Raw genomic sequence first — 72089 nt, forward strand, 5'->3', positions numbered from 1 at the left:
GCAGCGTCACGCGGTCGATTCCCGTTAGTTGCCCGGGCAGGTTATTGCATAAATAAATCGGAAATCCAATGGTCGTAATGTCTTGGATGGAGGTATTTAGCGGTCAATGATCTCAAGTCACACGCAGTCACCTCACGCTGGTTTAACATGCCAATTTTCCATGGGGTGGGGCGCAGACATGTTCCGTGTACAACCTTTGCTGGACACGTTACTTTTCCAGGGGAGGGGCATTGAAAAGGAGAAAAAGACTGAACTCCTTCAAATAGACTGCCGGAGATGCCGGCGCGGTGGTTTGTAATATGCAAGCACAGCGGAGATGATTGAGGGGACCGTTCCAGGTCTGAGCTTGACTCTTTGAGCCTTCAGGTTGTCCCTGTACCAACGTGCCCAGCAAAACGAACAAGGAGAGGAGAAGGTAAACAACGCAAATATTGCCCACTGCTGCTATGCTTTCCATAGAATGTGGTCCTTTACCTTTGGATAAATGGGCTGAGTGTATTCTGTACCGTGCAGACATGTCTAACTGATTTCAAATATCTTCTATATTAAAATTAATATAAGTGAGCTAATAATGAGGTAAGAATTGAGATAACTAGGTTCAATGAATTGGATTTTTTTCAATGACGAAAGTTCAAATCGAGTTGGAAGTTGTTGTTTGTGCTTGCGGCTGTATTTCAAGAATCGTGTTTTATCACGGAACTCGAAACCCGAGAGTGTCTGTGCTTTTTTTCTTTAAATAATATTCATTTAAAAAAACATAATAATAATTTTTAAAATTAAAATTATTTTTAGAAACATTATTATTATTATTGATTTAAAATATTTGATTAATAATTATTTTATTTTATTTTATGTTTATTTTTATGTAATTTTGACTAAGACAAAATAAGACTTTACAACATTTTTTTCATACTAGATTGGAGAGTAGCCCAATAAATATTGAGTTTCAATATATTTTTTAATATTCGAGAAGAACCAATAAACCTAACACTAACACGTAATTACTAGTAAATCTAATAAACCTTTAGGAGTCTAGACCCTGTCCTCTCCTTAAATCACAACTAATGGATTTGAACCTTTCAATATTATTATAAATTAAAATGTTAATATTTTTATTGGATTATTATATTGTCAAGATTTTTTTTTAATCATAAAAATCAACTATCTTTTTATTAATTACAAAAAGAATTAATATGTCAAATGAATGAATGAATGAATATATATATATATATATATATATTCTCTATAAAAAAAAATTCTCTATTTACTATGGAGATTTTTAACTTGTAAATAGGTTTTGTTACAATACCATGGACCAATGCTATGGTTTACCAATACTATATCAAAAAAACCATAACCCGAGTAAAATAGTATATGTGAAATATAAAAAATAACTCAATAGTTAGAGATATAAATATCTTAGTCAAATCATTGAATGGAAACAAATTATAAATGATAATCAGATCAATTAATTACCTAATTAAATTGTTATATGAACAATATTCACATATAATCTCTAATTAGTATGCTTACAAATGACCCATACAATAAGAAAAAATGAATTATTAAACAATTCACTTATAAACATGAATAAATTTAAATAAATTTAAATTATTCTGATAAAAAATTAAAGCAAGACAGAACCAATCATAGCACCAATCCTCCCATGTTTCTCTGAGACATGGAATCAAAATTGTTTCAACTTATATTAGAAAAGGAACTCATACAAATGTGTAAATAAGAGAAATTCAAAACGCCAAGATAGGAGAATAGTTATATCTCCAAAATTTTCTCAACTAAAAAAAACAAACTTGAGAAAAATAGAAATTTTGTTACAACTTTTAAAAATGAAATGAAATTTTCAACTCAGAGGAACATCATTGTTAATAGAGTTCTAGAAGATGAGGTTTGGAGATGAGTGAGGTTTAACGCTCACTTGACTGGTATACACCTGAGCTTGTGAAGATGGTAGTAACTAAGTATCATATTCATTAATGATATTAGTTACTTGAAGGTAACTATGAGGTTTGATGAGGAACTCCCATGTCAACTTGAAGTTTACCTATGACAACTGTTGAATCCTATCATGAATTTTTTCCCTATCACTTTGCCATTTTTATTTCAATACTTCTGCTTCTGAGAGAGTTTCATTAGAATCACATGGTAGCATTTTCGACTCCTTAAGTGACTAAATGATATATTGGAAAATAGAATTAGAAATTATCTCAACATATTTTACCAATTCCTTGACCAAGCATATATTGGTATTCCAAACATGAACTTCAGATTTCTTCATTTCATTGATTCTAGAAGGTTTGGAAAGAACATTTTTGTATCCTCTTACCATTTCAATATCTCATTGAGCCCGCACTTGGTTTCATCATATTGATTTTCAATATCAATCAAATCACTAAGAAAATAATTGGCCATTTTTTCCTGAGCCATTATTATGCATAACTTATCACAGAAAAGTTGTTGATCATGTTGAAGATGCTAATTTAAGTCACAAGCTTCATGCTTAAATTTAGCAAGATCTAAAATAGTTGCCTCAGTTTGCTTTATCTTCTCCTATAACGCATTTATCTTGATATCCTTCTATTTAATTTTAGACTCATATTGGCTCCTAACTAGGGAAATGTGAGCTTGTATTTGAGTTTCAACCTACAAAGAATTTTATTTCAATTGACATTCATCCTTTTGCCTGATAAATTCTTTGAATTTTGTTGCTTTGTCCATACTAGCAAAAGCATAATCCCTTGCATATTGATCCAATTCTTCATACTCTTCATTAGGTGCTACTGATGCACCTTTTGAAATTAGCTCCAAGGGAGTTGTTGGCAAGACAACAGTTGTTGTCATGGCCTATATCTTAGCTACCTTTCTCTTCTTTTTTCTCTTTTTGAGAATATCATTTTGCTTTGGGTTATAAAATACCTCTATAGGAGGTATTTATTCTATATCCAACTTAATAACAGGATTAAGAGATGTTAGAATCATCTCTACACTAGGCTGAGTACTAATAGGTGTTTTATGAATAACATTTGGCTATGAAAGAGCAGTTATAGAGGAATTGGAGGAGTGATCAATTGATTTTCATCCAATGGTAGCCTTTGCACTTATTTTAGGCATGCTTGTTTCTTTTATTTTCTTAATAGGCTCTGAGGTAATATTTTCAAACATTTTTTGATCCTTGAAAATATTGCTAACCTCTAGACTTTCTGAAGTTGTTTTTTCTTGGGACATGGTAGAAGAAATATGAACATGTATAGTTGTTGGTGGAGTGACTTTCTATGTTGAAGAGCCTATAATTTTACCAATATACCCTCTTCTAGCAATTGTAGTAAATTTACTGGCAAGGGAGACCTTCTTGTGTCTCTGTAGACTAGAAAATTTTGATAGCTATCTGAAGGTAATTGTTTAGCTTTATGGTAGATGGGTTGATAAGAAGGGGCTCCATAGAACGGTTCATCATAATGATTAGTCTCATGAACATATCTCTTTATATTTGTAGTAGTAGTTATGGCATCAATTAGCTTGGTAGGATCATGTAATTTTATAGGAATGGCAACTAATTTTAAGACATACAAGGGTTTTAACTCTTTTCCAACATGGATATAGTTCTGCAGAGTATAAATACCAATTTGTAAGGGGAACTCAAGACACACTCTTTTATAATATTTTTTAATTCAAGGGATACCCATGTCCTTATCGTTTGGTGAGCAACCTCTCTGCATAGAAGCTTCTCCAGAATAAACATAGGAAAAACATGAGTACCATAACTTCCCAAAATTTTGATATAAGTAAAAAGTTCTTCAAAGAACCCGGATCTCCTATTCTCAACAAACAATCCATGGTGGTTGAAGACATTCTTGGAGGCTTGGAACCAAAAACAGTTTGATAAATAGGAATCATAATAAGATGGAAGATTTGATAAAATGGTCAAGGTAATTATCTTCCCACAATTTACTGTGATAAATGTGGATGGGCATAGGGTCAACAAGTGTCCATTTCCAGCTCATTGCTAGAAAATCCAAAGAGAAATAGATGGCATCCATTACTAAGGTTGACATATAAAAGGGAGGATTATGATTGGAAATCATTTTGGTGGGAAAAGAGAGAATATTATTGGAAACATTGTTAGACAACTTTTCGGTCCAATTGAAAGGAAATAAATGAGTAACCCTATGGATGAGAGGGACCCAGTCTAATGGAAATTGTGACACATTTTGATAGGCAAAGATTCTACACAACATAGAGGCAACATAACATAAAGGAGGATTTAGAGATTGTATATAATGTTTACATGATGTTTCCACTTTATGTTTGTTGGGGTCTCTCCGCCACTCTTTAATTAAATTGGGAAGCTCTTTTTTAGGAGAGTTGAATTCCTCTTGAAAAGAATTGTTAAGAAATTGAGTATTATACACAAGGTGTGGTTTAAACAGTTTATACATACCTTGGAGATGTTTTGCCTTGAAAGAACCAATTAACATGCTATAGGAGGTGACAATTTATCTTTCTGTAATATCTACATTCTCGACACCGAGTTAGTCATATCAGTGTAGGGCAGAAGTCACAGATGAGCATCAATTTTGTGTAGACGTATTTTGCGACATATTGGAATGTTGATTCAGAAGTTTTATTTCCTCCTTGATCAATAATTGTAATGACGGTTGATATTAAGTCCTTTTCTCTAGGTAGTTCCTCTTTAAGTACTTTATACATGGCATTTCAAGACAAAATTCTTGAATCCATCGTGCAAACGGTATCAGAGATAAGGAAAGAATCTAGTAAGTTTTCATCAATATCTTTCGAAATTGGCTCTATTGGTGGTTGAATTGACACCTTTTTCTTTGTTTTTCCCATATCAATAATTCTAGTAGGCGATGCAAAGATATTTCACTATAGCAATGAAAACCATGGTTACAATGTCAATTCACATAACAATAGTAATAAAATTCAATAATTTAATCCAACTACATACAACCATCAAACCACTAACTCACGCATGCAAGAACTAAACACTAGAAAGGAAGTAAGGATAGAAATTAAACTATGGCGATGCTAATCAATTCTCCAAATGGATATGATGACTTTGTGTGACTTACAGGTGACATGATTTAATTAGGATGAGGGGTGACTCGTCACTTGATGTGGCTTTGCATGTCATCCCGAGAATAAGAGCCCAGAAGAAATAATGGGCACACTGTAAGAAATATTCGAGGTGATTGGCTTCGAGGTGATGTGGAAAGGGAGGTGAATGATGGTCCTATGGGAAATACTATGGGTTAATGTAAATTTTAGGTGGAGGGTTGAGTCACCCTAGGAATGGGATCCCAAAGATAATAAAGGTATTTTCATTGAAGGTTCCAAGGGGAAAATGTTTGGGATTATGTGGAAGGCGATGAAGGAAATATATGGGTAAGACCGTTTTAGGATGATGTGTTGAAATAGCGAAAAATGATAATGAATAGGAAAGGAAGAGTATGTCATGTGGAGGAGGGGAACTACATGTTATGTTGACATCTTTGTTTGCATCACCCCAAAGGTAAATCCCTGGAGGAAATGAATGGACTTGCTTGCTAAAGCTCCAAGGAAACACCTCCAGGCTACATGTCAAGTAGAAAGGAAAGCATTCAAGCAACATTATTGAATAGTCTTTGTTTAAAACATAGGCTCTTTTGAATTGTTTCGGTCATGGTGGTTATGGATTTTAGGCATTATTTATTTATATATAGATTCTTGGTTGTGATGATTATTTATCCTTAAAGCCATATGTTAATAAAAAATATAAAAAGTTAAGGTTTTTTAAAGGGTTGAATTTTAAGGAAAGAGAGAGAAATATAAAGTAAAAATTTAAAAGCGTCCCCATTTTTTATTATGATTAAATACAAAAATGGAGGGTTGTTGTTTGCTATAACAATTGGCGACACACTAGGTAAACCAGTTATCTATTTTTATAATAATGAAGAGAAGAAAAAGAATAGATTGCATAAAGGAGAAATTTACAGCTTAATAAAATTTGCGATGAGAATTTTATGACCATATAAATAATAAGAAAGAAGAACTTGTACTCTTACCTTTTTGTATCACCTTTATCCATAAGGGGAGGTGTATATTATTCATTCAAATAAGAAAATAGACTTTTGATTTTATTTTTAAGCATAACTTACTACTAATCTATGCATGTTTTATAACTCAAATTTATGTTACCTGACATCGCTTCATTGCCAGGAGGCCTATTCAGTACCCTAGTGAAGTTTCCTTAGTATCATGCATGCATTTTCCCACTGCCATTGAGCTTTTTTAGTACCCTAATGGGTTTACATGCACTTCCCATGACTTCTTATATTTGATTTGTTAATTGCCTTTCGATCATAATTTTAGAGATTGTCTGTTTTGTAATGATGAATAAGAAGTTGGGTGATAATAAAGCTATTTGGATAAAATGCATATCATGGTATTCGGCTAGCCATTCATTTTATGATCACCCATTCTTATTGTAAATTTAGCATGTGAAGGGAAATTAATACTTCTCGAAAAGGATATACTTCAAGGAATTTTCCAAAGAATGCTTTCTAAAATAAGATAAATCAACCATAAAACTTAGTCATGCTACTAGATGTAATATAAGTTTCTAGCTTATATGTAAACTTTTTATAAATGATATTTATCTATAATAAAAAATGTATAAACAAGATATAAAAAGTAGAACATGTTGTAAATTGTTATCAACAAATATATAGCAAGAAAACTAGATTTACAAGGATTATATACATATTCAAAGAACAACTAGCTTTTCAAGAAAAATAATTTTTCAATATTTGCCCATTCATAGGAAGGTTTTCTTTAACCTCTTCAAGGCTTTGTAAAATAAATGTGGAGGGGACCAAGCCAAAGTTTCTAAAATTTAGAATGTTTACCTTTATCCTCATGTGCCTTATCCCATTTCAAAACTAACTCACCAACATTAAAAAATTTGTCACCAATTGAACTATTGTCAAACCATTGTTTGATGATCTTTTAGTGATTATTATAAGTATGTTTGGCTTTTTCTCTCATTTCCTCTAGCTTAAATATTTATGCTAAGTGTTTTTGTAAGCTAGAGCACAGTTGTTCTTGAATGGAATGGATTAAGGATAACAAAGGAAAAGCAATGTTTGGAGGTAGAATGGATTCCTTTCAATAGACTAGAAAGTAAGGGGAAGTACCTATTGATGCCTTCTAAGTAATCTTTTCATCCCACAAAGCATATATGATAACTTTATGTGAACCTCTTTGATTATCATTAATGGTCCTTTTAATGATCCTTAAAAGGCTTTTATTAGTTGATTCAACTAAGCCATTACCCTAGGTATAATAGTTAGATGGATATTTCAATTTGAAACCTTTCTAAATAACAAAATCAATTAGTGAAATGGTGGAAAAATAAGTTCCGTTATTACAAATCAACGTGCTTGGGAGACCAAACCTAGTGATTATAAATTGATCAATAAAAGATATCACTTGTTCAATAGTAACATTTTTAAGAGGAATGGCCTCCACCCATTTTGTAAAGTAGTCAGTTTTTGTGAGAATAAATCTATGTTGTTTTGAAGAGTTAGGAACAATATCACCAATTACATCAAGACCCCATGTCTTGAAGGGTTAGTTTATGATTACAGGATGCAATGGAAATGTTTCTTTCTTTTCTCTCCCAGCAGAAGTCTAGAAAATTTTGCATCTTCATACATATGCATGTGCTTCCTTGAAAAGTGTAGGCCAGTATTATTCTACATGAAGGATTTTATGAGCAGTAGTGCCACCTCCAAAATGACCACCTGTTGGCTCATCATGTAAATCCTACAACACTTTGTTAGCCTCATGTTTTTCCAAACACCTAAGTAGCATGGAATCACAATTATTTCTAAACAGTATTCCATTGACAAATTGGTACTGGTTCACTTTTACTCTTACAACAAGCTTTTTATTATATTCTAAATGTAAAGGTGTCATGCTGTTATGAAAACAGCTCACAAATAGATTAATCAAGGACATAAAAAGTATCCTCTTTAAGGGGGAAACCTCCTTTACATTACATAAATGAATAATTATTGGATGATTCAAATGACAATACATCCTTCTATACATAGGAGTCTAAGGGGTCACAATATAATCAGAGTCGACATAATAATAATAATGTATGGGCACAACAATAATAATAAGGGGATACATTGATAATAACAATGAGGGAATATACTAGTATTATAGGGACCTAACATGCCCATCTCCTTCAAAAAAGTGTTGTCCTCAACGCTTGAGTAGTTCTGGATGCTTCTCTATAAAATTCTCATCCTCCCATGTGGAATCTTTAGTGGGCAAGTTTTTCCACTTGATGAGATACTCTGAAATTGATCGATTTCATAGAGGTTGAGTTCCTTTTTATGTGACTGCTTCAGGTTCCAATATGATTTTTCCTTCCTCGTCAAGTTCTAGCAATATTGTTTGAACTGGGAGCTTGTCACCTATAACCTTCTTCAAGCATGAAACATGGAAAACTAGGTGCACTCAGGAAGATGCAGGAAGCTACAATTTGCATGCCATAGTACCAATATTTTGCAACAACTTGTACAAACCATAATACTTTGGTGATAATTTATCATCCTTCTTAGCTTGCTTGACAGACATTTGTTTGTATTGTTGTAATCGTAGAAACACCTAGTTGCCTACATCAAAACTTCTTTTGTCTTGATGTTGATCTGCCTGTTGTTTCATTCTATTATGCGTCAAAGTGAGGTTATCCTTTAAGAGTTGGAGAACTTTTTTTTGATGCTCGATGTGATCTTCCATTGCTTGAATGTTGGAATTTTCTCTTAAATATGATGTGATGGATGGTGGATGATATCCATAAAGTGCCATAAATGGGGTCATTCTTGGTGTAGTATGGAAGGAAGTGTTATACCACCATTAGGCAGAGGTAACCTCTTGACCCATTGTGTGTTTTTATCAAATACAAAGAAATGAAGATATCCTTCCAAACATTTGTTCAGTATCTTAGTTTGCCTATTAGATTGAGGATGATAAGATGAACTATGAGCTAACTGAGTACCCAGACAAGAAACATTAGGGGAATTTTGAAGTATAAAATGGGCCTTCTAAGGAAATTACAAAATAATAAAATAAGATTAGATTGCATCATCAAATTTTAGAGGGAAAAAAGAAAAAACTATTTTTTCAACTCATATTGTCACCTTATCTCCCTGTGGGTTTACTCAAATTTCGAGTAGAAACAATCGTTGGATGCATAATTGGATTCCTCATCCAAGGAGTACCCATGTTTCATACTTTTGATGGACCCTACTACACGAAAAATAAGAAATACAGGAAAAATGTGATTACAATCACGTTTTTTCATGTATTTTTCATTTTTCGAGTAGCAGGGTCCATTGAAAGTATGAAGAATGGGTACTCTTTGGATGAGGAATTAAATTTTGCATCCAACGAGTACTCCCGCTCGAAATTTGAGTAAAACCTTAGGGAGATAATTTGAAAATACTAGTTGAAAAAATAGTTTTATTATTTTATTATTTTTTTAATCTTTTTACTTTTTTACTCATAAAATGTTGAATCATCCCCCATGGTTGATGTCATCATCTTGAATCCTATTGGTTCTTATAAAATTTATTTTGGTTGTACATTTTTCTTAGGAGGCACATTTTAGACCTCAAAATTCCCCTAATGATAATTTCGTCCAAAAATTTCTAGTGAAAATGGGATCTGTGTCGCTTACAATAATCTTTGGGTTTCCATGTAGATTTTGAATTATTTCCATAAATGCAGTAGAAAATGTACTAGATTTAAATGGATGAGATAATTCACAAAAGTGTGCATACTTGGTAACTCTATCAACTACCACCATGATGACGCTCTTTCCTTCGGACTTGGGTAAACCTGTGATAAAATCCATAGAAACCTCCTCCCAACATTGACCTAAATCAATCAACACTATTAACTTGTTTTTCTTGATATGTCCTTCTATCTTGAGAGTTTGAGGAGTGGTAGTTCCTACCAATACAATACAATATATGGTCAGATTCATTTCTTCTTTCTCTGGGGTTGGTTCCTGGTGTATATCCTCTTCTTTTGATGCTTCTTGTTCCTTTTCTTCCTCCTCTTCACAATCTATGTAAAATAATTTCTTCTCAGCACACTTATGACTTTTAGTGTATTTTCTATCACAACTGTAACAAAGCCCTTTTTCTTTGTTTTCTTCCAATTGTTGTGGTGTCAACCTTGTCAGTTGTGAAAGGCTAGGTGCAAAAACACGTCCATAATTTTTCTTTCATTTTTTCTTGCCAACCTGAATGCCTTCTCCAATGAATAAGGTTCCCAAAGGCGAACCTCATGTTGGATGTTATCCTTTAAAGTCCCTATGAACACATTAATATTATGCTCCTTTGGAATATCATTTACCCTTATATTCAATTTTTGGAAGTCCTCAATGTGCTCTATCATTGAACCCTTTTGTTTGAGATTTATCAATTGGATAAAATAGTTGTTGATCTTTGTATCCTCATATTGTGCTATCATTTCCTCCATTAAAATTGACCAAGTGACAAGTGGTTTACGAGAACAAAGCCATCGATAACATACAAACTGATTGGGTTCTGAATATAAAGTTGCAATGTGTACCTTTTGTGTGTGTTTCACATTATGAAGATCAAAATATTTCTCTATTCATAGTATCCATGTTACCAGATCCTTTCCATCAAACTTTCTCATATCAATATTTGGAATATGGTGGGCCTTCAATCCAATATTAGATTCTATGAAATCATGATAACATTTCTTTTGTTCTCATCATGAGTTTCATCTAATACCTTTTCGTCATTAGGAAGCATTTCTTGTAGCAACTTTGTCAAAACTTCCTTCAAACCTTCCATGTCTACTTTTAAACCATTCTTTAAAACTTCCATGTTGCCTTTCATTTTTTCTTCTATACAATCCATATTATCTTTCATGCCATTTTTCAAGCCTTCCATGTATTGTTTTAGGCTATTCTTCAAACCATCCATCTTAGATTCCATTTCATTTTGTGTTACTCTTTGTGAGAGAGAAATTTGTTGCACTTGGTCTCAGAGTTTTGGTATATCATGTTGCATTTCTTCTTATTCTTCATTCATCATATTAGAGATTTCTAGTTGCTTACTAAGTGTTTCCATTTTCTTGCTTCAAGTAATTTTGAAATCAACCAATGATATCTATGCTTCACTATGCCATTTGAATCACTTCAAACTGATTTTACAAACAAAAGTTATGCAATTTTTAAAAAAAATACACACATTTTTCTTTCGTTTAGGAGCTCGATATTGAAACGATTATAACTCTCTAATTTCAGATCTCCAAGTTTTGAAATTTTGTCCTGTGGTATACTTCTAGGTCCTCTTTCCAACCCCACAATTATGGTTGAGATTGGATTCTTCAAGAAAGTGCTATGCCCAATCTCCCACAATGGCCTTATTAAAGATTGGTTCAGTAGAGCGAACTTGTATGGAATGCCACGTGTCATTGTTTCAACCTCTGGCCCTAAAAATGATATTCAAGAAACAACAGTCCGTCCTCTTTCTTTCACTTTTTACGAAATTTAAATCAGATTCTTCGATAGAAAGTTATGATGATTTTACCAAGGTCACCTGTTTGAGATGGAATTCTGGAGCCTGCAAAAAACCTAACTTCCTCGGATCATATCTCTAAACATATAGTGAGACAAGGTCTGAAATTCGTACACGAGGTTCACCATGATTTCAGCTGCTCCTGGTTTTAATTTCATCTTCTAAAGCTTCGTATAAAAAACGTTATAGTAAAAGTTCCACGATGACTTGTTTAAAGGAGCGAAACCCTAGCATCCAAAGCTCTGATACCAAATGTTATGCAACCAACTCACAAATAGATAGATCAATGAATTAAAAGTTATCCTCTTCGAGAGGGAAACCTCCTTTACATTACATAAATGAACAATTCTTGGATGATTCAAATGACAAAACCTCCTTTCTATATATAGGAGTATAAGGGGTCGCAATATAATCAGAGCTGACATAGCAATAATAATGTAAGGCCACAACAATAACAATAATGGACTTCTATGGGGCACAATAATAACAATATGGGGACAACATGAGCACAAAAATAACAATAAGGGGCCACATTTACAATAAAAATGACAAAATACACTAGTATTATAGGGACTTAACACATTCCATGAGTCAAAAAATAGATAAGATCATCATATTGTGAATTTGAAGCATCAAGGATACACATATGTGATGAAGATCCTGTGGCTCCTGATTTTCTAAAATATTCCCTAAATCAATAGTTTGTGTGACAAACTTACACAATCCTTAACCTCAAACAATCTTTGCAACCTTAATTCCCAAATAATACTCTTGCAATGTAGTGACCCAATGGGATCTTTTCTCACCAAGGTCTTTCTAAATTAATAGATTCCTTACAACAAGGTAGGGCACAATTACCTTGGTGTGTAATTTAATTAGAAATGGTCTAAAATGTTTGACTGATTTGAACACTACATAAGGTTGCATTTCAACTTCTAAATATTTTATATTGGTTCCCAGTAATCTAGAATTGTTGAATGATATTGTTACTTTGGCACCTTGATCATTCTTCTGAGTTAAAATAACCGCATAAGGGTGATCAAAAGCAAAAATATACAGAATAAATTCTTTATTGTAATCTAGAAAAAATGGGAGGGGGCGTGAATAATGGCTTTCTTAATAGAGTCAAATTCTTGCTTTTCTATTGCATTCCACTTGAAAATTGTATTCTTATTGATCATGTTTTATAAAAGCAACATTATCTAAGAAAATTCAAGAATAAAAGGCCTCACAAAATTGATTTGAACTAAAAATGACTACATTGACTTCTTATTATGCTGAAGTGCAATTTTTGAAATAGATTTAACTCTATCTGGGTCAATGATTATTTAGAAACAATGAATCCAAAAAATTTACATTCTGGAAGAGAAATGAATGAATTTATATGATTCAGAGATATATCATATTTTCTGCATCATTCCAAAATTTATTTCAAGTCATGAATATGATCAATTCATTTTTTGGAAAATATGGTAGTGTCATCAAGATATACAACAACGATTTTATTTATCAATCCTCTAAAAGTAATATCCATTTCCCTTTAGAATGTTTCCCCAACATTGATAGGACCAAATGGCATATTTTGATAAGCATAGGTTCCCCATTTAGTCCTGGAAGTTGCTTTTAGGCTATTGTTGGGATAGACAAGGAATTGGTTGTATTTAGATAACCCATCAAGAAAGGACATTAACTATGATTGAGCAACAGATTGTAGAATATGCTCCATAGTAGGAAACAAAAAATTGTATTTTTTTTAATGCTTTGTTAATATTTCTAAAATCAATATATTTGTTTTGTTTCCAAACTAGAACAAGATTGGATACCCATTTTATTATTTTTTAATCTTTTTACTTTCTTACTCCAAAAATGTTGAATCATCCCCCATGGTTGACATCATCATCTTGAATCCTATTGGTTCTTATAAAATTTATTTTGGTTGTACATTTTTCTTAGGAGGCCCATTTTAGGCCTCAAAATTCCCCTAATGATAATTTCGTCCAAAAATTTCTAGTGAAAATGGGATCTCTGTCGCTTACAATAATCTTTGGGTTTCCATGTAGCTTTTAATTATTTCCATAAATGCAGTAGAAAATGTACTAGATTTAAATGGATGAGATAATGCACAAAAGTGTGCATACTTGGTAACTCTATCAACTACCACCATGATGACACTCTTTCCTTCGGACTTGGGTAAACGTGTGATAAAATCCATTGAAACCTCCTCCCAACGTTGACCTAAATCAATCAACACTATTACCTTTTTCTTCTTGATATATCCTTCTATCTTGAGAGTTTGAGGAGTGGTAATTCCTACCAATGCATTACAATATATGGTCAGATTCATTTCTTCTTTCTTTGGGGTTGGTTCCTGGTGTATATTCTCTTCTTTTGACGTTTCTTATTCCTTTTCTTCCTCCTCTTCACAATCTATGTAAAATAGTTTCTTCTCAGCACACTTATGACCTTTAGTGTATTTTCTATCACAACTGTAAAAAGGCTCTTTTTCTCTTTTTTCTTCCAGTTGTTGTGGTTTCAACCTTGTAGGTTGTGGAAGGCTAGGGGAAAAAACACGTCCATAATTTTTCTTTCATTTTTTCTTGCCAACCTGAATGCTTTCTCCAATGAATCAGGTTCCTAAAGGTGAACCTCATGTTGGATGTTATCCTTTAAAGTCCCTATGAACACATCAATATTATGCTCCTTTGGAATATCGTTTACCCTTATATTCAATTTTTGGAAGTCCTCAATGTGCTCTATCATTGAACCCTTTTGTTTGAGATTTATCAATTGGCTAAAGAAGTTGTTGATCTTTGTATCCTCATAATGTGCTATCATTTCCTCCATTAAAATTGAAGTGACAAGTGGTTTATGAGAACAAAGCCATCGATAACATACAAATCGATTGGGTTCTAAATATAAAGTTGCAATGTGTACCTTTTGTGTGTGTTGCACATTATGAAGATCAAAATATTGCTCCATTTGTAGTATCCATGTTACTAGATCCTTTCCATCAAACTTTCTCATATCGATCTTTGGAATATGGTGGGCCTTCAATCCAATATTAGATTCTATGAAATCATGATTAACATTTATTTTTTTCTCATCATGAGTTTCATCTAATACCTTTTCGTCATTAGGAAGCATTTCTTGTAACAACTTTGTCAAACCTTCCTTCAAACCTTCCATGTCTACTTTTAAACCATTCTTCAAATCTTCCATGTTGCCTTTCATTTTTGCTTCTATACCATCCATATTAGCTTTCATGCCATTTTTCAAGCCTTCCATGTATGATTTTAGGCTATTCTTCAAACCATCCATCTTAGCTTCCATTTCATTTTTTGTTACTCTTTGCGAGAGAGAAATTTGTTGCACTTGGTCTCATAATTTTGATATATCATGTTGCATTTCTTCTTCTTCTTCATTCGTCATATTAGATATTTCTAGTTGCTTACTAGGTGTTTCCATTTTCTTGCTTCGAGTCATTTTGAAATCAACCAATGATATCTATGCTTCACTATGCCATTTGAATCACTTCAAACTGATTTTACAAACAAAAGTTATGCAAATTTTTAAAAAAATACACACATTTTTCTTTCTTTTAGGAGCTCGATATTGAAACGATTGTGACTCTGTAATTTCGGATATCCAAGTTTTGACATTTTTCCTGTGGTAGACCTCTAGGTCCTCTTTCCAACCCCACAATTCTGATTGAGATTGGATTCTTCAAGAAAGCGTTATACCCAATCTCCCACGATGAACTTATTATAGTTGGTTCAGTACAGCGAACTTGTACGAAGTACCACATGTCATTGTTTTAGCCTTCGGCCCTAAAAATGATATCCAAGAAACAACAATCCGTCCTCTTTCTTTCATTTTTTACAAATTTATATCGGATGCTCCAATAGAAAGTTATGATGATTTTACCAAGTTCACCTGTTTGAGATGGAATTTTGGAGCTTGCAAAAAAAAACTAACTTCCTCAGATCATATCTCTGAACATATTGCAGGACAAGGTATGATATTCATACATGAGGTTCACCATGATTTCATCTACTCCTGGTTTTAATTTCATCTTCTTAAGCTTCATATAAAAAACATTATAGCAAAATTTCCACGATGACCTTTTTAAAGGAGCGAAAGCCTAGCATCCAAAGCTCTGATACCAAATGTTATGCAGCCAACTCACAAATAGATAGATCAATGACTTAAAAATTATCCTCTTTGAGAGGGAAACTGCCTTTACATTACATAAATGAACAATTCTTTGATGATTCAAATGACAAAACCTCCTTTCTATACATAGGACTCCAAGGGGTCACAATATAATCAAAGCCAACATAACAATAATAATGTAAGGGCACAACAATAACAATAGTGGACTTATATGGGGCACAATAATAAAAATATGGGGACAACATGAGCACAAAAGTAACAATAAGGGGCCACACTTACAATAAAATGACAAAATACACTAGTATTATTGGGACCTAACACATTCCATGAGTCAAAAAATAGATAAGATCATCATATTGTGAATTTGAAGCATCAAGGATAGCACATATGTGATGAAGATCCTCTGGCTCCTGATTTTCTAAACTATTCCCTAAATCAATAGTTTGTGTGACAAACTTACATAATCCTTAACCTTAAACAATATTTGCAACCTTAATTCCCAAATAATACTCTTGTAGTGTAGTGACCCAACAGGATCTTTTCTCACCAAGGCCTTTCTCAATTAATAGATTCCTTACAACAAGGTAGGGAAAAATTACCTTAGTGTGTGATTTAATTTGAAATGGTCTAAAATGTTTGACTGATTTGAACACTACATAAGGTTGCATTTCAACTTCTAAATATTTTAGACTGGCTCCCTGTAATCCAGAATTGTTGAATGATATAGTTACTTCAACACCTTTATCATTCTTCTGAGTTAAAATAACTGCATAAGGCCGATCAAAAGAAAAAATATACTAAATAAATCCTTTATTGTAATCTAGAAAAAATGGGAGGGGGCGTGAATAATGGCTTTCTTAATAGAGTCAAATTGTTACTTTTCTATTGCATTCCACTTGAGAATTGTATTCTTCTTTATCATGTTTTATAAAAGCAACATTGTCTAAGAAAATTCAAGAATAAAAGGCCTCACAAAATTGATTTGAACTAAAAATGACTACATTGACTTCTTATTATGCTGAAGTGAAATTTTTGAAATAGATTTAACTCTATCTGGGTCGATAATTATTTGGAAACAATGAATCCGAAAAATTTACATTCTGGAAGAGAAATGAATGAATTTATATGATTCAGAGATATACCATATTTTCTGCATCATTCCAAAATTTATTTCAAGTTGTTACAGATCTGTTTAGGCACATCAATCTCATCATCCAGATTAGTGTTTTAGGGCTCATCAAACCCTAATTTTAGTTGCTACATGCCCTAAACAAGGCACCCCTTTGAATGCCTCCTTCCCAAACAGTTTCATGACTTGAAGACATCCAGAAATAGCCCCTAGAGGGACCAACGCAGGTAGGCCCATGTAAGGGTGCATTGTAGAGCAGTTAAATCCATGCCAGGGTGCTCTACATAGCACTTAAGCTTCCTTTCACCTGTGCTAGGCGAGTTTGAGCAAAATTCACATAGGGTTTAGGGAATATTCTTATCTTTTGGAGTCATCTATAAGATTCCCTCACTTATCAACTCCTATGAGCTTGAAAATGGATGAGGAATGAGTTAAGGTGCATCCTATCCTCTCATCCCTTCCTCCATGGAACTAATTCTAAGTATGGAAGGCCATTAAATGCCACCATTTATGACAAAATCTCCTTCATCTTCCTATAAATTGACCACTCATCTAAGTGATCAGGGGCTGGATTATGTTGAATTGTAAGGAGATAATGTTGCTATGAGATTTGGCTTTGAAGCAAGTATTGTAATGCTACAAGTTTGTCATGCTTTTGATGTGATGTGGATGGGATCCAAGCTGGAGGAATTGCTTTGAATCAGACACCAATGGATGTGTTTCCTTCTTCTATTCAATAAAGTGTTTGAACCTTTCTCCCATATGTTTGTATTGTTTTATAATGATTATATGTGTGAACTGTATCTGATTCCTTTCACTTATATTCAATAGATCTTTTGCTTTGATCGATTCTTTGTTTTCTGTTGTGTTTACAGGTACTTCTCAAGAGTATTATGTATGGGAAGGAGTAATAGGATCGATACAAGGGAGACGAGAGGAAAGTGGAACTACAAGTAGGTCTTCTAATCTTCTCATCTTATCTATTGCTTATAGGAAAAGACTAAAACACTTTAAATTGTTGTTCTAGATATGGCTACTTATCTAGGGAATTAGTATTTATCCGTAGATACCAAATTCTCCAAAACAAATTGGCGACTCTGCTGGGGACGATCCTCTTTCCTAGTAGCTTATCCACCTCCTAGGACATCCTTGCAAACCTTATTTGTGTTCATAGATTGTAATTCAACTCTTTGCATTGAAAAATTGGTCAAAACTGTGTCAAATTGCCTCTTGAAATGGCTCACTATCACCAGCGCAAGCTTGTGAGGGACACAGTACACTGCAGAGAACCCCTAGCTTAGGGAAAATGCTCTGAAGCGCACTGTCTCCCATTTAGGGCTACGTTGATCCTCCTAGGGTTAGTTTCCCACCTTTGGAAAGTGTTTTTGCCAACTTTTCATTGTTTGTTCTTTGTTGATTGATCAATGAATGTTATGTCTCAGAGAACAAGTTTCTATCTCCTTGTCTAGCCCTACTTTGAGTTGATTGATTAATGTTTCTTTAATGTTTTCTTTGTCATTATCAATCTATAGTCAAAGTTAGAATATAGTTGATTAATCTTCATTCGAAAGAAAGTGTCGTAAAGTCTTCTTTTCCTTCGAATCAGAATTGTTGTAAAAGTATTCGTTCTTATGAAAGATTGATTGATTGTATGTGCATATTTCCTTTTGTTCATATTCACATTAAGGAAATCGAAAAGAAATACATGCATGTTGCATTGAAAAATTTTGTGTGTGCTCATAGGAATAGTGTAGGGAAATTGCATTAGATTGTGCTCTTTGCTCTTTGATCGAAAGAAATCTGATTGCTATATCACTAAGTAGCTAGGATTTTCATCATTAAATTGGATGGAAAGAATGCTTATCATGATAGTTGCATTCATAGGAATTTCAGAATACATCAGGTGGTGAACTTGAAAGGCAAATTCCTAAGCAAGATCAACTTAAAATTAACATCAATTTACCTAATGGAGCATTGTCATTAACGAGAACATTTAGTGGTTCTAGGGTAGAGACATGTTCTGGCGTCGTAAAACAAAGCAATTATCGCTAACTTGTCTGCAATACATCCCGAGTGTGATAACTCATTCCACGTTCATGAGTATATCGTAGCTCGTCCACGTACCTTCAGGTATATAGGGCAGTGTTACAGTATGTAAAGTATATGGTAATGCTCTCATTGTGTGGTTTTGCATTAGACAGCACTTATACGGATTGGGCCTCCACGTACCTTTGGGTATATATGGGAGGACAACACTAGGTTTCTATCCATCCTTAGGTAACCGAGTTGGCCGCCTTGTACACTATGATACACCGAACACAACATTCAGGGAGATTGCCTGCCTATACTTCTTGGTTTGCCAGGAGGTATTCTGCAGTTCACAGTTGCTTGGTAAACCTTTTGCCTAGCTTACCCATTTTTATTTATTTCATTTTTCATAATAAAATTAATCAACAATCATGGAGGAACATCAACCCTTACCCCATATTTTGGAGAGAACAATGAGTAAACCTCCTTTGCTGCCCATAGCCACACCTATTTGGTCAAACCGGTCTCACTTAATTGAGTCAAGTGCATCAAGAACTCCTAGTTCTTCATCTAAATTACCTGAATAATCTATTCCGGTAAGTGCTGAGACTCTAGTTACTCCAACCATTTTTGGTACATCCATTTTTGAAGAAGAAGTTTCACAATTACGTAAGGACATTAGCACTGATCCTAGTGAAACAGTAACCGAAGTTGTTCAACAACAAGTTGATTCTCAACTTGGAGTTGCTCAACAAGAAATTACTTCTGAACTTGAATCAGTTCAACCAGAAGTTAATCCAGAACGTATCACAGTTCAAATAGAAGTTACATCTGAACTTGAAGTTGTTCAGGAACCTCTTTCTGAAACTGTTGTTCTTTTACCCAAACATCTGGAATTCGAATTTGAACATTTAGAAGTTGTTACTTTATCAAAAGACAATCAACCAGTTACCCCTCAAACATTAGTAACTACTGAAACTTCTACTTTATCAACACCATAAATATTTTATGGACCAGATGGTGAAGTTCTTCCACCTGGTTTAATTGTTGTCGACGAAGAATTCGAAGAAGATTCTACACTTGGAACCCCATTCCACATTGGAACTGGGCTTTATCTTTACCCTCATACTCCTCATTTTACTGCAATGTTTGATCCTGCTTATTTTCAAGTACCCTTCGACTCTTTAGGACAAATTTTGGGTCAGTTAACTATGGTTGAACAACTGTCAACATCCCAGACTGTATCATCTAATGTAGCTGCGACAGAATCTTCTATTGCAACTTCTTCAATGTTTTCTACCACACCTAAGTCTCACTTATATGGTGAATCGTCCGTCCAAGTTGGTTACCAATATTTATCTGGAACACACTCAGGGGTTGCTTCTACACCATGGTCATCACCCATGTCCTCAACAGGAATTCTACGTGTTTTTTCTTTAATGGGAACTCAACAGTTTGATCCTGCATATCAATATCAAGTTGGGCAATCTGGTCAACAAAGACCTATGTATCCAATAAATACTGGATTGCCACCATATGGAGAGCAATATGCTTATTCACCTTATCCTACCTATTCCATATGACCGTCATATGGTAATATACCGCAGTATTTAGTTCAACCTAGAATTTGAGTTCGTCAATGGAAACCAACAATGCTAGTTCAGCCAAGGCTTATGTATCCAACACAACCAATGCAAACTATGTCAGCTATTCCCACTACACCTGTTGTTACTATTGTACCACAGTCACAAGTTCAAACTGTTGTATCTCAACTGGTACAAACTGGTCCTTCTACCTCACAACCACAAGCTTTGGGTCAAGAAGCTCAAGTTTCTCAGGTTGTTGTACAACAACCACTTATGTCTGGGGTTCAACAACAACCTCAGGTTAGTATACCCTTATCTGGACTGACCCAAGCTTACAATGGTTTAGTTTATTCACAACCTGGCCAACCTTTCATTGCTAGGCAAAAACAACCATTAAGTCAACAACAGTTGTACCAACGACAACAACAGTTGATTCAACAATCGTGGTAGTCACAATTTCAACAACCTCAATTCTAGCAATTCCAACCCCAATTTGGACTTTCCCAACAGGCTCAACTTGGGTTTGGATAGTATCAATCTTACCAAGGTCCTAGTCAACAAGGCTTTGCAGGTTATGGACAACCTTAAATTCAACCTGGTTATCAACAACCACCTTATGCCGAATTTGTTCAACAATAACCTTATCAAGGTTACCAAATGCAAATTCCCTATGTTGGTATGCAAAGACCTATTGCTCAGGCAATTCCATCATATCCTAGGTATGCTCAACCTGACTTGAATTGACAGTTGCCATTTGTAGCAACTTTAGAATTACCAGATTTAAATCAGCTCACTAATGATCCAATCTTATATGCACCTTGGTGGCCGGTGATTCTGCATAAGTTACCTTCTGACATTCTGAAATTCAATGGAAATCCCAGAGAAGACCCATCAAATCATGTCATGACCTTTCATTTATGGTGTTCATCAAACTCCTTAAATGATGATTCAGTTAGACTCCATATTTTCCAAAGAACACTTACTAGTTTGACTGCTAAATGGTACATTGAGTTACCAAGAGCTTCTTTCAACAATTTCACAACTTTAGCCACCACATTTTTGACCCACTTCCAGTTACCTATCAGATACGAGACTGGAACAAAACTCCTAATTGACTTTAAACAGACTACTGCTACCCATATACCAGATCATATTCATGAGTGGCGATGTTGTCATCGAATGGTTAAGACATATGTTCTTAATCGACTTTTGGATGAGTGGTTCATAAAATCATTGTTTCCATCAATCATTGAGAATGTGGCAAAAGGTGGAGTTGTCACAGAAGAGCAAGTGATTTCTCGTGCCCAATACTTGGATTTGATTTACACACAATCCGGCACACTCTATGACAAAATTCTCAATGCACCCCGACCAACTTTCACTGTTCCTCCTCCTCCATAATCGATTAAGGACTCTCATGGCGACGATGGTGTGATCGGTTCTTTGAGCACGCAAATGGCAGGAAGACCATTTAGTCAAACTCTTTCCATTACCAATCAAACTACCAATGCATTAGAAAACACTCTTGCTTCCGAAGTTAATGCCGTGTTATCTAACAAAGGCAAAAATCAAAAGCAACTAGGAGGCAAGAAAAAGGGGAAAACAAGAAGAAACAAGATAATTCCCCTTAAGAGAAATAATATGATTCCTCTACTTCAGCAAGGAAACCTCATTATCCATGTCTAGTTTGTAATGACAAACATTTTACAAGAGATTGTCCACACTACTCAACGGCCTCTAAACTTCTAAAGACCTCTAACACATCTTCAGTGTTGACTGATCCGTTTCCAAACCCGGAGACACATTTGGTTGCGACAAACCATGCTTCCACATCCCAAGTCCTCATGTTATCCATCACAAAGCCACAAAACGAAGTTTTGGTGTCAACGAGAAATAAAGATTCTAGAAATCCACCACCATCATCAAATAATTAGGCCAGTGATCAACCTAATCCTTTGACTTCGACTTAATTTGAAAATATTCCACCACCTATTGCACCAGAATTGACAATAAAACCACCAAATGGAGTTGTGCATAAATCGACATTTAACCCTCGAGCTCGAGAAGCTCAAAACTGTAACATAATGGAAGATCTTGCTCAATCACCTTTTGCTATGTCGACACTCGAGGTGTTACAAAACTGTCCCTCCTAGAAAAAGGCTTTATTGTCAACAATTGGCAGAATAGACCCTACGGATTCCAATCTTGTGGTTTTTAACCATGCAGGATATACACCACGGTTACTGGCACAATTAGCTTTCCCAATTCAAGTAAAAGCTCTCAATAATAATGTTCACCGAACTATTATTGATGAGGGGGCATTTACTTGCATTATGTCAACGAGTTGTTGGAAAACACTTGGTTCACCGTCATTGTCATGATTACCAACTACATTAAAAGCTTTCAACGGACGAACATATACTCCTTGTGGGATTTTGAGTAACCTGCAAATTGAGCTAGGGGGAAAAACAGTTACTGTTGAAGTTGAGGTAGTTGACGGACCCCTCGATTACAACATTTTACTGGGAAGGCCATGGGTATATGCTATGGCTGTTGTGGTTTCCACATACTTTCGTACTATTGCATTCCCTCATAAGGGTGGAATCATAGTTATCGATCAACTTGCCTTCTTTTCCAATAGTTCACAGGCTATGGGAAGCATTTCATTGGTACATGGACTCCCGCTGTCACTTCAAAGTGTTGGAGTAGGTCTCTTTAAAGATCCTTCCCTAATGGGTACTTTTACACTACCGTCACCATCTGATTTGGTGGAAGTGGCAAGAGTAGAGACTTGCAACATGATTTCCTCTACCTCATATGATTTAAGGAGGATTACCAACAATTTTGAAGTTGATAGTAATATTGAGGTCATGCCGCTAAGCCCCATTGAACTAGCATAGCAACCAATTTTTTGGGCTTGTGTGGCAAACCCAAATCGCATTCACCAATTGTATGGGTAGACCGTTTGTTAGAATATGGTACTTCTTTAGATCCTTTTTCACGTATACATTCTACGGATGAAGGAATCATCCAATCAATGATGATAGGAGAAGAACCTTGGGAAGATTATCATCATCGTTCTCATCTTCCATATGACATCAAAGATTATTCAAATGAAATAAACCACCCTTCAGTTGTTGATTTCCTTTTGAATTCAGTTTTCATAAACACAGTAGAATCTGAGCGAAACCTGTCAAATATTGAAGAAACGATTTCTATTAATATTTCGACCAAGCCTAATGTTGTAGAGAACATTCATGTCAGCAAATCTTGTTCTCTATCAGAACTCGATAGTTACCATAATCTCTTTTTTGAATTTAGAGATATATTTATGTGGTCTTACGAGGAGATGTCGGGCATTGACTCTAGTATTTTTGAACACGAAATCAAAATGTACCCTGATGTCAAGCCAATATGATAGTGACTTCGACCTGTTCATCCAAAGAAAGCCGCTGCAATTAAAGCAGAAGTTGAAAAAATTTTGCGTGCTAGTTTCATTTACCCTATACCTCTTACTGACTATGTTTCCAACATTGTTCCTGTCATGAAGAAACAAGGAAAAATTCGAGTGTGCGTCGATTATAGGGATGTAAATTAGGCATGTCCAAAGGACAATTATCCTACTCCTTTTATCGACTAGATTATTGACGAATGTGCCGGATGCAAAATATTCTCATTTATGGATGGTTTTTCCGGCTACAATCAAATCAATATCTGCCCACAGGACCAATCTAAAACAGTTTTTATTTGTCCATGGGGCACATTCACATATAGGAAACTCCCATTTGGTTTGAAGAATGTAGGGGCCACATTTTAGAGGGAAATGAACTATGCCTTCCATGACATCAAGCACATTGTTCAACCTTACCTTGATGATTTACCTACTCATTCACGAAAGCGGACTGATCACTCGCAACATTTGAGAGCGATATTTTTATGGTGCCGACACTACAAGATACGACTCAATCCACACAAATGTGTGTTTTGTGTTGGTACTGGTCGATTACTTAGATTTGTAGTGTCTAGAGAGGGGATTCGACTCGATTCATTAAAGGTTTAGGTAATTCTTGATTTTCCTCCACCTTCAAATTTTTTATAGTTACAGAGACTCCAAGGGAAGGCAAACTTTCTGAGGAGGTTCATTCCTAAATATGTTGATATTGCTAAAGTTTTTACGCGTCTTTTAAAAAAGGAGATACCCTTCCATTGGGATCAGGCTGCATAAGATTCCTTTGATGCTCTTAAAGATACCTTGATTAGAGCTTCATTAATGTATGCTCCAAATTATCAAAATGACTATTACCTGTATCTCACCGTTGCAGATACAACCATTGGCATGGTTTTAGTCCAAGAGGAAAATGGGATTGAACATCCAATTTATTATTTGAGCCATAATCTCAATGATACAGAAAGTAAGTACTCTTATGTCGAGAAGTTAGCTTTGGCAGCTGTGCAAGCTGTTCAAATATTTCGCCATTACATCCTGCTACGTAAAACAACTGTCATTTCAGATTGCAACCCTATGACATACATTTTGTCACATCAATTACTGGGGGGAAAATACTCAAAATGGATAGTCATTTTGCAGGAGTTTGATCTGGAATTCATCAAGTCCAAATCAAAGAAATCTCTAGTTTTTACAGAGTTACTTTGCGACCTTCCCTTGACCTCCATTGATTCAACCATTGAACCATCGATTTTGGATGACTGTCTGTTTTCGATATCATCATTTGAAGCGTGGTGTGGATATATACTGATCTATCTCTAGACCCAAACTTTCCAGCCGAATACCTCTCGCTCGCAACAACGATGTATTCGATACCAAGCCAAAGATTATCTGATCATGGGTGACACTCTTTACCACCGTGGTATCAATAGATTTTACAGAGGTGCCTCACACATGAGGAAGCTGACAAATCATTGAATGATTTCCATTCAGGTGCCTATGGTGGACACTTATCTCGATATGAAACCGCATAGAGAATTCTCCATGCCTGTTACTTCTGGCCAGCTATATTCAAATATTGTATTATTGCTATCAGAAGTTGTCACACATGCCAGATATATGACCGAAAAAACAGATTACCACCTGCACCATTGCATCCAGTCATTGTTGTTGGACCATTTTCCAAATGGGGCATTGAATTCATGACATGTAACCCCACCTCGGCCAGGGGGCATGGGTATATTATAGTCATCACTGAATATTTTACCAAATGGGCTGAGGCGATGCCAACATTAAACAACAGTGGTGAAACGACTTCTCTTTTCTTTTCTAGCCATGTGGTTGCCTGGTTTGGTGTACCACAAGCCATAGTTATAGATCATGGGTCACATTTTCGCAATCACATGATGACTGAGTTGACTGCTAAGTTAGGACTGTCACATGATAGTTCTACCCCTTATTATCCGCAAGTGAATGGACAAGTTGAGGCCATCAACAAAGTCCTGAAGTGGATGTTGCAGAGAATGATAGGGTTTCATCAGCAAAACTGGCACTTAATCTTGTACTCTGCCTTGTGGGCATATCGAACCTCGGTGAGAAATGCAACTGGATTCACACCCTTTCAGTTGGTGTATGGTTTGGAAGCAATCTTACCAATACAATGTGAATTTTCATCTCTCAAACTCACGATTGACCTGTTACTCGACACTTCTGATGAAGAAGCGTGTTTTCTAGAATTAATCCATATGGATGAAACCCGTCGTGATGCTGCATTGGCTAACGAAGCGCATAAGAAACAAATCAAGGCGCAATATGATAGAAATGTCAAGCCTCGTATCTTCTCAGAAGGAGACCTGGTCTTGCTTTATGATCAGGAAGCTGATAAAATTGGAGCAAGGAAATTCAAACCAATGTGTATGGGTCCTTATATTGTCAAGTGTGTTCTAGCAAAAGGTGCCTATGAGTTAGTAGATTATGATGGGATTCCATTGTCGTAGCCCTGAAATGGGTTGTACCTCAAATGTTACTATGCTTTATTGAATGTAGTAAAACTCACTGTATATATGCTTTCATTGCATGTGTGTGTGTGTATCTTTTAGAGTTTTTATCTGGTTAGTAATCCACTTTGCATTTGTTGCAGATGTCAGAATCTTTGGAACCTTTTGTTGGTTACGCCGATGGTGCTAGTTGTAGTACATAGAACTCTTCTTCTGCAACATGGGCTATTTTCACTCCAAGTGGTGAGTTAGTGAGTTTTCAAGGGATTTGTATCGGTCGATTGACAAACAACATCGCTGAGTATAGTGCGTTGATTGAACTACTCTCTGATGCCATTTCACTTGGCATTAGCCGAATCATTGTTAGGCTGGACTCGCAACTTGTTGTACTACAACTAACAAACATTTATACTATCCGAAATCCAACAATTTTTCGTATGTTCCTTAGAGTTTGTATTTTGGAAAGGCATTTTGAACACATTCAATATCAACATATTTCCAGAAATCTTAACACATTAATTGATTCTCTAGCGAATTATGTGTTAAATAGACATTTGCAACACATGTAAAAGTAATATTTTCAATTCACATCATCAGTTGAATAGGATTGCATATAACCATAGAAAACTCTGAAAGTAAAATAGATAGGTGTTTTAAAAGTTTTTACAAAATTTGTGTCCAAGACATGTTTGGTCATCTGACCCAAAAAACTCAAAATGTATGCAAAACATCCTAAGTAGATCTAGTGGTGCTCATGATAACAGGTCACATCCTATGCTATCATGCGCAAAAGCCTCACCTAGCAGCTAGGAACACCAATAGTGTGGTGCTGCAGCCTCATAGGTAACCCCTCGATTTGGACATCCAAAATACCAAGGGTTAATCCCTCTATGTTATCCTATAACTCTGCTAAGCTCTCGGCCAAATCTAAGTCCTGGAGAACTGCTCTCCCAATGTTTCTCCGCACTGGCCCACCTGCAACCTATTGGTGCCCCACAGGTTGAACAATACCCACATCTGCATGCATAAGAATGATTTTAGTTTAGTCTTGGAAACATTAAAAACACAAAAAAAAACATGTAGAAACTTGAAAAAGTCAAAAAACACTTTTGGTCAAACATTTTACCCATAGAACCCCATTGTGCTCCAACTGGTAGAATACAATCTAGATCTCCACGGAAATCCATCCCTAAGTATGGATGCTCCTTGATGACAAGGTGTTGTCGCTCGAGCCAACTGAAGAATGTAGTGGAAAAAATAATTGTTGATGAACCCGCTTGTCGAGCCATCAATTTGACCCACCTCTACATATGTGGATCTCTAGGACATGCTACACCTAGTGATACATGTTGTGGTTACATCAATGGGATTCTCTCTAAGGTAAAAGTGATTAAGATCGAACCATAGAAGAAATTCTTCATCTTACCACTTTTTACCTTGGTCAGTTGTTCTTTCAGTGAGGAAAGCACAACCTCGCACCAATTGAAGAATTTTTGCTCTAGACAGTCTAGTGCATACTACATATAAGATCTGTTCGCCAGATGTAGTGTCACACTGCCAGTCAATTTTGTGATTGTGGAAGAGGATCATTCTCAAAGGCAAATAACCTACATCCATGATGTTTGTTTTCCCATCCTTATTAGGCTATGTACTTGGCCGACAAAACTGTTTAATATAATTTCTCACTGACTCACCTCCACAGGAAAATCAAGAAAGTGAGATGGGGGCACTTCGCCTCGACAGTCTGGTAAGAAAGTAAATATCATCAATAGTAATAGGGACCATCTTGTCCCTAATGTGAAAGGTCTGATATGTCAGATCCCATGCATGAACAAGGAACTGCAGTAGTTCTATTTGTTTCCTCATTCTGGACAGCTTGAAGCATTTGAGTAACCCACAGTTTTTGAGGGCCTCAACTGTACCTAGATTGTTTAGGGAAACCATGTCTTATTCTTCATGCTCTCTTTCTCACCATGTAATCGACATTATGATCTGATGAAAGCCTGAAACACAATCATAAGCTTAGTTAGGATCCTTTCCATCCAAAAAGCAAGACAAATTTTGGAGCAAACAACTAAATCAAGCTTGGGAAACTCACCTAGCGCAGCCTAGGCACAAAGACAGTGCACCACAGAGCATGCAGCCTTCTATCTGGGTGCTCTTCAGTGCAGTTTTCGATGTGAAATCCTGTGCTGATCCCAGGGTGAAAAAATAAAACCCCAGGGACCCCAAAAAACCCTAAAACTTGCATGAAATGGAAAAAGAATGACATGAAAAGAAAGAAGAGAGGTTAAGCTCCTACTTGTCTAGACAGCTCAAGAAATGGTCTACAAAATCTCTCGCAATCAGCTGATGAAGTTCGATGTAAAAGACGAGCTCAGAGCACAAAACTGAATGGTATGTTCCAAATGGTAAAAACCTTTTTTTATGTTTATTTCATGTTCATTAATCAAGTAAACATTAGTATTTGCCTATTTTTGCCTATGAAACAGGTATTTTTTAATCCATTTGGTGGTGTTTTGAGCAGGTTTTGCAATTGACTTGCGGAATTTGATGTGCTTAATTGTAAATTGTACCTTTGACCATAGAGCACACTTTTATCTCTTTTTCGAGCTCTGTTAAAAATGAAAAAGGAGCCCCCTTGGAGTCCTCATTAAGCTCTTTTCAGACTCTCTAAACATGAAAAGATTACCAAGCGCTTGTCCTTTCCAGCTCGTTAACGGATTGGAAACGATATCTCTCTTGTATTATTTTACGCTTTTTCGGGTTTGAGAGATTAATTTACGAAAAAGAACTTGTGGAGTTTTCTTTTTGCCCCTTTTCAAACTATCTAAACATGAAAAGGATCGAGTTATCTTTGTCGTTAAACTCGTTAAAACATCAAATAGTGACAAACTTGTCCATCTAGACAAGACCGAGTTTCACCTTCATTAGACTCATTAAAACATCACATAGTGATGGATTCACCCAAAGGGTGGAATTATACAACAAGCATATGTTATCCTCCTCAAGCATGATAAAAATCAAGAGGTACTAGTCAACAATGACAGGGGAAAATGGGAAAAAGGGGAAAACCACTTTATGGTAGTAGGTCACTCTTGAACATGACACTTTAACTCCATCACCATGGCTATTTGGGTTGGGTTATTAGCTTGATGGTTATCACACCATTGGTCTATCATACCATCCATCACTTTGTTTTGGGTCAATGCTACCAATTCATTTCAGTGTTGCCGACATGTCCAAGAGAAGTCATTCAGTCAAAATTCATCCTCTGTAATACCATAAACCTTCATTTTCATGATCACCATTCCTGAACCTTGTGTTGTCAGTCAAATTCCATCTCCAAAATCACTACACTCTTTTCGTGTCATTGATGTGGGATACATCAAGGCCCTCCTACGATGAGTCGCTTCTTGTCGACATTAGGTCATTATCCAAGAAGTTGACTTAGAAACACCCTTCCAGTACCTTGAGGCTTGCATACATCAATGGCAGGTTTCTTACTTCCAGTGATAGGTTGACATCAATGGCCTTTGACCGAAAGACTCTGTATGGTGTTTGACATCAAATCATCCATTCACAACATGAAGAATGTACTACATTACCTTGAGGATGATTATCATTATCTGTGATTTCTCTCACATCTGTTAATAGCTTACATCATTGGTTGGTAATCAGATGGTGTCTTCCCATGTTCGAATTCAAATCACATATTCACATGGTTAGACTCGTACTTTAGCGAATGATTGAACGAGATAGAAGACCCTGGATCTAGTCTCATCCATCCGAGCTGCTATTTCAGGAGTACTAAATCATATGTACAATGGCTTTACATTGATAGTCATTCCAATCATGGGTCTATATCTGTAGACGGCTATTTATGTACATGTAATGAAAGTTTATAAGCTAAGCATGGGTATGCCTTCCCTCAAAAATTCATGTAAAATCAAATATCATGATATATGTATTGTAATTGATGCAGGTCACCTTCCACTTCGATACCTCCTCATCACATCGTAAAGCATTTCATTCGACATTGGCATTTTTCTGACTTCATGCTTTAGGGGGCAGCTGTTACAGATCCATTTGGGCACATCAATCCCATCATCTAGATCAGTGTTTTAGGGCTCATCAAACCCTAATTTTAGTTGCTACATGCCCTAAAAAAGTCACCTCTTTGAATGCCTCCTTCCCAGACAGTTTCGTGACTTGAAAACATCCAGAAATAACCTCTAGAGGAACCAACACAGGTAGGCCCATGTAAGGGTGCGTTGTAGAGTAGTTAAGTCCATGCCAGGGTGCTCTGTAGAGCACTTAGGCTTCCTTTCACCTGTGCGGGGCGAGATTGAGCGAAATTCACATAGGGTTTTGGGAATATTCTTATCTTTTGGAGACATCTAGAAGGCTCCCTCACTTATCAACTCCTATGAACTCGAAAATGGATGAGGAATGAGTTAAGGTGCATCCTATACTCTCATCCCTTCCTCCATGGAAAAAATTCTAAGTATGGAAGGCCATTTAATGCCACCATTTATGAAAAAACCTCCTTCTTCTTCCTATACATTGACCGCTCATATAAATGATCAGGGGCTAGATTATGTTGAATCGTAAGGAGATAATGTTGCTATGAGATTTGGCTTTGAAGCAAGTATTGTAATACTACAAGTTTGTCATGATTTTGATGTGATGTGGATGGGATCCAAGCTGGAGGAATGGATTTGAATCAGACACCAATGGTCGTAATTCCTTCTTCTATTCAATAAAGTGTTTGAACCTTTCTCCCATATGTTTGTATTGTTTTATAATGCTTATATGTGTGAATTGTATCTAATTCCTTTCACTTATATTCAATAGATCTTTTTCTTTGATTGATTCTTTGTTTTTTGTTGTGTTTACAAGTACTTCTCAAGCATATTAAGTATGGGAAGGAGCGACATGATTGATACAAGGGAGATGAGAGGAAAGCGGAACTACAAGTACGTCTTCTCATCTTCTCATCTTATATATTGCTTATAGGAAAAGACTAAAACACATTAAACTGTTGTTCTAGATATGGCTACTTATCTAGGGAATTAGTATTTATTCGTAGATACTGAATTCAACAAAACACAAGGCATGAATATGATCAATTCATTTTTTGGAAAATATGGTAGTGTCATCAATATATACAACAACGATTTTATTTATCATTCCTCTAAAAGTATCTCCATTTCCCTTTAGAATGTTGCCCCAACATTGATAGGACCAAATGGCATATTTTGATAAGCATAGGTTCCCTATTTAGTCTTGAAAGTTGCCTTTAGACTATTGTTGGGATAGACAAGGATTTGATTGTATTTAGAGAACCCATCAAGAAAGGACATTAACTATGATCTAGCAATAGATTGTAGAATATGCTCCATAGGAGGAAACACAAAATTGTATTTTTTTTTATGCTTTGTTAATATTTCTAAAATCAATATATTTGTTTTGTTCCCAAACTAGAACAAGATTGGATACCCATTTTATTATTTCTTAATATTTTTACTTTTTGACTCCAAAATTGGTGAATCATCACCCATGGTTGACATCATCATCTTGAATCCTATTGGTCCTTATAAAATTTATTTTGGTTGTACATTTTTCTTAGGAGGCCCATTTTAGACCTCAAAATTCCCCTAATGATAATTTCGTCCAAACATTTCTAGTGAAAATGGGATCTCTGTCGCTTACAATAATATTTGGGTTTCCATGTAGCTTTTGAATTATTTCCATAAATGCAGTAGCAAATGTACTGGATTTAAATGGATGAGATAATGCACAAAAGTGTGCATACTTGGTAACTCTATCAACTACCACCATGATGACACTCTTTCCTTCGGACTTGGGTAAACCTGTGATAAAATCCATTGAAACCTCCTCCCAACGTTGACCTAAATCAATCAACACTATTACCTTTTTCTTCTTGATATGTTCTTCTATCTTGAGAGTTTGAGGAGTGGTAATTCCTACCAATGCATTACAATATATGGTTGGATTCATTTCTTCTTTCTCCAGGGTAGGTTGCTAGTGTATATCCTCTTCTTTTGATGTTTCTTGTTCCTTTTCTTCCTCCTCTTCATAATCTATGTAAAATAATTTCTTCTCAGCACACTTATGACCTTTAGTGTATTTTCCATCACAACTGTAACAAAGCCCTTTTGCTCTTTTTTCTTCCAATTGTTGTGGTGTCAACCTTGTAGGTTGTGGAAGGCTAGGGGCAAAAACACATCCATAATTTTTCTTTCATTTTTTCTTGCCAACCTGAATGCCTTCTCTAATGAATCAGGTTCCCAAAGGCAAAACTCATGTTGGATGTTATCCTTTAAAGTCCCTATGAGCACGTCAATATTATGCTGCTTTGGAATATCATTTACCCTTATATTTAATTTTTGGAAGTCTCCAATGTGCTCTATCATTGAACCCTTTTGTTTGAGATTTATAAATTGGATTAGGAAGTTGTTGATATTTGTATCCTCATAATGTGCTATCATTTCCTCCATTAAAATTGACCAAGTGACAAGTGATTTACGAGAACAAAGCCATAGATACCATACAAACTGATTGGGTTCTAAATTTAAAGTTACAATGTGTACATTTTGTGTGTGTTGCACATTATGAAGATCAAAATATTGCTCCATTCATAGTATCCATGTTACCAAATCCTTTCCATCAAACTTTCTCATATCGATCTTTGGAATATGGTGGGCCTTCAATCCAATATTAGATTCTATGAAATCATGATTAACATTTCTTTTGTTCTCATCATGAGTTTCATCTAATACCATTTCATCATTAGGAAGCATTTCTTGTAGCAACTTTGTCAAACCTTCCTTCAAGCCTTCCATGTCTACTTTTAAACCATTCTTCAAAGCTTCCATGTTTCCTTTTATTTTTGCTTATATACCATCCATATTAGCTTTCATGCCATTTTTCAAGCCTTCCATGTATGATTTTATACTATTCTTCAAACCATCCATCTTAGCTTCCATTTCATTTTTTGTTACTCTTTGTGAGAGAGAAATTTGTTGCACTTGGTCTCAGAATTTTGATATATCATGTTGCATTTCTTCTTCTTCTTCTTCATTCATCATATTAGAGATTTCTAGTTGCTTACTAGGTGTTTCCATTTTCTTGCTTCGAATCATTTTTAAATCAACCAATGATATCTATGCTTCACTATGCCATTTGAATCACTTCAAATTGATTTTACAAACAAAATTTATGCAATTAAAAAAAAAAAATACACACATTTTTCTTTCTTTTAGGAGCTTCATATTGAAACGATTGTAACTCTGTAATTTTGGATCTCCAAGTTTTGAAATTTTGTCCTGTGGTAGACCTCTAGGTCCTCTCTCCAACCCCACAATTCTGATCGAGATTGGATTCTTCAAGAAAGCGTTATGCCCAATCTCCCACGATGGCCTTATTATAGATCGGTTCAGTAGAGCAAACTTGTACAGAGTGCCATGTATCATTGTTTCAACCCTTGGCCTTAAAATGATATCCAAGAAACAATAGTTCGTCCTCTTTCTTTTTTTTTACGAAATTTAAATCAAATGCTTAGATAGAAAGTTATGATGATTTTACCAAGGTCACCTATTTGAGATAGAATTCTGGTGCCTGCAAAAAACCTAACTTCCTTGGATCATATCTCTAAACATATAGCGAGAAAAGGTTTGAAATTCCTACATGAGGTTCACCATGATTTCAGCTACTCTTGGTTTTAATTTCATCTTCTTAAGCTTCATATAAAAAACATTATAGGAAAAGTTCCACGATGACTTTTTTAAAGGAGTGAAACCCTAGCATCCAAAGCTCTGATACCAAATATTATGCAACCAACTCACAAATAGATAGATCAATGAATTAAATATTATCCTTTTCGAGAGGGAAACCTCCTTTACATTACATAAATGAACAATTCTTGGATGATTCAAATGACAAAACCTCCTTTCTATACATAGGAGTATAAGGGGTCATAATATAATCAGAGCCGACATAGCAATAATAATGTTAGGCCACAACAATAATAATAGTGGACTTCTATGGGGCACAATAATAACAATATGGGGACAACATGAGCATAAAAATAACAATAAGGGGCCACACTTACAATAAAAATGACAAATTACACTAGTATTATAGGGACCTAACACATTCCATGAGTCAAAAAATAGATAAGATCATCATATTGTGAATTTGAAGCATCAAGGATAGCACATATGTGATGAATATCCTTTGGCTCCTGATTTTCTAAACTATTCCCTAAATCAATAGTTTGTGTGGCAAACTTACATAATCCTTAATCTCAAACAATCTTTGCAACCTTAATTCCCAAATAATACTCTTGCCATGCAGTGACCCAATGGGATCTTTTCTCACCAAGGTCTTTATAAATTAATAGATTCCTTACAACAAGGTAGGGCACAAGTACCTTGGTGTGTGATTTAATTAGAAATGGTCTAAAATGTTTGACTGATTTGAACACTACATAAGGTTGTATTTCAACTTCTAAATATTTTAGATTGGCTCCCAGTAATCCAGAATTGTTGTATGATATAGTTACTTCGACACCTTGATCATTCTTCTCAGTTAAAATAATTGCATAAGGATGATCAAATGCAAAAATATACAAAACAAATTCTTTATTGTAATCCAGAAAAAATGGGAGGGGGCGTGAATAATGGCTTTCTTAATTGAGTCAAATTCTTGCTTTTCTATTGCATTCCACTTGAAAATTTTATTCTTCTTGATCATGTTTTATAAAAGCAACATTATCTAAGAAAATTCAAGAATAAAATACCTCACAAAATTGATTTGAACTAAAAATGACTACATTGAATTCTTATTATGTTGAAGTGCAATTTTTGAAATAGATTTAACTCTATCTGGGTCAATAATGATTTAGAAACAATGAATTCGAAAAATTTACATTCTAGAAGAGAAACGAATGAATTTATATGATTCAGAGATATACCATATTTTCTACATCATTCCAAAATTTATTTCAAGTCATGAATATGATCAATTCATTTTTTGGAAAATATGGTATTGTCATCAAGATATACAACAATGATTTTATTTATCAATCCTCTAAAATTAATATCCATTTCCCTTTAGAATGTTGCCCCAACATTGATAGGACCAAATGACATATTTTGATAAGCATAGCTTCCCCATTTAGTCATCAAGGTTGCCTTTAGACTATTGTTGGGATAGACAAGGATTTGATTGTATTTAGAGAACCCATCAAGAAAGGACATTAACTATGATCTAGCAATAGATTGTAGAATATGCTCCATCGGAGGAAACAAAAAATTGTATTTTTTTAATGCTTTGTTAATATTTCTAAAATCAATATATTCATTTTGTTTCCAAACTAGAACAAGATTGGATACCCATTTATAATGCATAACTAGAAATATAATCTTAGCTTTCAAGGATTTTTTTAGTTCAGCTTTAATTTGAGGTTCAAGATTCGAATTAATCTTAATTTTTGTTGGATATACTTTTCCTTAAAATTAATTGGGATAGTACGTTGAATGATTGAAGTATCATAGGTCTTAATATCATCATAATTCTAGTAAAAAACATCCTTATATCTTAGAAGTAGATGAATAAATGCAATTCTTTTGACTGGTGACAATCTAGGCCCTCGGTTTACATTTTGAGGATTTTGATCCGAGCCAAGATTGATGACCTCAAATATCAAGGTAGAGCTTGAAGTTTTACAATTTTTTAGGATTTTTAAATCTATCCTTAAGAGCATAAAAGTCTTCTAACTTGAATACATATTTGGGAATGGAGTTCTTGGATTTTCTTTCATTTGATGATTTGTTCAATTCTTTATCATGAAATTCTTCATCGATGATCTGGTCATGATACGTTCCCTCTAAAGTGAGGAAATATATGATGACTTCATCATCATTGAAAACTCTCTAGTTGGAGATAGTATTAGGTATGGAGGGTCTAAATATCAATTCAATTGAAAGACAGTCTAGGCTGAAATCTTCGGGTGGGATAAGTCTAAGGCAACGTTTGCTAAAATATTTGTACCTGAATTTTGCAATTTTGGAATAGGACTAATATTGAATGTGATAAAATGATAAGTCAATTCTTGAATAAGCAATTGATAATGTTTTAGGTGACTAGAAACGCAATGGATAGTATTTCTTACCTGTTTGATTGAAATTTCTACATCACCAAAAATGTTTAGATATTTGACATCCAAGTTTATTGCTTTTCTTAATCCTTACATTTTTAGGAAAAATAATGAGAGGGAGGGGCGGGGTGAATTAGTAATTTTAATTCACTTTAACTTTTAATTTCACATTCAAAAATTTGTACGCTATTATTATTCATGCGACCTACATGTATACGCGACTTCAATGGAATAAAACTATGTAATCCAATTTTCTTAATTTTCATATTTTCCATCAAATGACTAACTTTACCATTGCATTATTAATTCATTAGTCATTCAGTATGAAGTAAAGAGTAGTAGAAAATAGATGAACCACAACATATGAGAACATCGAGATTTCAGGTGGAAACTGAAAGTGGGAGAAAACCATTGTTGATATCGTCTTTGTCTTTTCTTTTGTTATATAAAAAAGATTCATTACATATTCTACTGGTGTTGACTCTTTATACCAACATGCAGGCACCCACCTGTAGGAGGCTACGACCTCCATTCATTCTCCATCATCCACTGGAAGAGAGCTACAACCCACTGATCTTGTTTATTGGCTCCTACCCCCTTAGTAAAGGTGACAACCCTCAACACCTCATGGACCACGTTTCATAATATTTTACACTAGACCCACACCAAAAATAAGCCCAAACCAATATACGAAACTGAATATTGAATCATAAAATATGAATCATTGAAGCACTATAAACTAACTGAATTACTGGAACATCAAGCTACTGAATATTGAACCAACCACTAAAACTATATCAAATCAACTCCCAACCTAACCACAACATATACAAACCATCATGATAAAGACATCATTGAAAAATAACAGCAAATACAACAAAACTCATCAATTATCATCATCAAGCAACTATTCAAACCCTGATTAGATATAACTAAGAATACATACACAACTGTTCTTAAGAATACATGTGTATATACGCTCTTATCATGTGTTAAACTCGAGTATATATTTCAACATATTGAATATATTATCACAGAATTTATACGTGAAAATACTGAACTAGATTCACATATGTACGCAACCATACTAAATAAAACCTGCATACAAATCTTAAATTACTAAATCAGATCTTTGCTGGAAATCACAACATGTTTCAAACCTAGATCTCATCACACATATTGTTACAGTTGTTGGGATAGGGTCCCTAGGGTCAATTTTTGACAATTTAAGCAATTTTTGGTTATAATTTTGTAAAGAATGTAAAGTCTTCGCAAAATGTGGAAGCAGAGCGCGCAGTTAAGTAAAATTCAAAGGGGCTTTAGCCCCTTGTATGGATAAGTGATAGGATGGTTTTGAGACTCACCCATAGGCCGTGGGCCATGGTATTGTAATAGAAAGGCTATAAATATTTGAGTCATAGCAAGTCTAGGATAACATAACTTTGGATGAAGATTTATTGAAAGGGAAAGGTGCTAAGACAAGAAAGGTTTGTTTCCTGTACTTAGGTGAAAGGGGAAGGCTCTTGCAGTTGAGTGCGCGGAGACCTTAGCAAGTCTGTAGCTGAGTGTGTGGCCCCCTGCAGCTGAGTTCACGGGGTAGAAGATTATGTAATTTGACATCGAATCTAATAAAGACAGTTTTGGGTTGAATTGAATGCATTTGTGCCTTGTTCTTTAATTATTCTTAAGTTAATGTATCTTCTCTTTGTAAGTTGTTTTCTATAAATTAATGTGTTCTATTGCATGAATCTATTGAATCTTTAATTCTTATGCATGAAAAGTGTAATGAACTATTTTTGTGAAGATATTAGATAGATTTGTTATTATAACTGTTCAAAATGGGTAGATCTGCGTGAAGGTAGGTCTAGGGTTGCTATTTACTGAGCAAAATTTGGGAATCTTCCTCTTTTGTGTTTGATAAGCATGATCGTATACCTTCGCGATGACCTGGAGGTCAATTGGATAGAGTTGCAGTAATGGACAGTAGAAAGGCATAGATCTGCGCAAAAGAAGATTTGAGCTACAAGGGCTTCGTAATACACATCACACAATCTTTGGATGTAGAAACCTGGTTCTAGCATACCCTAATACTACTTTGGGTGAGACTGCAGCCTGCACTATGCAGGTTGTTGCCGAAAGGGCCAACAATTAAGGTTTTGCTGGTTGGTATGAATAAATCTAAACCTGGGTCAAGCCCCCTTAAACCAAAAACAATCACACATCCCTACATCCAAATCATACCATCATCATAGCTACAAATATAACATTGTTGGCTACAAACATAAACAGATCAAGCAAGTATATTCATTAGTATTCACTACGCTTTCATATCTATCAGATCTTAGCCATCTCCTTTCTCATTGGTGTACACCTATTCCAAATCAAATCACACATGAATAAACCATTACTTTCACATGACCATCACATGATTACATCAATCACCCAATAATGGGGTTATACATTTGATCCAAATTTTACATCAATCACCCAAAATAATAGGATTACACACATGACATGACTAAGCCCCAATAGCCATTAGATGACTTAATTTTGGAACAATTACAACATGGGTTTGTTCATGACCTTTACATCAAGAGACATACATGACATTTATAACCATAAATAGGATTCTCATCAATGAAGTATCCTTTGTAGCAAAACCATGATATTCATCAGCAACTACCATGCACCATATAGGCATCTTTAATCAGCAACATAAATGTCATAATGACAGTAGCGTGAACATCCTCATCATCAATAAGCAATGTAATATAAGAAAGTGTAGCATCAATCTCCCCAAGATCATCAACGCATGACCAAATATGCAAAGCTTCCAAGCATCACTAAGCAATTGTAGCAAAAGCATCAGATTATGCAATAGAGCTCTATTAGAAATTCCTCCCCTTGACCTCATGTCATGAAGGTTAGCACACTCTATCCATATATGGGAAGATCCACAATCTTGAAGCAACAATATCAATCTCGTGAACCACAACACAATAGGTAGCATATACAACATATGTGCAAACAAAGTGTACCTCCAGCATCACAAGCCATTTAAGTAGAATAGAATTGATCAGTGGCATAATCAACCAAAATAGCATACATATCTTCCTCATCAAGTGCATTAATATTTATCATAAATAATAACACACCATCCATAACTTCATTGTAGGCAACCCAAGCATCATTGATAACTCATGACATAGTGACAACAACACATATATTTTCAGTAGTGAATAAGGCTGATGACATTAGCAATAACCATGAAGTGATCATTGACAACATCATGTAATAAGGAGTGCTCAAGAGACCATAATGCCAACAATGAACCATTAAAAGCATAAAAGATTCTCCCCATGAACCTATGTGAACTCTTCATTACCAATTCTAATCACATTATATCCTTTATCAACAACAAAGAGACAGGTCAATTGTAGTAATAAAACTTTGCAACAATTCATCACTCATCACGAACCAATAATATTTCACACATTTCTAAAGAGAATTAAGGCATGATCAACAGATTATCCGTAAACTGTCATGGATATTCCATTAGACAGTTCATCACTGTAGATCTAATAATATTATAAATAAATTTGAAAATTCTACACTATTACAATTTATTAAACTTCAAGATTTGTAGAGTTAATTATAATTAGTGCATGCATGCGAATGGAAATTATGTAGAAAAGTAGAGAACGAAAAAATAATCACACACACACACACAAGACACAAGATATTTCCTCTGGGAAACCCTTTCGGGAGAAAACCTAATTGGAAGGTGAGGTCAGTTTGCTCTCTTTCTCTGTCTGGAAATATGGTTGCAGGTACAAAGAAGTAATGTATGTGGACCATGGGCTGCTACAGTGCATAGATCCTCTCTATGTGTTGTACCTCCTATCTCTCCTGGCTATCTTTATTCATCTATGGAACAAAATTCTCTCAAAAGAATGGAATGCATCTTCCTCCTGGTGGCCTGGTTATAACACAGCCCAATAGCCTACTAGTGGTTAAGTTTGACTATATAAAATCTGAACTAGAGTTACCAAATAGCCTCTTCTAGAGTAAATTACATCACAAACATATGGCTAGCCCATTTTCCATAAATAATTGGGGTCGATGCGGCATCCTCCTAAACTATAGGTGTGAAAAGAGGAAGGTCAACTTTTGAGTGGCATAGCTTTTTCATACAGACTCTGATTGACATGATTCTTGCACTGTTGGAAAGGTCTCTATGTGTAGAAAAGCATGAAAAGGTGATGCACTAAATAAAAAATTTGACCCCCAAAAAATGTCATTTAATTCCTCAAAACGCTCCCGAAAGGTTTTAGACCCTGTTTCACCAAACTAGGTCCCATCGGTAAAAACAGTCTTGTGAGTTTATTCCTCCAATTTTTCCACTCCAAATGCATCGAGATGGATGAAAAAAATATAATGATGCAATTCAGATGACATCTCCCCATTTTTGGAGGATTTTGGTCGCGAAAATATTTTACTGAATGAGGTGAGGAAAGTTTTCCTCCACCTTCTCTCTAGTGTACCATTTAGCTTTGCCTACAAGTTATCCCTTCAACCCAATCTTCCAAAGGTCGTGTTGCCCCTGTCTTGTAATTATGGACCTCTTCGAAAAAATTTATCTTCGGTAAACTCTGCCTAAGCCTCTGGTGTCAAATCCTCCACAGAAGGTAGGACCTGTTCATCATCTTGATCTAGAATGGAAGGCTCATATAGTTTCAAATTCTCTACATTCACAACTGAGTAAATGCACATATATGGTGGTAAATTGAGTTGATAGTTATTATCACCCACCTTTTCCAGTATCTCAAAGGGACCATATCTTAGAGCCTTGATTTTCTTGCCAGGCTCCTGTAGCCTCTCCTTGTTCAATTGTAGCCATACTCTGTCTCCCACCTTGAATGATTTCTTTGTTCTATGTTGATCATGCCTGGCCTTATACTTCTCCTATGACTTCTGCAGTGTTTCTTGTACCTATATATGGATCTACCTGATCTTCTCTATAAATTTTTCAACCCTCAAAGCATCTCCTGTAAGATCTTCCCTCACTCCTCCTTGCTTCCCATATGCAATATCCAAAGGTGAAGGTGGAAAATATCCAAAACAAGTCTCAAATGGGGACTTTCTTGTAGAAGTGTGGACTACTTTGTTATAAGAATTTTGTATATATACCATATTTTCATCCCAGGTCTTTGGATGCTTTTGGTTGTATCCCCTCAGAAGTTGCACCAAAGTCTTGTTCACTACTTATGTCTTCCCATCTATCTATGGATGGAATGTTGTAGATCTCTTCAATTTTTGTCCATCTTCTCCCATAATGTAGTACAGAATGCACTGAGAAATATTGTTTCCCTATCTGAAATGATGCTCCTTGGTATCCCAAAGAGCATCCAGATCTGTCTGAAGAATAATTTTGATGCTTCTTGTTTGTTGATGGTCTTTTCATAGGGAATCAGAACACATGTCTTGTGTAATCTGTTAACTACCATGAACAGGTAGTTATGTCCCTTCCTGGTTGTTGTTAACCCTCCCACAAAGTCCATGGAAATGATTTCCCAAGGATGAGTAGGTACAGGTAAGGGATGATATAGACCTTTCTTCCTATTGTTAGGCATGTTGGTACAACAAAGCATTCATCTCTTATGAACCTAGCTATCTTCTCTTGCTTCTTGGGCCAATACACATACCTTTTCAAGTTAACCATGGTTTTCCCTACACCAAAGTACCCTGCAACCTTGGAGGTGTGAGCCTCTCTAATCAGCTGCAAACGCTCACCTCTAGGAACACATAGCTTATCCAACCTATAGAGTAGCCCATCCTAGAGATGGTAGTAAATGGTGTTATCACCATCATGTGCATGACTCTAACTCTGTAACTGTTGATACACCTCCTTGAAGTCCTCATCTTTTGAATATGCCTCTTTGTATGAATCATGGGTAAATGGCTCGATGTGCATAAGAGTCCCCAAAGTTGTAATCTTTGATGTTTGTGGCCTTGAAAGAATATAAACCAAATTGTTTGGGTTTCCATTCTTATACTTGATCACCAAATGAAACTATTGTAAAACCCCATCCACTTGTAATGCCTAGTCTTCTGTAGCTTACTATGGGCCTACAAGTATTGCAACGGTTGGTGATCTGTGTGGATTATTGTCTCCTTTCCCATTAGATAGTGCTTCCACTTCTTCACAGCTTGCATCATGGCATAGAGCTCCTTATCAAAGTAGGGTCGTTAATAACTACCCCATGAAATACTTAAGAATGGTAGCAAACGGGCCTTCCACCTTGCATCAAGAGAGCTCCCATAACATACCCACTCGCATCTATCTCCACTTCAAAGGGTTGATGAAATTTTGGTAATTCCAGAACTGGTGCTTGATTGATCTTCTTATTTAGCTCCTTGAAAGCCTTTTGCTGACCTTTTCCCCATTGGAAACTTTTCCACTTACTATTATGGTATGGTGTAGTGTTGCTACAGCTGAAAATGGGGCTATGAATTTCCTCACGTACTATGTTTCCCTAATGAAACTCCTAACCTCAGAAACATTAGTAGGCACCGACCATTTCATGATGGCTTCCATCTTGGAAGTATCTATCTTCAGCTCTCCTCCACCGATCGCATACCCCAAATACACCAAATACTATTGTGAAAAATCACACTTATTTAGATTTGCTAGCAAGTAGTGCTTCTTTAGTGTTTCCAACACCTGCGTCAAATGTGAAATATGGTCCTCCCATATAGCACTATATACTAGTATATCATTCAGATAGACAATAACAAATGAATCTAGAAAAGGGCATTGTGCATCATTCATTAATCTCATAAATGTAGTTGGTGCATTACATTGACCAAATGGCATAAATAACCACTCATACAAACCTTTCCTAGTTTTGAAGGCGGTCTTCCATGTATCTTCTTCTTTGACTCGAACCTGGTGATATCCAAAATTCAAGTCTAGCTTGGTGAAATATTTTTCTCTCTGAAAATGATCTAGCAAATCGTCTATCCTAGGCAGGGGGTATACATTCTTGAGCATGATTTTATTCAATGCCCTATAATATATACACATCTTCCAAATCCCATCATTCTTTGGCACAATGATGATGGGTGACCCACATGGTGATGTACTCGATCGAATGACACCCTATTCTAGTAGTTCTTGCAATTGTTTCTTCACCTCATTTTCTTCTATAACATATTGCCTATATAGCCCAATATTTGGCAATGGGGAGTTTGGAAATAATTGGATCTTGTGCTCTACTTCTCTCTTAGGTGGTAACCGTTTAGGCTCTCGGAACACATCCTTGTATGCCTGTAACAACTAGTCCAATTGTTGTTTACGTTTCTTAGTACACCCCTCCAGGGATGCCTTACCTCTTATTGACTCCTCTTCATACTGACTTTCTCCTAAAAACAATAAAACATACTTCTTATTAGAATTGGTCAATTTCTTGACTTATTTGGCACTTACCAATGAAATTTTTGACTTGCCTTTGTGCGCATTGATGATGAACGATATTCCATCCTTGATGAGCTGGTACGGGTTATCTCTCCTCATGAATATTTCATCATGCATGTACATGTATAGACTCCAAAATACACCTCCACATACATCAATGGGAACCACATCCATATCTACTTCATCAATAAAATCAACACTGATATCAAATCTAATTTTTCACTATTTTGTTACCTTCACCTCTGCATCCTTATTTGCCCATCCTAGTGGATATAGGTTTGGATGATCACGAATTTTCAATCCCAACTTCTTGACCATCTATACTGCAATGAGATTCACCTATGATCCTAAGCCAAATAGACCATCAGTCTTTATCTTCTTGATCTGTATCTTTATATGGAATAATTTGGTCATTTCTTTCTCTTCTTGTTGCTGAAGGCTATTCATATTCACCTCCTTTTGCACCCATATCCATGTTGGAGTTTCTTTTAGCTTAGTTGATCGAATCGGTGGCCATGATATTCTTCTTCTTATTGTCTTTCTTGTTCTTCGAGTTTAGCTCTAGATGCAACTTCCAGCACTTCTCCTATGTATGGCCATCAATGTTGTAGTGGTTGCTAGGATATCTGAACTGGTGTGTTGTGGTTTTTGTATTTTAATCATTTCCCCCTTTTGGCTTCTTCTTCCCCTCCTTAGAAGCTTCATGTTTCTCCTTTTGCTTTGATCCACTTGATTGTGCTCTTTTCAGGACTATTGTCTCCAAGTATTATGCCTGTACACAAGCCTCGTCCACCGATTTGGGCTTCAACAACATCACTTTCTCACACAGATGGTAGTGCATACCCCCCAAATACTTGAGGAGTACATCTGGGTTATTTGGAGAGATACCCAGTATTATAGCCATCTTTCTGAATTATGTGGTGTACTCCTGCATGATTTGGCCCAACTTTTTCCTAATGTAATGCCACCGGATCGGCTGGTCCTCGACGTACCTAATGGGATAAAACTATGACTTAATGAGAGTTCTAAAATCCTACCACTTAGTCACTGGAGGCTCTCCCTCCAACCTCAGGTTTCCCATGTGGCTCTCCCACCAATTTAGTGCATGGCCCTCTAATTTCAACCATGCGAATGAGATATTTTTCCTTTGTCAATATGATGGACGTTGAAATCAAATTCTAGTTGTTGCAACCAGTGTTTCATCTTTAGAGTGTTGATATCACCATGGTATATCTTGATATCTACTTTTGCTTCCATTTTGAATGGGGATTGATTCACGACACTTGAACTGGATTGATCTTTTTTGGGTTCTTTCTTCGACTAGTTCTTTGTATCTTCGCATTCTCCCAATCCCCCTTATGATTTTTTCTCTACATTCGAACCATTATCTTATCTAAATATCCCTAGCTTATTTCTTAGGGCTACCATAAGGAGGTTTACATTGCAGCTTATATTCGCAAATTTTTATTCAAGCCACGAAAACCTCACCTCTGTAGGATCACAAGGTTCGTTTATAGATTTGTTGGCCATGATTAGGGTTTTACGATTTTCGACCCCACTGACCTAGATCCCCTGCAGATATCCACAAATTAATAAAGGAACCTACTTTGATACCAAATGATCTGTAAATTGTTGTGGATATTCCACTGGACAATTCATCACAATAGATCTAATAATATTATATTAAAACTCTGAAAATTCTACAATATTATAGTTTATTAAACTTCAAGACATGTAGAGTTAATTGTAATTAGTGCATGCATGTAAATGTAAATTATGAAAAAAAGTAGAGAATGAAAAAATAAGAACACACACACACACAAGATATCCTCTCTAGGAAACCATTTCAGGAGAAAACCCAGCTGGAAGGTGAGGTCACTTCACTCTCTTTCTCTGTTTGGAAATATGGCTGCAGGTAAAAAGAATTAAAGTCTGTGGCCTGTGGGATGCTACAGTGCACATATCCTCTCTTTGTTCTCTACCTTCTATCTATCCTAGCTATATTTTCTCAGTTATGGAACAAAATTCTCTCGAAAGAATGGAATGTCTCTTCCTCTTGGTGGTATGGTTATAACACAACCCGATAGCCTACTAGTGGTTAAGTTTGACTACATCAACTCTTAACTAGAGTTATAAAATAGGCTATTCTAGAGTATTTTACATCAAAAAAATGTGGCTAGCCCCTTTTCCATAAATAATGGGCATTGACGCAGCATCCTCACGAACTATAGGTGTGAAAATAGGAAGGTCAACTTTTTAGTGGCATAACTTTTTCATATAGACTCTGATTGATGCACTTCTTGCACCATTGGAAAGGTCTCTATGTGTAGAATATCTTGAAAAGGTGATGTGCCAAAGAGGAAATTTTGTACCCCAAAAAATTTCATGTAATGCCTCAAAATGCTCATGGAAGGTTTCAGACCCTATTTTGCCAAACTGGGTCCTGTCGGTAAAAATGGTTTCGTGAATTGATTCCTCCACTTTTTCCACTCCAAATGCATCAAGATGGATGAAAAAAAATATAATGATCCAATTCGGATCAACAAATTGCAAAAAATAAGTGTTAAACCAAAAATTCCAATAATGCACTAATGGAAGCATATGATAAGTTCCCCTAAATTTGTGCCACTTATTTATCACCACAAATAACCATACACAATTGTATAAGTCATGAACCAAATACATGACTTTCCTTCATGAGAAACATGTACAAAATGTAAAATATTGATTTTTCATAGCCAAATCCCCTTGAACATGTCATGTTTGTTCCTGATCACAGTCACTTCATCATATACAATATTAGTGGTATAATAAATCATCATCAAGATACACATGCATAGCTCCCCCTTGAGATCATACACCACTGATCATGTGGACCTTATAATCATTACCTGTTTTCCATGAGGCTATATACGTTACATTTAAGTTTGTAGTGTCTACTAGAAGGATGCATTAAGAACAAGGGACTGTAGTAGGGGTTATCTTCCCTTACTCTGAATCTGAAGAAGAAGAGTTAGACCTCTTCTTTCTGCCTAGATTCTTCTTTAGTACATATAAACTGTCTGAATTTATGAATTCGTTTGCTATAGTTTTTCCAGTATCTTCTTCTATCATTTTACATCTAGTTGACGTAAATATAATTACATGCCATTTATCATCTATTTTTCTTACACTTATAATGTTATCCTTTAGCCCATCAACCAGTAGTACATTAGCTACTTTTTTATTTTTAATATCAACATCAACATTACCCTTACCTAAAACCTTTGTATATGTACCATTTCCAAGAATAATCTTACCACTCTTGTCTTTAAGAGGGATGAATTTTTCCTTATTTCTAGACATGTGATGAGATCATCCTCCTATGAAAATTTCAACTATTGCAGCATCTGAAAATTATTCTTCTAACTATAAATTAATTAATAGTTTATTTTCCCACACAAACAATGAATAATTCACAACTACACTTTTCACCAAATTAAATTTATCAGAAGATAAACTAGAAACTAAGAAAATACCAGCACACACACATACAAATTCGACACAGTTATTTTTGGAGAAAAGTCCCCAAAAAAGTCCAACTTGGGAAAATTGGTGTAGCAGCTAAGGGTTTTAATTATTGAGCAGTAGTGAGAAATTATGAGTACAACTCGATGTTGAAATATGGAAATCCTACAGAGAAAAATAATGGAAAAAGTATAGTGAGGAAGTTTCCTCACCCCACAAGCAATTCAGGATCTAACTGCCAGCTCCAAGTGATCTATTCAAACAACTTCCGTGCAACCCCTGTGTTAGCCTCTTTATGGCTATTTTTTCCTCTCTGCAAGCTACTCTCCCGAACTGGAATATCTTCCTCCGCACTCATTGTCCATGCCCCTCTCTACCTCTGCTTCCTAACTTTGGCTCGAGCTCTTCCAACAACTATTGCTACTCTCTGGAAAATCGAACTGCTTAAGGAAATCAATCTCTAGTATGTGTTCTCCATCTACCCATCGACCTCCTTTTATAATCTCCAGTTAGGACTCCAATGGACAAGATTAAACTTTAATCGATGGTGAGATCATATTTGGATCGATCTGTGTGATTTTCTAGATTCACACCTTTCTCAATTAATATTGATTAATTAACCCCTTTTCCTAAGTTTAGACTTAAGAAATATTTAAAAATAGGCTAATAATCTAATTAGGACAGATCTAGGTGGAATTTCCAAAAACGATTTATGGGTTATGGATAACTCCTATGTTTTATCCCTTTCAGAATGTTTCAAGATTAGAGCACCTATGATGCTACAAAAATTAACACTCCCTCTCAGCGAGGAAGGTGTTCTAGTGTTGCACCATTGCTACAACACCGTGTCTTTGTATCACCCTTTGTATGTTGTTGATGTTTGGTCACTGACTAAGTAAATTCCATTACCCACTAACTAATGCACAACTCTGATGTCACATCTATGTTGTTGCTGACATTTTTGTAATGCTACCAACTCTTCATCTGCACTGTAACTCCCTCTCATATGTTGTTGCTACAACTGCAACTACTACAACTGAGAAGCATCCTAAATATTGAACCAATTGTGTCTTTGTGTTGCATATGTCTCCTCATCATCTGACTATTATTAGCCTCTACATTTTCCACTAAGGAATCTACATTGCTGCTGACTCTACTACAAAGCCTCCTTCTCTATTTTCAACACTACTATGCGCTCCTCAACACCTAAGTGCAACTAGTCTGTAATTGTCACTCTAAAGTATGATTATATCAGATGAAGTTGATCCATCTTGCTACTGAATACTATGGGCCCCTACAGGAAGGTAATTATCCATGAGGAGGAAACCTTAATGGATCCTTCCCAAACTTTGTGTTTCTCTAGTACTATAGCTCCATATCACCTCACCTCACTCCTAGAGGTATAACTGCAAACATAGTGAAATATTCCTCTAGCATGGAGGAAAATTTTCTATCTCTGCGGATGTTGTCACCTGGTCTTGCTTCTCCTACTTTTCCTTCTTCCTGAGAGGATCTTGGGTAATGTAGTGTCCAAACTTTCCATACCAAGCACTTGACCTTGGATAGGTCCTTCTTCCTCTTCATCTCCCCCTGTCCCTGATTTGGATCCTTTGATGATAGGACCACATTCTCCTCGTCTTTTTAACCCTTCACACCCTTGTTATTTCTTCCGATAATGGTGCTTTTTAACAAATCTCACCTCCAATCCTCTTGTTGTAGGTCGGACCACATCCTGTCCCATATAGGTAACGTGTCTTGACCCAAGATACTTTGGACAAAGACTTTCCACTCCTCTGAGACATTGTTTAATGCCAATCATACAAGCTTTGTCGATTGAGGTGCCTCCTTAATGGTTGGAAGTTGATCATGGACCTCCTAAATCCTGGTGAAGAAAGAGCATATGCCTTCACCCTTCTGCATCCTAATTCTCCTTAGCTTATCCCACAGGAAAATATTTCATTTCTCGGAAGTGTTATGATATAGTTGGATGAGAGCATCCCACATCTCCTTGGAAGTACCTTTGCCAGATATATGTGAAACTACATGGTCTCAGACTCCATCTAGGATCAACCGCTTCACCTTTTCCATCTCCTTCTTATATTGCTTTAGCTGATTTACATCATGAGGAACTACTACCACATTATCTACATAGGCTTTCAGGCCATGTTGATCCAGTAGGAAGGACATCCTAGCCTTCTAGATGACAAATTTGGAGGCTCCCTCCAATCTATCCTAATCTCTAATCCCAATTTTTGGCTTGTGGGGGCCTGACCTAGATTCAATGTTAATTAGCCAAACAAATCCCTACACTACTGGCCCTTTCAGCATCAGCCCACAAAGCGCAGACTGAAGTCTCACCCGAAGCAATATGGGGGGATGTTGTAACCAAGTTTCCACACCCTAAGATGGTTGTGATGTCATTTGATTCCCTCTATTCCTACCTTCGCGCAAGTCACTTCGCTCTAGGGCTTGCAAGACGAGCCCTTTATTCTGTCCTTTAATACTTTTGCGAAAGGGTATGATTGAACTTCATGCGCAGCCCTAGCCTACTGCTCAGGTAATTTCACGCTGCCATACTGTGTAGATTACCAAATTACTCTAAGTGACTTGCTTATCTTATCTAATAATTATAGTTATCACCGTAAACAGATAATCGTAATTGTGTTCAATTATTCAATGTAATTGCATTCATTCGTGCATCACATAAGCATAATAAAGGAAATTCATAAATACCATATCAAGATGCAATAACAGAACAAAGACACAGGAATTTCAGAATATCTTTCTTTATTAATATCTTCCAAGTGTTTACAACTCTGTCCACCCTGCGCACACAGCTAAAGGGGTCCGCGCACTCAGCTACGTACTTCTACCCTAGGCCTCTGTGCACTCAGCTATGGAGCCTCTACCTATGCTACAACCCAAGACTTGTACTTCTTACTTCAGAGCTATGACTCTCTTACCCTGGTATCTCCTTAAAACTACTTAGAGCTTAGCTCTTTTTATACAATCCAATGGTCCGCGGACCATGGGTAGATCTCTTATAGCCAACTTTAGTTTACAAAACTAAGGGCGGAATACCCTTTATGACACATAATACCTTCACACTCTGTGATCACAAAATGTGGAGTATTTACATTTTTATTACAAAATTTGACTCAAACATGGGCTTTTAGCCCCAGAAATTCCCTTGGGGGATCCCGCTCCCAACACCAGTTGTGGCCATCTCTAAATCTAGTCGAAAAATATCTCTCTTTACCGCTGCTTAATTATTGAGTCTATAACACGCACTCCTTTCTAGAGTGAGAAACTTTTCTCACAACTTCTTTCAATCTACAATTGGAAAATCAAAATTCTAGAAATTGAAACCCCTTAGAGAAATTATCTCTTTGTGTGCCTTTCTCTTCCACTCATCACTGGTTCCGCTACTAAAATCTATTGCAAAACCCTTTTGCACCCAAACAAGGAATATGCCCAACGAAAGTACTAGATTGTTGCTCCCTCTTCCTACTCGAATCACTCAAACTAGAAATCTTAATTTTTATGCCCACCTGCACTGAAAAATAAAACTTGCTCAAGAAACTCGCAATGCCTAGATTAGGCTCTACGCAACCACCATAAATTCATCATGTTGCTCCCTCTAAACAACGAATTTCTGCTTCCACTTCTGAGATTCCCCATCTGATCAAAATCGCTATGATACCATTTGAAAATTTCAACTATTGTAGTAACTGGAATTATTCTTCTAACTATAAATTAATTAACATTTTATTTTCCCACACAAACAACAAATAATTCACAGCTGCAATTTTCACAAAATTAAATTCTCTGGAAGATAAACTAGAAATTAAGAAAATATCAGCGCGCACACACACAAATTTTACATGGTTATTTTTGGACAAAAGTCCCTGGAAAAACCTGACTTTGGAAAATCAATGTAACAGCTAAGGGTTTTAATTATTAAGAAGTAGTGAGAAATTCTAAGTACAAATGGATGCTGAAATCTGGCAATCCTACGATGAAAAATACTAGGAAAAATCTAGTGAGGAATTTTCCTCACCCCACAAGAAATTTGGGCTCTAACTGCCAGCTCCAAGTGAGCCGTCCAAATAGCTTTTGTGTAGGCCCGTGTCACCCTAGTGCAATCCCTTGTACAATCTACATGAACTAACTGCTCCTCAAGCCATCCTATCTGCCACTAACTGAGAAATTGTTTCTCCAACCCTCTAGAACACTTTCCCAACCTCTGGAATTGAAACCTAGCTTCTCTCCAGTAAAATCAAATTGCCTCTAAAGGCTTATATGTAGCCTCTATGTCAGCCTCTCTGTGGCTATTTTTGCCTCTCTGCAAGCTACTTCCCAAAAATAGAATCTCTTCCTCTCGACTCATTATCCCTTCACCTCTTTGTTTTTTCTTCCCTTCTTTGGCCTGAACTCTTTTGGCAACTGTTATTGCTCTCTGTAAAATCGAACTACCCAAGGAAATCGAGCATGTGTTCTCCATCTACCCGTCAACCTCCATTTATAATCTCCAGTTGGGACTCCAACAACCAATTTTAAACCTTAATCGATGCCTGACACCATATCTGGATCGGTCCATGTAAGTTTCTAGATGATTTGCACCTTTCTTAATTAATATTGATTACTTAGCCCCTTTTCCTAAGTTTAAACTTAGGAAATATTTAAAAATAGGCTAATAATATAGTTGAGGCACTTCTAGGTGTAATTTCCATAAATTACTTCTAGGTTGAACACCTTTGATGCTACAAAAACTAACACCATTATCTATGTACCATTGATATTCTTCTTCAAATGTGCATAGATCAAGGCCACGCCTTACTTTTTCTTCTTCTTTCTGCTTTGTATAATGAGTGTTGGTAGATCCAACAAATTTCTTGTATTTCTATTTATTTTTTTGTCTAAATTAATTCATGTACTTGTTCCTGCATTATTTTTCTACATGCCCAAAATTGTTACAATTATAACATCTTACATTACTAGAGAAGGGAGCAAAAGAATATTTATGTTTCGCATTCCCCCTATTGCAATCAATATATTTGTGACCAAACATGTTGCAAGTAAAACAATATCCCTTAAAGAAGCCTAAGTAATTAGATGTCGATGATCTTCCTGTGAATATGCTTCTACAATTGGCTATAAAGTGTCCAAAGTTATGAAAAATAAAACATTCAATGTCATTGTTCAAAGGAAAGAATCAGTTATTGTTTCTATTATATTTCCTTTGAAATTTTTATTTCTCTGGTTGTCGGTTCGGCTGACTTCTTAATTCCTTACTATGTTTTTTCAAAGTTTTCTTTGTTAACCTCATGATTTCTTGCACAATCTTATGAGCTAGACTCTCCTTTCTCAGAATCATGAAAACTAAGACCAGATTTAATAGAGGGAGACATTTTACTATTAAGAAGGTTATCTAATATCTTTGAGCTATCTTAAAACCTCAATTGCTTATCCTTTTTTGCTAGCTTTCCTTCTAGAATAATTACCTCAACCTATTTTTCTCCTTTTGTCTTTTCCATTTGATTTCTCAACTTGATGATCTCTCCCTTAATCACATTTTCTTGTTCTTCAAATACTTGAAGTATCTCCTCATATCGCTTGTTTGATTTTTCAAGATCATATTTGAGAGAGATAATCTTTGCTTCTAGTCCTTCGCAATAATTAGTTATTTCTCTAAGCTCTTTGATTGTTGCATCTTCTTCATTTCTTGTTGCCTCCTGCAAATTTTGAGTTTATTTCTTAATGAAGCTACTTCATCCTCCAAACTTTGACATTGATCTTCCCTTTCCTTATACTTCTTTCTCATTCCTTCTTCAATTTTCTTTCCTTCTTTCAACTGGGTTTTTAATGTGACAATATCTTCTTTGTAGCACACTCCTTTACATAAAATTGTTGCAATAACTTTTATTGATCTCTATTTTCATTTTTGATCCTTTTAATCTCTACTTCTAGGGCCATTATTGTTTAATCTACTTTTTCTTTAGAATGATTAGTTTCACTTTCACCCATGAGCACAATTTTTGTAGAATCATTATCATCATCACTACATGAGCAAGGGAATGGAATATCACTTATACAATGGTCATCATGTCTACAATTAAAACAAAACCTAGTACCTAATAATTCCTCTTCATTATCTTCACAATCTTTTCCTTCCTTGATCAATGAGAGAGGTCCTTGATTTATGATTGCAAATTCATCCCTATAACTGCTACAGTTTTCTTGACTTTGCCTCTTCCTTTCTGTGTCCTTCTTCTTTTTCTTCTTTCCCATTGTCCCTGATCCACTCTCAAGCATGTTAATCAAGGTTTTCATTGATGTCAATATGGCATTGGCCGAGATGGAAAATATTCTTGAGATGCCTGGTTCCATATGATGATGTCATGACACTTGTTTAACAAGGATGCCATTAATTAATATGTCAAGCCACTAATGAAGAAGTCTTAAAGAAGTTCCAAGTGCCAAATTCCAATCATGTTCCTTATTTGATGATCTATACCTTAACCCTCGATGACATATGGAAGACTACACTTGATAAATGACCACACTTGACGATGGCACTTGATGTGGTCTTGATAACATGGTTGGAAGAATAGATGATGACATGGAAGATCTCATTTGATGGTTGGAATACTCCCTTTGAACTTTCCTAATGATGCTACACTATAACATATCGCTGCACCATTATGTGATGACATGTATGATACACTCATTGTTCAACAATATCATGAGGACATGGATGTCCTACATGATCCTATGATGATAAAGAAGCTAAACAATGGAGAAGCCAAACAAAGAGAAGTCATATTGTCCTAGTTAGCTTCTACACTAAACAATTTGAGGATAGTTTTAAAGAAAAATAAAATTGAAGATCTTGGAGGCAACCTTTCAACATGGTACCTAGACCATCTGAAATAGTACTTTTTCCTCTTTCCAATGAGCCCTTATTTGACCTAAAACTCCTATTAGTTTGTGAGATATCGATTTTTCAAGTTTAAAATATATATTTCTGATATTGAGGTAACTTACACTTAGATATTCATGTCGGCCTACCTCTAGAAAGACATGTCCATTCAATTAAACGTCAAACTCATATAAAAATAAGATTTGAAACATTCATTTGAGCAAGAATTTTTGGTGAAGGTATCTCAGAAGAGAAGGAAAATGTGCAAGAGGTCGAGGAAATGAAGAATACATGACTAAGGAAGAGCTTAAGGTTGAAAATAATGTCTAGAATATATTTGGGATAATGGACCTCTACAACTCTATAATTTCAGGCCCCTGCAACTCTGTAATTTCAAACCCCTGTGACCTTGATTGCAGACCTCAGTTTTTGCAAACCAAAGTGAATACTAAGAAAAGATTGATAGGTCTCATTGAAGAATACATTGGGATCTGTGAAGTATAACCAAATACATCTTGACGAAGCGAAGTTGAGGGTTGGAGGCCAAGAGGTTGGAGCCTCAAAAGTACAAGGTTGGTGCCTTGGAATATAGGTTTGGAGCCTTAGAGGATCGGAGTCCTCATGAAACTAGGTCGGAGCCTGAACCAAATATAGAGTTGGATCCCTTGAGGTTGGTGCCTCTAAGTTGACAAGGTTGGAGCCTTGGAAGTCCGAGGCGGTGCTTGGAAAAATACATGTTGGAGCCTGGGAGATTGAAGATTAGTGTCTTCATCTAGGATTGGTGCCCTATATATATTGTACTTGATTTATTGTAAAGAAGTAATTAATAAAATATTGTATTCTTATTTTTCATTTTGTGTTCTAAATATAAGTAATCTAACTGGTAAAAATAACAATTGAAAAGAAATAATTATTCACGCCCCCTCTCAGTATTTCTAACAATTGGTATCAGATCCAGTACCTTCACTCAAAGCCTAGCATCTTGAAGGATGATCCTTTGAACACAAATGGAAAATCCAAGGAAGAAAGCCTCTAATCCTCCTAAAGATGTCTCTTCCTCAACCATGAAAACTGAAGACAATCAAATTGAGAAAGTTCCAGTATTCAATGGAAACTTTGATGTATGGAAGGTAATAATGGGAAATTTATGAATGGATCAAGGCATTAGAGTATGGGAATCAGTTATTATTGATAGCACAATAGATGATGAATCCAAGGAGTACAATACAAGAGAAATGAAGACAATTTTGAATGGGCTACCAAATTCTACAAAGGAAAATTTGGAAAAAAGTCAGCAAAAGATATATGGGACAAACTTCATGACCTTCACTCAAAAGGAGCATTGACCATGACCTCTAGTCAAGAAGATGATGGAAAGCAAGAAGGAAAACCATAACCCATCAAGGAATTTGAAAGTAAGAATGATGATATTAAGGCAAAAGAAGACCTGGAAGAAGAAGAAAGAAAATAAGGCTTTGAAGAAGATCTCCTGACTAAACTTATAACTGCCATGGAAGAGATTAAGAGTCTGAAAAAGGAAAATGAGGAACTTAAGAAGAAAGCGCAAGATGGTGACCAGGATAAGACAAGGAAGGAAGTTGACCTTTTCAAGCTTCAAGTACAAGAAAGAGATGAGGAGCTCACCAAGATTAAGGAGGAATTTCATCAAAACAAAAGAAAGCATCATGAAGAATTAATATCCATGAAAAATCAATTGGATAGGGAAAATAAAATGGAAGAAACTTTGTCAAGCCACCTTGAAAAAAGACTCAAGAGTTTAAACAAACTTGAAACAGAGATTGGTCAATATAAGGAAGAGGTCTCCTCCCTTAGATTTCAACTAGAAAAAGCAAGGAAACAAGCACAAGGAGCTAAGAAGGTAATTCCAAAGCTTTGGCATGCATAGAAAGACAAGTTGATGAAGCAGAAAATGAGAGAAACACCATGACATGCCAACTAGAAGAAAAGGATGATGACATCACCAAGTTAAGATCAGAAATCACTTCTCTTAAGGCCCAATCATGTGAAGCAACCAAGATGAATGAAGAAATGGAGATCATACTATCAAAGAAGGATGAAGAATTTAAGAAAATGAAGGAGGAAATTGTCTTTCTGAAAAAGGAAGTTGACTTGTTGAATAAGAACTTGAAAATTTCTCGAACCTTATATGGAATCCTAAATCATCAAAGGTCTCCCCTTGATAAATCAGGTCTTGGATATGCAGGTGAATCCTCAAGCAATAATGATGCAAACCCTAATGCTTCAAACAACAAGGATGTGAAGAAGCCTATAAGAAATAATGATCTTCCAAATTCCAACAAAGGCAAGGAGAAGAGTCAAGACAACTATGGAAGAAATCCTACTCCAAGGAGACTTGAAGATGGTGTCAAGAATACAAGAGGCAATGGATATCATCAAAGAATCCCAAGGCAAAAAGACTTCAGAAGTACATCAAGGAAATTTTCATCTCCTAGGTGCCAAATTATATTTCTTGGTTATTTCTATTCTTGTACAAACTTTGGGCACATGGAAAAAGATTGTAGTGCATATCACAAAGACAAATATAATGGTCCCCGTAAATCTCCTAGAAGCAAGTTTGCAAGAAGAAGTCATGATTACTCATTCATAAACAAGATGGAGTGCTTCAATTGCCATAACATTGGACATTTGGCATGTGATTGTACCTTGACTTGGGTCCCTACACAAGCTAGAACCATGACAACCAAGCCAAAGAAGAAAGTTAGAAGTATGAAGAAAGAAGAAAATTGGATCTAAAAGTCTCTTGGACACTCTGGCCAACAAAACATGTTGTTTATTTGATGAAGACATCCTTGATATTCCAAGTATTTGATGGTGAGACTCTACCAAAAAGAGATCATGCTTACAGTTAGGGGGAGCTTATGATTCTTAAACATTCTTGCAGAAGTTATCCGTGAATGGACCCTATGAAATCCTTGATGAGTCACAAATGGAAAATCATCTTGTGATAGATCATCTCTCAGTAGAAACTCCATTGAAGAACATGACCCCTTACTCATTCAATGGACTATCATTGAGGATCTCTTCCATTTGATCACTAAGCAAGTAGTCTTTCTTGAGGTAGAGAAGTTCATGCAGATAGGGGGAGTTGGTCCATCACATGAAGAAATGTAGACACATCTTTCATGGACCACATTGCTAGAATGAAGAGCATCATGATAGGGGGAGTGACATACCAATAAAGAACTACTATTCATGAAGAAAAGAAGTAACTTGACAGGGGGAGTACTTGGGCACCCCGTTTTCCGTTGATGTCGAAGGGGGAGATAATGTTGGAAGGGAAAGAATATTTCCATCAATGAAAAAGGGGGAGATTGTTAATCAAGGTTTTCATTGAAGTCAATATGGCATTGGGCGAGATGGAAAATATTCTTGAGATGTCCAGTTCTAGATGATGATGTCATGACCCTTGTTTGACAAGGATGTCATCAATTAATATGTCAAGCCACTAATGAAGAAGTCTTAAAGAAGTTCCAAATGCCAAATTCCAATCATGTGCCTTATTTGATGACCTAGATCTTAATCCTTGATGACATATGGAGGACTACACTTGATGAATGAACACACTTGATGATGGAACTTGATGAGGTCTTGATGACATGGTTGGAAGACTAGATGATGATGTGGAAGATATCATTTGATGGTTGGAAGACTACCTTGGAACTTTCCTAATGATGCTACACTATAACATATCACTGCACCATTATGTGATGACATGGATGATACACTCATTGCTGGAAACTATCATGATGACGTGGATGTCCTACATGATCCTATGATGATAAAGAAGTTAAATAATGGAGAAGACAAACTATCGAGAAGCCAAGAAAAGAGAATTCATATTGTCCTAGTTAACTTTTGTACTAAACAATATGAGGAAATTTTCAAAGAAAAATAAAATTGAAGATATTTGAGGTAACCTTTCAACATGGGACCTAGACCATCTGAAAGAGGAATTTTTCCTCTTTCCAATGAGCCCTTATTTGTCCTAAAATTCCTAGTAGTTTGTGAGATATTGAATTTTCAAGTTAAAAATTATATTTATGATATTGAGCCAACTAACACTTAGACATTCATGTCATCCTACCTCCAAAAAGACATGTCTATTCATTTCAACTTTAAACTCATATAAAAAGAATATTTGAAACATTCCTTTAACCAAGAATTTTTGGTGAAGGTATCTTAGAAGAGAAGGAAGAGGTACAAGAGGCTGAGGAAAAGAAGAATAAAGGACTAAGGAAGAGCTTAAGGTCAAAAAGCATTTATGGAATATCTTTGGGATAATTGACCTCTGCAACTCCATAATTTCGGGCCCCTACAACTCTGTAATTTTAGACCTCTGTCACCTTGATTGCAGACCTCAATTTTTGCTTAAATAAATCTTGAATTTATTCTATTGGAATAGACTTAATCTTGGCAAACAAACCACAGTCTCCTGCACTAAATTTCAGCCTCATATACAGTGACCTAAAGCAGCATTTTTGTATCATTTTGGGAAGATTTTTTGGGATTTGGATCAGTCTTTTAAAGTAGATTTTGAAAAATCTTGGAACAAACCTATGGTAGATTTTTGAGGGCATCCTTGAGAAGTCCTATACAAGAAATTAAAGATTTTTTCAAAGTAGTCCTGAAGATACACTTTTGTAGTAGTATTTGTAAAGTGGATTTGGAATTGTGAAGAGATCATCTTGGACCACTAAAGAGAAACCTTGGTGTAGAATTTAGATCAGACTTGAGACATCTACTAAAGCCGTCTTTGGAGGTCACCTATTTGAGATCTTGAAGGATTTTGGAAAGTGCTTTTGAAGTTGTTTTAAAACCATTTTGAAGGCATCTTTGGGAAAAATCATTGGAGAATTCCTTGGAAGACTTGCTACAAATTCCAGACCTTGAAGACCTATTGCATACCTTGAAGAATCTTTGAAAAAGACCTAAAAGTGATTTTGTGGAGATTTTGGAGCACTCTTAAAGATAATACTAAAACCCTTGTTGAAGCATCATTTGGAGCCAATTTTTTAAGCAACCTGAAGAGAAGTCTTGTGGGCCCTGTGTAAAAGCCTTTTTGAACAGTTTGAAGAACACATGTAGAAGAAGATGGTGAAGACATTCTTGAAGACATTGTTGAAGACTCCCTTGAAAAGATTTTGAAGAAGCCCTTGAAAATATTTTGAAGAGGCTTAGAGCAAGTACAGAACTAGGGTTGCTCATTGAAGACACATTGAATATTTTTGGAGATCATTGGAGACTATGATATCATCATGAGGTAACCTTGGAGATATTTGTTTGGGTGACATGAAGAGCAGTAGCGATACCTTCTAAGAAAACAAGGTTGTCATTGATGATGTAACATAGAGACCAAAGTGAATACTAAGTAAAGATTGATAGGGCTCGTTGAAGAAGACATTGGGATCCATGAAGTATAACCAAATAAATCTTGACGAAGTGAAGATGAGGGTTGGAGCCCAAGAGGTTGGAGCCTCGAAAAGACAATGTTGGTGCCTTGGAAGATAGGGTTGGAGCCCTAGAGGATCAGAGTCCTCAAGAAACCAGGTCGGAGCCTAAACTAGATAGAGGGTTGGAGCCTTGAGGTTTGTGCCTCTAAAATGACAAAGTTGGAGCCTTGGAAGTCCAAGTCGGTGCTTGGAAAAACACAGATTGGAGCCTGGGAGACTGAAGATCAGTGTCTTCATCTAGGATTGGAGCCCTATATATATTGTACTTGATTTATTGTAAAGAAGTAATTGATAAAATATTTTATTCTTATTTTTCATTTTTTGTTCTATATATAAGTGATCTAACTAGTAAAAATAACAATTGAAAAGAAATATTGATTCACACCCCCCCCCCCGCCCCCTTAGTATTTCCAACAAAGAAATTAAGCTTATACTAGAGCAACCTGCTCGAATACCAATTGTTAGGAAAAATACTAGGGGGTGGGGGGTGGGGTGAACCAATATTTTTAATTCACTCTAACTTTTAATTTCACATTCAGAAATATGTATGCTAATATTATTCATGTAACCCACATGTGTACGCAACTTCAGTGAAATAAAACCATATATATAAAGTTTGCTTAATTTTCATACTTTCCATCAGATTATTAACTTTACCATTGAATTATTAATTCATTAGTCATTCAGTATGTAGTAAAGAGAAATAGAAAATAGATGAACCACAACACATGATAAACACATCAACACATGAGAACACTGGGATTTTAGGTGGAAACCCAATGTGGGAGAAAAACTTTGTTGATGTCGTCTTTGTCTTTTTCTTTTATTATAAAGAAAATATTCATTACATCTTCTACTAGCACAGACTCTTACCAGTATGCAAGCACCCACTTGTAGGAGGCTACAACCTACACTTGTTTTCCAACACCCACTGGAAGGGAGCTACAACCTCCTGATCTCGTTTACTAGCTCCTACCAAAAGGGAGCTCCTACCCCCTCACTAAAGGCTACAACCCTCAGCACCTCATGGACCAAATTTCATAATATTTCACAGTGGAACCACACCAATACTAAACCCAAAAGAATATACCAAACTGAATATTGAATCACAAAATCTAAATCACTGAAGCACTGTAAACCAATTGAATCACTGAAACATCAAGCTAATAAATACTAAACCAACCACTACAACGAGATCAAAACAATGCAAAACCAAACCATAATAGACACAAACCATCATGATCAATACATCACTAAAAGATAGAATCAAATACAACATAACTCATAAACTATAAAGCAGTAATTCAAACCCTGACCAGATTTAACTCAAAATATATATATATATGTGTATGTTATTACAAAGACATACGTACATACACACTTATCATGTGTTAAACCTACATATATATTTCAATATACTGAACATATTATAACAAAATTTATGTGTGACAATATTGAACCAAATCCACATATGTACGCAACCATACTAAAGAAAACATGTGTACAAATCTTTTCTACAAACCACAACATTTGTCAATCCCAGATCTCATCACACATGTTGTTACAGTCACACATCCCTGAATTCATATCATACAATTATCATAGCTATAGATCTGATATTGTTTGTTAGAAACATAAACATATCAGGAAAGTATATTCATTAGTCTTCACTACATTTCCAGATCTATGAGATCTGGGCCATCTCCTTGCTCACTTGTGTACAATTGTTCCCAATCAAATCACACATGAATAAACCATTATTTGCACACTTATCTCCTTGATTTCCATCTCCTTATATAGCTTTTATCCTTGCCAATATTTTTAGGACCCCATATTGTCTATTTTTGACCTTCTATTTTGCCATAATATTACCCTCTTCAACCCATAGTTGAAAGCCTTTGCTAGTGTTTTGACTTAATCATTCCAAAGGTATATAGTAACTCTCCTCATTGCTATATGTTTAATTATTCAAAACATAATCATGCTATCTTTATAATTGATCCTTGAAGTTGACTAAGTTGCTGAACAATTGTTGAAACTACCTAAAGCTGGCAGGACCATATTTTGCAGTTACTGAAACAGTGGAAACAGAACGAACCTCGAAGCTGAAACAGCAAGGACAGCATGCGAACCTCGAGGAGACAGTTGAGATTTGCGTATCAGATCTGCAATAACAAAGGAATCCGATTGATTATTGAATAAATGGTTACATTGGTCATAACGTTCATGATCCACATTACTGTAACAACATTCTGTTAACGGGAACTGATTTCCCTATTTTTGTACAAAGGGTTGAACTAGAATGTATAATGAAAATCTTTTGTAATAGATGTCTCCTCTATAAAGAGGAGACATCTACATTAGAGGGGGGATAGAGAGGATGAACAAGCTGTAACACAGGAATTGTAGTGGAAGGACGAGATTGAATCTTTCTTGTAATATGGTATATTGACAGATGAATAAAGTTCTGTTCTGAGTATTTCATCTTAGTTTCTGTGTCCTGGGGAATCTTGTGAGAAGGACAGGGCCCACCTTCATCACAAGATTCACCCATCTTCTTTCTGTTGTGTGTTGTGTGTGATTTCTGTTCATACCTTATTCACGAGTATTGCTTCTGATGATATTTTACTTTTGCTAAGACTCTGTTTTTCTTTTAATCGATTGATGCTGTATATGAGTGCCTCACCAGTGACTAGGATTTACAGATTGTATTGGCAAACTGGATAACAGAGGCAGGTGTTGAATGTTCCTACTCTGGGGATAGGGTCTTGATCCTTTGTTGCAGGACAACCATCACTTCCTTTTGCAGATTTATTCTCTTTAATTAATTATTTGTTCTTATTCCATTCCTGCAATAGACTATAACTACTGTAACACAGAGTAAGGGTTTAACAGAGAATGAATTGTTTATACTACAACTTTTAATGCTATTAAAATCGAGTACATACAGTACGTAGTCACCTTTGAAATAATCAGACTTTCCTGGGTTGACAATTTATGTGGCACTCGACTGTTTAATTAATAAACAATTAAAGTGACCAACATTTTGGCACCGTTGCCGGGGAAGGCGACCGAAGATTTTAAAAGTATTAACGATTTTCTTTTAGAGATGTAGGATGCATGAGAGGACGCAGGAAGGCTAACCTTACAGGCAGCAAGGGCAAAGGAGGAGGAAGAAAAACTTTCATTGACGATATTATTTCAAAAGCTGAGACATCCCAGAGGTTAAGCTCTCGAAGGCCATAGACCCAACACTCTTTCCAAACAGACTATCAGACGGAGGAAGTAGTGGGACCGGAGAGGGTTATAGAACCATCAGAATATACTGAGGAATTGGTGGAAGAAGTCGAAGGACCAGTAGAAAATATTGAGGAGCCAATAGAGGAGACTAAAGTGGAGGAACCAGTGCAGGACATTGAAAGTCCAACAGAAAACACCGAAGACAGGGCAAGCGCATCAGGAAAATAACTAATGGGGGATAACAATGAAGGACTTTCCGGTGGAGGTCAAAGAGGAGAAGGAAGGGGAGAGAATTCTCTCTCCACCCTAGTGTTAACACCCAGGTTGTTCCCTATGACTCCCAAGGGAATACGACCGGGGTAACCACTAACAAATCTTTGGATCACAGTTTCTAGCCAAACTGTAATCAGAGAGGGCTCTCTCTTTATGATTTGTCTTTGTTATGATGGTGTTTTAGGCTAGGTATTATGTTCAGGTTTTGGTTTATGTTTTGGTTGAAGGATTTCTTTCAGGGCTTAAGATGTAGCGTTTAGAGAGTAATATATCATTGGGCAATGGAGTCTGGAGTTGTGAAATGCTTTGAAATGCAGGCTTGGTGGTGTTCAAACTGGAGGGCCGATTGTGTATCTCAGACAAACAAATTTAACTTGAATGGTGAGGTATGTCAGCCAACAGAAAGCAATTAAGAATTTTCTATTAAGCTGGTGAGGTGAAAGTGAAATACGTTACACAGGAGCAAACTTGAATTCCTGTGACGAAGGTCACTGTGAAAGATGTATTCTGAAAGTGCAGCAATTAAGAATTACACTTATCAAGAGTACAGCTGAAGAAAACATTCATTAACAACACAGATTGAACTCAGGGTATTCATTGAATAAATCCTGAAAGTTATTCTTTTTCCCTGTTGCTAAATATTCGAAATTAGAAACATATATGGATCAAAAATACATAACAGAGAGAGTTACGGAGACTTATTGTATTATGTGATACACAGGAATCCAGCAGTTTCAACAAACACCAGAAGGCATTCAACACCTCAGAAATCCGAGAAATTCCATCACTTTCTTTATTAAACTTCTGAAAGGATTACAGCATAAGAACTTCTTCAGGAGAAATCAACAACAACCCTTGCAAACTCATGCGAAGGGGACTTTATAGGAAAGCTTACACAAAATATCTCAGGCATTGAGTCATCTGAGGGAGAAATATCTTCATTACTTTGTTCAGAAAGTAGAAAAGAAGTTATTACAGCTTTGAATGCAACATAAATGCTCTTTAAGTCTGTCAAAGGATATTTTGACCTTTGGAGGTCACTGAGTCGGTTGAAACACTTTGCTTTAATGCTGATAAATGCGCTTTTGGAGCTGCGCTGCTGTAGCTTCTCGGCCTGGACACCTGTAGCTTTATACTTTGCTTTTTTGGCCGAAATTTCTGCTGAGTTGGCTCAGCTTTAATCTTGAATGTATGCTGATCTTTTTAAGCTGTCCTTTGCTCAACAATTTATATTTTCAAAAACAAAATTTGGTGAACTGCTCACTGTCTATAAAATTCTCTGTATTGCATCTGTCCACCAGTCTTGCGTAGGGAGTTGATGCCAGAGAATTGCATCCATAGTCTCCTCTGCCTTTGTATATTTGAAAAAATTGGGAGCCACCTCAAACAAGTGATTGATCTCATGCATTATAAAAAATAGATGTTCTACCTTGTTGTAGATAGTCTGTCCTGTAGCTGGCCCTGTTTCTTCTGAGTTGCTGGGCTTCTCATTGATTTCGTTTGTGGCAAATGCATTCACTCTTTTGGCATACTGCTCATGAATGAGCAGTCTCCCTGCGCTGTTCAGTAAGCTAGGGAGTCCTCTGTTTTGCAGCACCAGGAATTTATCCATGAACCTCTTCACCTCTTTCTGCATGTCTTGGGTTCTTCTATCTAATGTCTGCACCAAATTTCTCAATGTGAGAACCCTTTTGATCGACTGAATGGTCTCAGTTCTGTTGGGAATTCTCATTTTTGCCAACTGAGTACTTGTTTTATAATTCAGCACATTGATCATCCTGGTGGCAACTTCAGGCATGTTGCCTAGAGCAGCCCTTGACTTGTGAATTTCAGCTTGTGCTCTTGGGATGAGTTCTAGCTGCTCATGGATTGTCTCTATATACTGCCATTGGTCAGTAATAGACTGGCCAATGTTGGCCCATAGCATTGCCTTAAGCCCAGCTATAACTTTATCTAATTTGAGCTCATTTTCCAGCTCTTTGATCTTGTCTTTAAGGGCTTTGATTTCCCTGCCCTTTTCTGCCACTTCTCTCTTTGATTTATCATGCCTGTCATTTACCTTGGCTAACTTTTCCCTGGTCTCATTTAACTCTGTCATTTGAGCTTCCAGGATTTGGATTTCATTCTTCAGCTTTTGCATATCCAGGCTTTGGGCCTGCTCTGTAGTTGTTGGCGCTGCTGAAGTAGATGTTGCTGTCTGTTCAGTCTGTTGAGGAGGAGGAGCAGTGATAGGAGAAGTTTCCTCAAGATTGATGATCTAAGGAGGAGGCTGAGAGGTCTGACCCTCTTCTCTTTGTTTCAGTGCTATCTGCAATGCTGCTTGTGCGGCCTCTGATTCTCCCAGCTTTTCTTGTGTTTGGAGGAGCTGCTTGTAGAGAGATATGAGCAGATCTGTGGCATCCTGCTCATGTCTCTGCTGAGCCACTTCATCTGTTTGAGGGTGAATTGTGGCTGGAAGTTTAATCTTTCTCCTCAAAGCTGCCATGTCTGCATCCCTCAGCTTTAGTATCTCTTGTATGCCCTTGATATCTTTGGGATCATGCCCAATCTCTATGATGATATCCTCTAAGGACCTTATTCTGTTGTCCTTTGCCTGAGATGATGCTCTCTCCAATTCTAGTTGAGAGGCTGTATTATTAAGGCTATTCTGTAGCCTGTAGTTATCCAATGTTTGGTCTGCTAAGGAAGCATAGACCATTTCACCTGTTTGCTTGTGCAGTTCTATCTTATCCATTGGGTGGATATCTTTGGCAAGGACTTCCAGGTTAGTCCTTAAGTAGTCAGAGGCAGATTGGGGCTGCACTGCTGTTGGCTTAAAATGACTCATGATCATTTTGCCTTCCTGCACATCAAAGGCAGACATGAGTCTTTGTTGATTGGTGGGAGCCATGTTTAACAGATGGTTATACAACTGTATCCTGATGGGCTCATTTCTCCTCTTAATGTCTATAAATTGCTGCTTGATGCTCTTTTCTCCTTCCCTTTGCTGGCTGGAGGAGCTGACCTCTCCTCCCATAGTTCTGTCCTGTTCCTGCTGGCAGGAACTGGCTGAAGCTTCTCTGCTGGGTGGGCCCATACCAAAAGATTTCCCCATTGGCATCTCTTCTTCTGAGAAGGGATTGACTCTCTGTCTTTTCTCCCCATGAGTTGCTGATGTTGTAAGGGGAGTCTCTCTGTCCCTTTTTCTAAAAATAAATGTATCCTCCTTTTGAGGAGTTTGGAGGATTGATGCATCAGGTGAAACTTCTTGCCTTGGAGGCATATTTTGTTCAGTGGTCTTGGGGTTTTCCACTGTTTCTTCTTGCTGGGCAGGCTGTTCCTGCCTTTGTTCTTTCTGTTGTTGCTGTTCTTCTTGCTGCTGCCCTTCTTGCTGCTGTTCCATCTCTTCTTGTTGCTGCAGCAATGTTTCCACTTGCTCTTCTGTCAAAGGAGGTGGCTGTTCCACCTGCTTTTCTTTGCCTTTGCTGGATGTCTGTGCAGTATTCACGGCAGCTTGCTGATGTGTTGTTGACGATGAGGTGGCTGCTCCGAGTTGCCTTCTATATGAGAGGGGAACCTGTGCACAAGTTTCCAAGTCAGCTTGTTTTTGAATATTTCTAGCCTCTCTTTCTAGCAGCTCTTCATCAGTAAATTCCTCTTCTAGGGTGCCCTCTGTCCATCTCAATGTATTGGCATACTGCTCAATCTCTGGCAGTCTCATATGTGCATAGGTACCCAATTTGTATTTTACTCTTCTGAGGGAAACAAAATGATTGGGGTCATAGGGTTTCCACTCAAAGCTAGTTTGCAATTTGAGAGCCTCTAGGATATCATTTGCCTCTTTCCATCCCTCTTCTCTTTTATTATATAGGAAAGGGCCCATCTGTCTCCTTACCTTCAGCTGCACTTTCTTGTTCTTGCTTTGGAAGTGGTGGCAGTCAGCGTTTCGAAATTGCCTAAAGTATTCTAAGGCAAAAAGTCTCATAGGGACATACCTGGGCAACCTATAAGGCTTCAACTCACAACCATATATTCTGATTACTGTGTGGTGTTGGTAGAAGTACCAATCACCAATGCTGTATTTTTTAGAGAGATGGAGAATTCTCCTCATGTCATCAGTTAACCTTGGAGGAGGAACACCATACAATAATGTCATAGCTGGATGAATGAACAAGTCTACGAACTCACAGTATGTGTATGGTGACACAGGGCTGCTGTGAAAAACTGAGGTCCAAAACACAACTGACCTTGGATTCCCCTGGGCATTAACTTTCTTCAAGGGAATTGGGAAGCTGTCTGGTTGATAAAACAAGAGTAGATGGTAGATGTATGAAGAGTATCTAAACAATCTCTCCCTTTGCAGATTCATTAGCTGCTCATGGATCTTGTCTGCAATGTATGTGGCATAGTCATAATGTACAACTGGAGGCTTTCCGGGAGAGAATATAGACAGCATTGCCATTATACTATCATCCACATCCTCAATTCCCCTGAACCCTAGGACATAGTTGATCAAGTCCACCAGCATTCTGCCCAAGTCATTCAAGTATGGATATCCAATAGGAGGAGTTCTGATGGCTTCAGAGCCTGGTTGTATAAACAGCTGATTAATTTTGATGATTTGATCATTTGACAACTTGGTCCCCTTCTTTATCAAATTCTGCATGTAGAGGGGGGTCAATGATTTAGCAGTGTGGAAATGCAGCATCTCATTTATGCTCTCTGGGGTGATATGGAATAGAATTGAGCCTGTGGGGCTGAGAACAGCTCTTTGGCATGGATCATAGCACTCCTGGCATCTGTGGATCAATTCTGGCATAGGATTGACCTGAGGGAGGTTGTAGATGGGCAAATTTGAGTCCCAAATCCCTAGGATATCAGCTCCACTAAGGTGTTGGGCTTTCAACTCATTTAGCATCTGAATATTATATTTAGAGCGCATTGGGAAAATGTCTAACATTTGATAATCCATATCTCCCAGAGCTTTCCATTCCAACTCCCTTTGAGGGGCATTGAGAGGCTTGATGTTCAGTGCAATTGGAGTTTCCATGGTCTACTAAGCTTCTGTCTTGCAGGTGAACTGTTTGAAGTGAGCAGCACAGCACAGAAGTGATTTCTTACAATGAAAGTTTGAATTTCAGGTACCAGAGGGAGAATTGATCCAACAGCAATTGAAATACTGTTTGAATTAGGAATAGGACCACTGTCAGGTCTCACTCTGTCTCTTGTGGCAGGTTTTTTAATGGAGTAACCCACTGTCTCACGATTGCGCGAGCAGTTTACAGTTTTTGATAGAAACTCGGGAATTAAGGCTCAGCTAGTGTTTTTCAAGGCTGCAGTTGTAAATAGAGGTGTTGCAGAGGGAAATTGCCGGTGAAATTGTGAGTTTCAGTGTTCCTTAAGCCTTCTGAGTAATTTACAGTCAATTTAGGCATATGGAGGATGAACGGCGAGAAATACCTGGCAAACAGCGAGCAGTGGTCGTAAATGTGGGTGGAATTGGTGCTCTGGAGGTCTTCAGGTCGATTCCAGCGGGGTGGCGCAGTCTTGAACGTAAAACACCATGCAGAAGAAACAATAGCAAATAAGCAGAAAGTATGAAAAAACGCGATTTTTGGCCATAATATGGATTTTTTGCAATTTGGCGCCTTTTCTGTGATGACGTCAGCATGACGTCATAGGGTGGGGTCAAGCTCGGATGACGTCAGCATGACGTCATCAGGTGAGGTGGCGGGCTACTGTTGGTCCATGTGGATGATGCTGTGGCAGGTGAGTTGGCCCAGAAGCGGATAAAAGTGCTGATGCGATGGCAGGACAGAGATGTCGTGGGCATGACATGGCACTGGCAAACCAGGCGGTAATGCTCTGACGGTTACGGTTAAGCGCTAGCTGTTACAGTTTCTCGGGGCGGTTATGATACGGCCTGACTTGTGTCAGAGTCTAACCCGAGAAAACGAGAAGGGGACGCATGGCAGAGGCCTGACGTACCCCTTCGTCACCTTCTCGGGTACTAAAGGGTGGACGCCGGGCCCAATCCGATATCAATGAGGGCCGTCGGATCCCGTGGGTCCGATCCGACGGTAGTCGGGATGATGACATGATAGGTGGATACGGACGCGGGCGGAGGAATAAACAAGTATTTCTTTTGGGATACATGCTTAGCGGGGAAGGTTTAGATATAGTGTTCTTCAATGTTTTTTTCAATATATTCCGAAAAATCAAATATATGCGCCAACTTTGGTTAAGCGGTGGAAAGTGGGTTTTTTGGGTTTTTTGGTAGTTTCAAAGGGGTTTCATGGGTAAAGGGGATTTGTAAGGTTTTTCCAATGCGCAATAATACAGCCCCAATACTTTAGATAAAAGAACCAAGTGGGTATTTAGGGGTTATTTTTGCAAATGAAGTGGGTATAGGTAAAACAAGGTTATTTATGAGACTTCTTTTAGCAAATGAAGCTTTCTAAGGGGCCAAGTGAATTCAGAGGAGGGGAGGGGGTTAGGGTTAGGTTCATCAACATGACCAAATGCCATTCGATCCCTGACACAAAACTTATTGGCTATAATACCAGGGGAGGGATATTTATACGAAATTTGGGGTTTATACACCATGGTGTTAATACTAGTAGGGGAAAGGTAATATAGGGGATTTACATAGTAAAGTTAGAGTTAATATGGGGGAAATGAGTGAAGGGAGAAAACACTAAGTTTGTTTGAGACTAACTTAGTTTAGGGAGTAGATCAAAATGAAAAGAATTTTTAGACAAGAAATGTGGCTTCTAAAAGATTAAGAACCACCATGAAACCATAATCTTCTTCCATGAATCTCAGCTGATGAGGGAGTGTTAGCAATGAAGTGGAAAGGGGAAGAAGGGAGGTTAGACATGCTTCCTGCTTGCTGCAACTTGATGAAGAAGAACACCTTCTCAATTGTTTTGACTTTGCTTTAGTAAACAAAGTTAACATACCTGCAATGGTAAGGATAACCTTTCTGCAACCCCAACTACTTACCCAGCTACTTTGCCTAGCATTTTTTGTTTCTTCTTGGAGGGTGCACTTGGACTTGCAGACCCTTACTTGCCTTTTCTTTTCTCTGGCTTTTTTCTCTTGTTTTTTCTATCTACTTCTGCCCTTATTTCTTCCAAGGTCCCAGATTAAGCTGTTGGAACCTTTTCTTCTCTACCTGAACTACTTGTCTGCCAAGATTAAACAGTTTGGACAGACTTCTTTCTCTATTCTACAACTGGAAATTTAAACCATGGAATGATCCAGATTAGACTTTTGGACCATCCATCAAAATTGGGACACATTAAGCTATTTATACACCTTGTACTCCTTTGGAAATATGGGTTCTTTGCATAATCAAAGCAGAGCATATTTGGAACTTCTATAGCCATCATGAAATATGAAACCTATTGGTATAGGTAGCTAACAGTGGCTCCACATGGGGATGGTTTTTCATTTGAAAGACCAAGAACAGCAGGTCAGATTGCCTTGGCCCTTGACATGTTTTATCCAAAACTTGCCGTATGCTGCTTTGAAATGCCAAAATTGTGCTTTTCCTTCTTGGTTTATCTCTGATTCTATGTGCCTTCTGCTGATAGTCAATAATCTTCAAACACTGCATTTTTACAATCTAAACAGAAAATAATATATACATCTGCATATATACAAGGGAACCTCAGGCTGTACTCATGGGTAATAGTCAAAATAATGCTTTAGCATCCTGCCATTCACAGGACCTTCATCCAAGTCAGTTTCACTAAGACTTTTTAGGAAGTAAGTGTTGTTACCTTGCACTGCTTGGACAGCAAATGGTCCTCTCCATAAGGAATCAAATTTTCCATGTTTTCCTTTGTCTTCTCTCCTTGCATCCCACTTGAGGACTTTATCACCAACATTAAAATCTTCTGCTTTGGTTCTTCTGTCAAAGGCCTTCTTTAGTTTTTCTTGTAATACTTGAACTCTGCTGAAAACTTGATCTCTGGTTTGCTGCAGACATATGATCTGATTAATCCTTCTTTGCATATCATTTGGTTCAGCTTGGCTTTCTTGGAGAAGTTTCATAACAGGCACTCCTAGTGATGAGGGAAATTTGGCTTCTAGTCCATAAACCAACTCATAAGGGCTGGTCCCAATTGATCTTTTGGTTGTTAGTCTATCTGCCCATAAGGCATTGACTAGTTTCTTATGCCAATTCTTTTTATTTTCTTCCAACACCTTCTTTATGATGTTCATCAGGCTTTTGTTTGATGATTCAGCAAGGCCATTTCCTTCGGGATAGTATGCAGTAGAATGGCCCAAAGTGATGTGAAATTTGTGGCAGAAATTTACCATTTTCTTGGATTTGAAAGCAGCAGCATTGTCTGTTATTATCTTATCAGGACAGCCAAATCTAGCCAGTATATTGTTCTCCAAAAACTGAATGATTATTGAATCATTTGCTTGTCTACATGGGGCAGCTTCAATCCACTTGGTGAAATAGTCTGTTGCTGTTAAAATCCATCTG

At 36.5% G+C, this 72089-nt stretch overlaps 1 protein-coding gene across 1 annotated transcript in view; it reads right to left on the reverse strand.

Annotated features, from left to right (window-relative positions):
• The window catches only part of LOC149140048 (transcription factor MYB20-like), a 1973-nt gene extending 1519 nt beyond the window's left edge, over positions 1 to 454 (reverse strand). The window contains exon 1 of the mRNA XM_089449111.1: positions 1 to 454. This exon is cut by the window's left edge and continues 153 nt beyond it. The gene's annotated coding sequence lies outside the window, so the exon portion shown is untranslated.
• Positions 455 to 72089: the final 71635 nt, after the last annotated feature.

The sequence above is a fragment of the Pinus tabuliformis genome, chromosome X, assembly GCF_031772625.1.
Source record: "Pinus tabuliformis cultivar Carrire ecotype Pingquan chromosome X, CPIR1, whole genome shotgun sequence".
NCBI lineage: Eukaryota > Viridiplantae > Streptophyta > Pinopsida > Pinales > Pinaceae > Pinus > Pinus tabuliformis.